The sequence below is a fragment of the Dipodomys merriami genome, unplaced genomic scaffold (genome assembly GCF_024711535.1).
Source record: "Dipodomys merriami isolate MVZ:Mamm:240054 unplaced genomic scaffold, mDipMer1.0.p SCAF_6, whole genome shotgun sequence".
NCBI lineage: Eukaryota > Metazoa > Chordata > Mammalia > Rodentia > Heteromyidae > Dipodomys > Dipodomys merriami.
Window position 1 is genome coordinate 2,243,067 of NW_027206179.1, and position 52,224 is coordinate 2,295,290.

A 52,224-nucleotide genomic window follows, 5' to 3' on the forward strand; every position below is an offset into this window, starting at 1 on the left:
ATGGATGGGTCTTGCTCTGCTGTGTCCCCATCATGTCAGAGTGCTCTGGGAATTCTTGTTACCACTTGCACAACTGTGTGGTGCCAGCTCTGTCCACGTCTCCCTATTTGTCTTCTCTATTAGTTCCTCATAATATTGAAACCAAGATCACAACATAGGGTCCTGTCTGCACAGAGTTCACCATGGTGGCTGGTTTGGTGAACTGGCTGCATATATTTATGAGGAAGGGCTTGGCAAATGTAAATTGGAAAAGTAAGGATGCAAATTCTAGTTGGTGTTGGTAGCCAGCAAGACCTTGCAAGAGCATCAGTGCTGGGGCCTAGCCTGACTTGGGTTCTGAAGTAACAATCTTTGTTGCTTCCATACTCAGGATTACCAGTATGAGCCACCTTTGGCTGGCTCAGAAGAGAAACATTTATCCTGTTCTCTTCATCTATTACTCTATTTCTGTTAAATCTGTCCAAGAGAACATGCCCTCCCCACTTCCTCTTCACCTGCCTGAAACCAGTAATCACCTGTCAGTCACCTGACTGTGATTGAGTAAAGGACTCCACACTCCATGGTGACTTCTTCATCCACGGAGGTCACTTCCTGAACCATCCTGGTCACACCTCCATAGGACAGTGAGAAGTTCCCCAGACTCTGTGGTCATTTCCACATCCGCTGTGGTCCTGGCTTAGCACAAGTCCCCTTCTCTCTCTTTCTCTTTTCCTCTTTTTCCTTTTCCTCTGTCTTTTCCATGCACTTCCATGTACTGTGAGTAGGCAGTTTGCCTTTTCTGCCTGAACCATGTGTCAGGTTTCCTTGCTGGCGAAGCTAACAGTTTCTACATCATTGTCATTGATATCTACTCTAGTACTCTAAGCCTTCTTCTCCCTACATTTCAAAAATGAGAGAAAACTTGGGGATCTGTGTTGGGTGTTATGCCTCTCTGTCTGTCTTTCTGTCTGTCTGTCTGTGTGTATTGTAAATGTGTTGTACAGAGGAGTTACCATCATGTAAGTCAGGTAATGAGTACATTTATGTTTTTACAATGTTACCCAGTTTTTCCCTGTCTTCCCCACCCACAAGTTGTATGCTTCATTTTTCACATGGTGTCCAGTACATACTACTGCTGCATTTGTCAGGGTGATTACCTGAGCACGATGATCTCCACTTTCTCCTGTATTTCTGACTCAAACATATAGTTGCATGCTCAAGACACCATTATGTCTGTATTACTCAATTCACTTTTTCCATTCATGTGTTGATTGGAATGGAGCCTGGTTCTGAAACTCAGCTCTTAAGTAGTGTTATGATAAACACTTATTATATGTAAACATAAACATAACAAACACCAATATTTGTGTGTGTGTAATGTACATATAATATTATATCTTTTGTCATATTTTACCAACGGTGTTATAATATTCCTTTTGGCAACATCTTCAATAGCATCTGTTATTATTAAATTCCTTTTCTTTTTTATATTTTATCACATTTTTTTCTATTTTTTTATTTTAAAACTAATTTTATTGTGAAAATACCATACAGAGGGGTTATAATTACATGGGTAAGCTACTACATACCTTCCTTCCTTGCTTCCTCGCTTCCTTTCTTTCTTTCTTCTTTCTTTCTCTCTCTCTCTCTCTTTCTTTCTTTCCTTCCTTCCTTCCTTCTTTCCTTCTTTCTTCTATTATTTTTTTATTGTGAAAATACCATACACAGGGGTTACAATTACATGGGAAGATCATGAGTACATTTCTTATCAAGCATTGTTGCCTCTTCCTTTGTTTCCCCTTTCCATCTGTTCCCTTTTCCATCCCCCACTCCACTGCCAAAGTTGCAAAGTTCGTTTTTCCACATAACGTCTTGTACATCTCACTGTTGTAATGCGTCCACCTGTAACTCTATTTAAGCCAATTGGTTTTTCCTTTACCCTCCACAAATTATACCAACATCAAATACAGTGAAAGCAGGGTTATACCATGGGGGAGGTATATACAAAGTAACAAAGAAATCATCTTATAAATATGTTGGGAACAATCACAAGAAAAAAAAACATTGAATCCTTATCTTGAGGTTAATTTCACCTAACATCAACTTGTCTGACAGTTTCTGTTTGTCTCAGACATGTACTAGTTATTGCAAAGAAGGGAAACCATGGGACCTATGTTTCTTTGGGCCTGCCTTACTTCACTTAATATAATTTTTCCAAGTCTTTCCATTTCCTAACAAATGGGGCAATGCCATTCTTTCTGTTGGAGGAATAGAATTCCATTGTGGATGTATACTACATTTTCTATTTTTTAAATTTAATTTTATTTTATTTGTGAACATACTGTACAGAGGGGTTACAATTACATGGGCAGGATAATGCGTACATTTCTTACCGAGCATTGCAGCCTCCTCCTTTGGTTTACCCTTCACATCCCTTCCCAGCCTCCCCACTCTCCCCCAATCCCAATCCTTCTCCTTCCCCCCCCTCCCCCCACACCGACGTTGTAAAGCTCGTTTTGGACATGACAACTTGTACTTCTCATTGTTGCAACAGGTCCACCTGTATCCTTAAACAACTGGTTTTTCCCCATCTCCTCCACAAGTTATACTGACATCAAATATAGTGAAAGCAGGGATTATACTGTGAGGGAGGGACATACAAAGCAACAAAGAGATAATCTTATAAATGCGTTAGAAACACATGCATGAAAGAAAAAATCATTAAAATACATATCTAAGGGTTCATTTTCCTGACATCACATTATCTGACCTTTTCTGCTTGACTCATACATATACTAGATATTGCAAATAAGGGAAACCATGGGACCTATGTTTCTTTGGGTCTGGCTTACTTCACTTAATATAACTTTTTCCAAGTTTTTCCATTTCCTAACAAATGGGGCAATGTCATTCTTTCTGATGGAGGCATAGAATTCCATTGCATATATATATACCACATTTTCTTGATCCATTCATCTACTGAGGGGCATCTGGGTTGGTTCCATATCTTAGCTATGGTAAATAATGCTGCAATAATCATAGTTGTGTTGGTAGCTTTAGTATGGTCTTGTTTGTGATCATTTGGGTAAATGCCCAAAAGTGGGATTGCTGAGTCATAGAGGAGCTCTATATGGAGTCTTATGAGGAACCTCCATACTACTTTCCAAAGTGGTTGAACAAGTTTACACTCCCACCAACAATGCAGTAAACTGCCCTTCTGTCCACATCCCCTCCAGCATCTGTTGCTATTAGAGATCTTGATGACAGCCATTCTAACTGTAGTGAGGTGATATCTCAATGTTGTTTTGATTTGCATTTCTTTTATGGCTAGGGAGGTTGAGCATGTCTTCATGTGTCTATTGGCCATCCTTCTTTCCTGTTCAGAGAAGTTTCTCTTTAAGTTCTTAGCCCACTTATTTATTGGACAGTTGTTTCTTTGCGGATTTGTTGTTGGGGGGATTTAATTTTTTGAGTTCCAGGTATATTTTAGATATGAGCCTCTTGCCCATTGTGTGGCTATTTATGATCTTCTCCCAATCCTTGGGCTTTCTATTGATCTTTCTAGCTATGTCCTTTGCCATGCAGAAGCTCTGCAATTTCATGCAATCCCATTTGTCCAACCTTTCTTGGATTTGTTGTGTTTCTGGGTCTCTATTAAGAAATTTTGGCCTGTGCCAAGGAGACCTAAGGTTTCTCCTATTCCATCCTAATGTTTACAGAGTGTCTGCTTTGGCTCCGAAGTCTTTGATCCATTTGGAGTTGATTCTGGTGCAGGGTGATATATGAGGATCTAGCTTTAGTTTTCTACAAGTAGTTAACCAATTTTGCCAGCACCATTTACTGAAGAGGCTGTCTTTCTTCCCTTCTATTTTTAGCTCCCTTATTGAAGATTAGATGGCTATGTGTCTGTCGGTTCATTTTTGGGTTTTCAGTTCTATTCCATTGGTCCTGAGGTCTGTTCTTGTGCCAGTACCAAGTTGTTTTGATATTAATACTTTGCAGTAGAGTTTGAAATTTGCTATTGATATTCCTCCAGCACTGTTCTTTCTGTTGAGGATCGTTTTTGCTATTCGGGGTCTTTATTGTTCCATATGAATGTTTGGATTGCCTCTTCTATTTCCTTGACAAATGAGGTAGGAATAATGATAGGTATCGCATTGAATTTGTAGATAGCCTTAGGAAGTATTGCCATTTCACTATGTTGATCCTTCCAATCCAGGAGCATGAGAGGTTTTTCCACTTTCTAAGTTCTGTTTTGATTTCCTTTTCAAGGTTTTTCAAATTTTTCATCATAAAAGTCCTTCACTTCTTTGGTTAAGTTAATTCCTTGGTCTTTTATTTTTTGTGTGGCTATTTAACTAATGGAGTTGCTTTCCGGATTCCAGCTACACTTTTCTCATTATTGGAATACAGAGAAGCCATTGCTTTTTTGAGGGCTAATTTTATACTCTTCACCTTTGCCAAAGTTTTGAATCAGCTTGAGTAATTTGGGAGTGGAGTCTGGGGGTTCTTTAAATACAAAATCATGTCATCTGCAAAGAGGGAGAGTTTTACTTCATCTTTCCCTATTTGGATTCCTTTTATGTTTGCATCTTGTCTTATTGCTGTAGCTAGGCTTTCTAATACTAATACTCAGTAGCCATCCTTATCTCATTCCTGAGCTAAGAGGAAATGGCCTTAGTTTTCCACCATTAAGTATAATGCTGGCTGTAGGTTCGTCATATACAGACTTCATAGTATTGTGGATTCCTAATTTTTCCAGAATCTTCATCTTAAAGGGTGGTGGAACTTCTCAAATGCCTTTTCTGACCTATTGAGATAACCATGTGGTTCTTATCCTTGCTCTTGTTGATGTGATGAATTATATGAACCAGGTTTGTATCCCTGAATGAATCCTGTTTGATCTTGGTATATAATTTTTTGGATGAATTGTTCAAGGAGATTGAGATGTCTTATTAAATTGTTGGTTTATGATCTCTCCAATTTGTTGATGTAGGAACTCAGAGCTATAAACTTGCTTCTGAGTACTGCCTTTGTTGTGTCCTAGAGGAGCTGGTAATTTGTGTATTCATTTTGTTGAATATCATGAATATATTAATTTCCTTTCTAATCACTTCCATGACCCACTCGTGATTCAACGGTGTGTTGTTCAGCTTCCATGTGTTACAGGACTTTCTTTAGGGGCTTTTGCTGTTGAGTTCTAATTTTATTCTCTTCTGGTCTGAGAGAATGCAAGGTATAACTTCAATGTTTCTGAATTTGGACAAGTTTGCTTTGTGACGTAAAATGTGGTCTATTTTGGAAAATGTTCTGTGTGCTGCTGAGAAAAATGTGTATTCTAATGCTGCTGGGTGAAATATTCGGTAGATGTCTGTTAAATCAAGTTGATCTATGCAGTTGTTTAGATAAGCGGTTTATCTGTTGAGTGTTTGCAGAATTGATCTTTCTAGTGGGGATAGTGGTATGTTAAAATCCCCAACAATTAAGTTTTTGGTTCTATGTGACATTTGAGGGAAAGTAGTAGTTTCTTGGATAAATTTGGGTGCTCTCTGTAGTTTGGTGAATAGATATTTAGAATTGTAATATCCTCCTGATGGAGAGATTCCTTTATCTTTATCTCTTTTTACTAATTTTAATTTGAAGTCTGTTTTATCTGATATTAGGATTGTGACTACTGCCTGTTTATGGGGGCCATTTGCTTGGTAGATTTTGTTCCAACCTTTCACCTTTAAAATGTGTCTGTTTTTATGGACAAGGTGTGACTCCTGAAGGCAGCAGATAGAAGGATCTTGCTTTTTAATCCAGCTAGACAGTCTATGTTGCTTAATTGGAGAGTTAAGTCCGTTAATGTTGAAGGACAGAACTGAGAGGTGTTTGGGAGTTCCTGCCATGTTATCCATCTTCTTAGGTGCTGCAGCAACTGGGTTCTTCCTATGGTTCTTGGATTCTCCATTTGGGTGCACTTTTTTAGTCTTAATTGTGGTCTTGTTGGTTTTTAAGTATCTTTTGTAGAGCTGTTTTGGTGGAGATATATTGTTTCAGATTTTCTTTGCTATGGAAGGTTTTTATTTGATCTTTGGTTATGAAGCAGAGTTTAACTGGGTACAGTATTCTTGCTTGATAGTTGTCTGTCTTTAAGGAGTGGTATTCGACATTCTAGGCTCTTCTTGCTTTAATTAGCTCTGCTGAGAAATCGGAGGTGATTCTAATTGTTTTCCCTTTATATGTGATTGATCTTTTCTCCTTGACTGCTTTAAGGACCTTTTCCTTGGTCTCAATTGATCCTGTGCAGATTATAATGTGACAGTGGGATGTCCTGTTCTGGTGTGGTCTATTTGGGGTTCTAAAAGCTTCTTGTATCTGAATAAGCCTATCTTTTTGCATGTATGGGAAATTTTATACTAGGATCCTGTTTACCAAATTTCCTAGACTAGGTACCTCTAGGTGCTCCTCTACATCCATTATGCTTAGATTAGGCCTTCTGATGGTGTCTTCCAAATGTTGAATAGGTCTGTCATATTTCTTGGATTTGTCTTGGATAGGTGTATGTTCTTTCTTTATAATATGTAGGCTGTCTTCAATCCCCAAGATTCAATCTTCTGCATGGTCTTACCAACTGTCAAGGCTTCCTACTTTGTTTTTTATTTCTTTTCCTTCTAATTCATTGGCTTTGATGGCTTCAAATTCTGAGTTGGAGATTTGTTTTAGATCTGGTATGAACTTCTTTACTTCCTTAATTTGGTGTTCAGTGTTTATTCTCAAATCACTTAGTTGAATGGTTATGCTTTCCTTGGACTCCCATTCCTTCTGCTGAGCTCTATTCAGCATTCCCTTTGTAGTCTCCCTGACTTCTTACAGCTATCTGTTTATGGATTCCATGAATGTCTCTATTGATCTTTGTCTATTCTCATCCCACTCTTGCAATTCCTGAATTACTCTTTGATTAGCTTCCTCGCTTTCACCCAATTCCTGTAGTTTTCTTTGACTGTTCTCAGCCTGCTCACACAATTCCTTTATTTCTCTTTGAGTGTTCTCAACCTTCTCATGCAATTCCTGTATTAATCTTTGAGTAGCTTCTTCACACTCATCAGATTCTTCTATTGATCTTTGGTTTGCCTCCTCTTGCTCCCTATCATGCTCACACTGAGTCCTTTGCAGGTTTTCAATCTTTTCATTCATCATGTTAGCAGTAGTGTTTGTAGAGCTTTATGGGAACTCTCTTCTGGATTATTCATTATCTGTTCTGTCACCTGATTATCATGAGTGGGATTTGAGATACCAATACTTGCAATTTTCCTTGTGTTTGTATGGCTTGTTCTGCCCATTTGGTATGAAAGTAACACCAATTTTGTGCTAGAACACTATTTTAAGTCAAGCACCAACAAAGTCCTGTACTTGCACAGTCAAAAGGTTGCAGATACAATCTAGATATAATCTATTCATCTTCAAACAATTATGGATAAATGAGCTAAAAATAGCAAAGAAGAATTTGGCTAACCAGAAATGATTAGCTTTAGGGAGGGATGTGGAGAGGTAAAGGGAGAGTGAAATTAACCAAGTCCTAATCTCAAAGAGGGAAATGGGTTGAACAGATTAATAGGAGAGAGAGAGAGAACAAAAAAGAGAGACAAGAGAAACTGGAAAGACAAAAATGTCAATTTAAAAAGTGAAACTTAAAAATTATCTAAGTGAAATTGTGAGAAGAAAGGGATAGAATGAGAGGAGTGGAAGGATAGAAAGGAGACATGAAAAAGTAAACAATAAAAATTCTTACAAAATTATATAGATTAAAAGAGATAATACTGCTATTAAAGAATTTCAGGCTAAGAACTATTGAATTGAGTAATAAATTTCTGGAATAAATATGTACACAATGGGGGATATGGTCTAATAATCGATGATGGGTATATATCTGAGGATGACCAGAACAGCAATTAAGTCATGCAAAAAAGAAAGAAAAAAAAGAAAATATGAAGAAAAAAAAGACCAAAATATCAACAGATTAAAAAAAGCACACACAATATATATACCTAAAATAAAAATTATAAGAGCAAAAACATATTAAAAATATTGTTTATTTTTTAAAAATTAAAAATTTAATAAAAGGTCCAAGAAAGAGTTCCTGAATTTTTTTTTTTTGGGGGGGGAGAGGTAATGGGAAAATCCTGCGCATGGTTTGGTGCCTCTGGGGGAATATGGGGCTCAGGGTCCTGCTCTGGAAATGGAAGGATACTCCCAGCATGCCCTGGGGCATGGGGCAGTGAGCATCATAGGATGGAGACCTTGTCCTTGAACCTGTGGGACTGCATGTGGTTCTGGAATACCGCAGGGCCTTGCCTGTGTCTGGGCGCAGATTCAGCAGCAACAACACGGGGCAGATCCTGAGCAGCAGGCCCAGAGGACAGGGATGGGATCCATAGTCTATTCCTGCTATTCTGCCCCCTCTCTGGGTTGAGGTGTCTCACCTGCCCCGCGTGGGTTTCTCTTTTCTTCTGCTCTCAGAGTTTGGGATGATTTTCATTTAATGATTGTTTGGCTTTAATATATTGGCTATTCTGTCTGTGTGTCTGTGTGTCTGTCTGTCTGTCTGTCTGTCTTCACTCATTTTGTTTCTCCGTGTTTCTGTTGCGCCTTTGCCATCATTGGCACTGCTCACTGTGACATCCACAGACCCTCATGAGAAATGAAACCACTTGCTTTTCCTTTAAAAAATTTAAATACAGGATTGACATTTATTGGAGTTGGGTTGCAAAAGTAAATGGAATTAAATAGGCATTTATGTTTTCAATATGAAATCGTCTCTGTGTGTGTGTCTATGTGTGTGTGTGTGTGTGTGTGTGTGTGTGTGTGTGTGTGTGTGTGTGTGTGTGTATCAGCCCTGGATGTCAGGGCTCCAAGGTCCCTCTCTTGGCTTTGTAATACACATGTGGCATTTTAGCATTTGACAAATACCTCCTGTCCCATATTTTTACTTGTAAGTTAGAGATGAAGTCTCATAGACTTTTCTGTCCAGGCTAATTTTGAACTGTAATCCTCAGATCCAAGCCTTCTAAGAGAGCCACAGGTGTCTGGCTGGCAAAAAAATTACGTGTCTAATATAGAAATTCAAAATGAAGGGCTGGGAAGATGGCTCAGTGGTAGAGCGCTTGCCTTGCATGCTCGAGGCCCTGGGTTTGATTCCTCAGCACCACATAAGCAAAAAAGAAAAAAGCCGGAAGTGGCGCTGTGGCTCAAGTGGTAGAGCACTAGCCTTGAGCTGAAGAGCTGAGGGACAGTGCCCAGGCCCAGAGTTCAGGCCCCATGACCGGACCCCCCAAAAAAAATTCAAAATGAATTTAATAATAGATTTCCACAATAATGTGAAAATTTAATACACACTACCTAAGGTTTTAGTCCATATTTTAAGAATAACTTTTTTTAATTGAGATTATGTAATTTATAAATTTTACACTATTGTGGCATAATGATACTTAGTAAAGTCACTAACACATTTAAATCTTCACAATGCATCTTGTCATCGTCTTGATCTACAAAGCTTATGAACTCTACAGACTTTAACAATAAAACTGTTTCTTCCAAATTGGGTGATATGTACATTTCTTTCCTTTTGCTCAGTATCACCTGTTTCCTCTTTCTCTCTCATTCCCACCCTCCCATCATCACTGTTGCGTTGCTTAGTTCACTTTCATCAATGACCAGTGCCGCTGATGGGCCCTCTGCTGTATTTTTTTCACCTATTTCCTCCACTTCTTTGCCCTCCTCTTAGCTTCCCTGAGATGTGCATGCCTATGCAGCATATATGGGGACAAGAACATAGAGTGATTTAGAAGTTATATGAAAAGTAAGACGAGGTCCTTTATTTCTTGGGTCTTGTTTACTTTGTCATATCTCAAAGTAAAACACGTTTATGACATGTAATTTAGTCCAATCAAATGGAGATTGAACATCACTGGATCTTTTTTTTTTAAATTTTATTTGTGAACATGCTGTACAGAGGAGTTACAATTACATGGGCAGGATAATGCGTACATTTCTTACCAAGCATTGCAGCCTCCTCTTTGTTTACCCTTCACATCCCTTCCCAGCCTCCCCCCTCCCCCCCAATCCCAATCCTTCTCCTTCCCCCTCTTCCCCCCCTCACCCCCCTGCACCGACGTTGTAAAGCTCGTTTTGGACATGACAACTTGTACTTCTCATTGTTGCAACAGGTCCACCTGTATCCTTAAACAACTGGTTTTTCCCCATCTCCTCCACAAGTTATACTGATATCAAATATAGTGAAAGCAGGGGTTATACTGTGGGGGAGGGACATACAAAGCAACAACGAGATAATATTGTAAATGCGTTAGAAACACATGCATGAAAGAAAAAAAGATTAAAATACACATCTAATGGTTCATTTTCCTGACATCACATTATCTGACCTTTTCTGCTTGACTCATACTCATACATATACTAGCTATTACAAATAAGGGAAACCTTGGGACCTATGTTTCTTTGGGCCTGGATTACTTCACTTAATATAATTTTTTCCAAGTTTTCCCATTTCCTAACAAATGGGGCAATGTCATTCTTTCTGATGGAGGCATAGAATTCCATTGTGTATATATACCACATTTTCTTGATCCATTCATCTACTGAGGGGCATCTGGGTTGGTTCCATATCTTAGCTATGATAAATAATGCTGCAATAACCATAGTTGTGCTGGTAGCTTTAGTGTGGTCTTGTTTGTAAACATTTGGGTAAATGCCCAAAAGTGGGATTGCTGGGTCATAGGGGAGTTCTATGTGAAGTCTTTTGAGGAACCTCCATACTGCTTTCCAAAGTGGTTGAACAAGTTTAAATTCCCACCAACAATGAAGTAAGGTTCCTTTCTGTCCACATCCCCTCCAGCATCTGTTGTTGTTAGAGTTCTTGATTTTTGCCGTTCTAACTGGAGTGAGGTGATATCTCAATGTTGTTTTGATGTGCATTTCTTTTATGGCTAGGGATGTTGAACATTTCCTCATGTGTCTATTGGCCATCCTTCTCTCTTCTTCAGAGAAGTTTCTCTTTAAGTCTTTTGCCCACTTATTTATTGGGCAGTTGTTTCTTTGGGGATTTGTTGTTGGTGGGTTTAATTTTTTGTGTTCCAAGTATATTTTAGATATGAGACCCTTGTCCGTTGTATGGCTAGTAAAGATCTTCTCCCAATCCATGGGCTTTCTATTGATCTTGCTAGCTATGTCATTTGCCCTGCAGAAGCTCTGCAACTTTATGCAATCCCATTTGTCCAACCTTTCTTTGATTTGTTGTGTTTCCGGGTCTCTATTCAGAAAATTTCGGCCTGAGCCAAGGTGACCTAGGGTTTCTCCTATTCCATCCTGTAATGTTTTCAGAGTGTCTGCTTTGACTTCAAGGTCTTTGATCCATTTGGAGTTGATTCTGGTGCAGGACATCACTGGATCTTAAAAAAATAAGCAGAAAATGAAGCAATGGAAGAAAGGACACACTATCTTTTGCCAGCATAGCTAACGAGATCTCCTCCAAAAATTGAGTGTGGCTATTCGTCTCTTTTCTCTTCTTCCATTTCTGTTTGGAAGTCCTTAGTCATTTGGTCCAATAAGATGCACAAGTTTGCTAATTGTGAGCTCTGGAGATTGATTTTCCTAAGGTCAATGATGAGTCCATCCTTTCCCACCTTCACTTGAGCATCTCCTGGACAGCTGCGGTCCTCTGGAACAGAGGCTGGCACTAGCCCGCTCCTGGTCTGTCAGTCCTGAGGATGGAGGCTGAGCTTTCTCTATGCACCAGACTTGAAGAGATCCTTGATTCTTTACCCCTTGGTTGTGTCTAAAGACAGAAGCATCTCTACCCAGTAAGTACTGACGTATTAGATACATGAAGAGTCTTGGAAATACCACTTCTTACTCATAAATATCAACATAATGGTTTTGGGTAGCCAGATGATAGGACAGTGCAGTAAAAATTATTTCACCACTTGTGTGAATGCTTCAGTTCCCTATGTTTTATACATTCTTATAGTTGTGTTTTGTTACCAGAATGGGTAAACAAATTTTTTTTTCATTCTACCTATACAGTACTGGTTCTGATCCTGTTAAGTTCTTCCCCAAATTACAATATCTGTATTATTCTAAACTCTTTCTGAGTACTGCAGAGGGACTATCACAATCATATTGAATGTCTGAAAGTCAGTTATCAAAACAGCATCAATGGCAGGGTGCTGGTGCCTCATGCCTGTGATCCTAGCTACTCAGGATGCTGAGATCTGAGGATTGCAGTTCAAAGCTATCCCAGGCAGGGAATTCGAAGAAACTCTTTTCTCCAATGGACCACTGAAAAGCAGAAGTGGCAATCATTAAATGAGCACCTATACAGAACAGTGAGCACTCCCTTCTTTGAGTCATTGTAAGTGGGATAATCTGTTTGGATTCCAGACATTTCTCTTTTCTGTGCAGATGCTTTTCTGTTTTCCATCCATTCTGCTGGGCAGCAGAATTAGAGACAGCACTATGTGTATCTCTGTCATTCATGTGTGGGTGACGTCACTCCAGTGAGCCACAGCTACAGCATTGAATGACATCAAGATCTCTGGACTCAGAAGCATGTGCTTGTTTATCCATTGGACTCCTTCTGGCTGTACAATGTGGTGGTGGCCTGACAATATTCCTACTTCAAGCTCCTCAACACTTTGATTTCTTAGGGACTCTTCTGAATCATTCTTGTTCTCATAGAATTGTAAAGATCATTGAGAGTTTTGAAGTCTGAGCCTATCTGATGTTTTTGTCCTCTCTTGGGGAGCTTTTTCTCTTCTTATAAATGATTCTATTTCTCCATCCATTAATATTGAGGATTCTTCTGCTTTCACTATATTTGATGTCAGTTTAACTTGTGGAGGAGATGGGGAAAAAGCAGTTGTTTAAGGATACAGGTGGACCTGTTGCAACAATGAGAAGTACAAGTTGTCATGTCCAAAACGAGCTTTACAACGTCGGTGCGGGGGTGGGGGGAGGGGGAGAAGGATAAGGATTGGGATTGGGGGGGAGGGGGGAGGCTGGGAAGGGATATGAAGGGTAAACAAAGGAGGAGGCTGCAATGCTTGGTAAGAAATGTACGCATTATCCTGCCCACGTAATTGTAACTCCTCTGTACATTATGTTCACAAATAAAATAAAATAAAATTTAAAAATATTAAGATTTTTAGGGACTGGGATGACAAGGGTCTGCTTGGCCAATTGTGTACTCTGTATTTTTGGATTTCAATAAGAAATAATGACCAATAAGGAAATGATTGCTGCAGCTGCTCATTTGGACAACTGTAGTTATTTTGGTGCACTCGCATTTCTTCCCTAAAAAATACATTCATAAATTCCTGTTGGAAACTGCAACAGATTAACATCGTGCTCTAAAATTCTTAAAGAAAGAAAAGAAAGAATGAGAGATTTTCCAGTAAAATACACTCAGTAATGTAGCAAAATAGAAAATATGTGAACAGAAATATTCAGCTAGGTCAGAGAATGGACTTGAGTTACCATAATGAAAGCATGGAAATGTTCAACAACGTAACTTCCTATACTAGTAACTTCCTATACTAATATAGTGATATTCAAGCAGTGATATAGGATAGGTAGGAAGAATAATTGATACAGGAAAGAGAAAGGAATAAGCACAGTAGATAATGTACTCATTAGGAAGTATGATAGTATAAAGGACAGATTAGAGTGGAAGAATCATAAAATATCCAAGTTAGAATGCAAATTTAGGAGGTCTTGTTGGGAATGTGCTATGTTTCTAACATAACCAGAGGAATGAATTAGAGTAACTTGTTTGTTCAAAGAAGTCCTCACATTAAACTAAGATGCGATACCGATTGCTCTCAGAGCCTGTAAACATTCTAGGCAACATCTATGTTTATCTTAATGTTTGTTTCTTCCAGAACCTGATCTCTCCCTGAACCTGGAGAAAGAATTTCTCTCAGGTCTTATCAGGATGATGTAGCACTTGGGGGCAAAGATGCAGCCTAGGAGACCTGCACTGGAGGCCAAAATGGAGAAGACCTCCACGGCCACCAGGGCCTTCCCCTTGGTGCTGTGGTAGACAGGCAGGAAGGTGAGCCACACACTGCAGAACACCAGCATGCTGAATGTCAGGAACTTGGCCTCATTGAAGGTGTCAGGCAGGTTTCTGGCAAGAAAAGCCACAGTGAAGCTGGCCAGGGCCAGAGAGCCAAGGTATCCCAGGACACAGTAGAAGGCAGTGAGGGACCCCATGTTGCACAGGATGATGATGTAGCCATGTTCAGATTGTGCATCTTTGTCCACAAAGGGAGGAGAGATTCGCAGCCAGAGGCCACAGAGGGTCACCTGGATGAGAGTGCAGATGGGGATGAGGAGGTTAGGAACCCAGAAGAGCAGCCACTGCCTCGTGCTTCTCCCTGGAGCAGTGAGCGTGAAGGCCAGAACCACAGTGATGGTCTTGGCCAGGACCGTGGAGACAGCCACAGTGAAGACCACTGCAAATGTGGTGTGCTGGAGGATGCAGGAGGCTGTGTGGGGACGGCCAAGGAAGAGCAAGGAGCAGAGGAAGCAGCAGATGAGGGAGATGAGCAGGATGTAGCTTAGGGCCCAGTTATTGGCCTTGACAATAGGGGTGTCTTGGTGCTTGATAAACACCCCAAGAACTGCAGCTGTGAGTGCAGAGCAGCAAAGAGCTGTGCAAGCCAGAGCCATACCCAAGGGGTCTTCATAAGCCAGGAAGCCCTCAGTTTTCCTCATGCAGTGATTCCTCTGGATGTTGGCAAACTGATGATCTGCACACCTGACACACTGCTCCATGTCTGGTGAGGTGTGAGAATCACTATTAGTTTGTGGTCAGTATTTGTCTTTCCTCTCAACCCCCTTGATTCAACTAGCTAGCTCATTTTCCCTGATTCCCCAGTTGACCTGTATTGAGTTCAGTACCAATAGAGTAACTCTCTATATCAAAATGCTTTCACATCAAATCTCTTTCTCACATTTCTTCTTCTTTCCCTCCTCCCTTTCCGTTTTTATGTTTATCTTTTCTTTCTTTCTTTCTTTCTTTCTTCCTTCCTTCCTTCCTTCCTTCCTTCCTTCCTTCCTTCCTTCCTTCCTTCCTTCCTTCTTCCTTCTTTCTTCTTTCTTTCTTTCTTTCTTTCTTTCTTTCTTTCTTTCTTTCTTCTTCCTTCCTTCCTTCCTTCCTTTCTTCTTTCTTTCTTTCTTTCTTTCTTTTCTTTCTTTCTTTCTTTCTTTCTTTCTTTCTTTCTTTCTTTCTTTCTTTCCTTCTTTCTTTCTTTCCTTTCTTTCTTCCTTCCTTCCTTCCTTCCTTCCTTCCTTCCTTCCTTCCTTCCTTCCTTCCTTCCTTCCTTCCTTCCTTCCTTCCCTCTTTCCCTCCCTCCCTCCTTCCTTCTCTAGTTCCTTCCTTCCTTCCATCTGTCTGTCTTTCCTCCAGTGTTTGAACTCTGTCCATGGGACGTTTTTCAGAGTATTCATGCTCAAAACTACCACTCTACCAGCTCCAATTACAGCTTTTTGGGTGCTTAATGGTGAGAAAGAATCTTACTGAGTTTCCTCTACGTCATTACATCGAAGTTCCATCCTCAAATCTCAACTGCCTAAATTGCTTGGATTACAGGTGTAATATATGATTACCAGCATTATGTGCTGCATTCTTGACAGGTCATACCACTCTGGCTCTCTGCTACTCATTCAAGACATAATGGAGAATAGAGACTCAGCCCAACGACTTCACTTTGTACAAGAGGGTCTAATCCAAACCTCAATCTCCTCATTACACCAAACACAAACTTCTTGAGCATTTGCTCTGTATCAAGAACAGTGCTCCTCCACTGATAAGATAAGTTCTGGGAAAGATCAGGTGGAGGAGGGAGAAGAGAAATGAAATGGAGGTGATAAACTACTTCTGAATCTTTTATATTTGAAGAATTGCTAGTCAGCCTAGTGCCAGTGTCAGACATGGAGTGATCATAACAAAGCCCCTTGTATTATTAGTGCATGCTAAATAGAAAATAAAATTTAATTAGAAATGAGCAGCAATAGGCACTCAGAAATGAAAGGCTGTGTTAGACCCACAATTCCATGATGATTTGCATATCATTTCAAAGATCAACAACTGGTCCCTGGTATTTTCTTTCTTTCAGTCTTTAGCTCTTATTTTGTCCATTTCTCCCTTGTTTATTAAATATGTTTTATTGTTAAGATACTGTACAAAGTGGTTACAGTTACATGCGATAGGTAATGAGTATTTTCCTATCGAGCATTGTTCCCCATTTTTTAAATGTTTTTTATTGTAAAAATACTGTACAGAGTAGTTACAGTTACATGAGTAAGGTAAAGTGTACATTTCCCATCTAGGATTGTTGCCTCCTGCATTGTTTTAGCCTAACCATCCCTTCTTTGTCCACATCCCCAAGTAGTCCCCCAACAATGCCAAAGTTGTAAAGTTCTTTTTCAATATAGTGTCTTGTACATCTCCTGGTTAAAATGGGGCAACCTGTATCCCTATTTAAGTAGTTTGTTTTTTCCTTGCCCTCTCCAAATTAGGAAAATGTATATACAAGATGCAGGGCACCAAATCCAATACATTGAAAATAGGGGTTATACCATGGCGGTGGAACATACCAGTGAAAGAAAAAAATCACATGGTTATTATAAACACCCCTATCTTGGCGTTTCGCTTAACATAAACTTATATGGTCATAAGTACCTAGCTTTTGACCTTTTCTGTTTGTCCTAGACAAACAGTAGGTATTACAAATAATGGAATCCATGGGTAAACATTTTCTTTAAATATAAAATATGCGATTGAGGAGAGGGGGACATGGGTATTCTCATGATGAAGTCTGTAATAGATTAGAAAATACAGAGATGTAATGGAGGGGAAGTGGGTGTTTCTTCTAAAGAGAAGTATGGTTAACGTTGCCCTGGAACTCGGCGTGAAGGTGCATGTGTGTTCCTGCCATGTTACTGTAGATCACTCCACTGGCTTGCATGGACTGAAGGTTAGGAAGGAGAGATGGGGAATTTCTCTAACTAACAGACTCACCTGTCGCATTAGAAATCTCATTCTCTGGGCAAGGAGTGCAATCAAAGCAACAGGTAGCATTTCCCTCCAGAGAGGCCTTCCTGAATCCAGGACCACAGCTCTCACTGCACACAGACTGAGGAGTCTGAGAATATTCAGATGAAAGTTAGTGACATTTTATCCTTTCACCTGACATCTGAGACACTCCAGTGATTTAGGGGAAATGATAATCAAAACACATAACCATTATATGCACACAGCAAATGAATTTACTGAACCTTCTTACAGTTTCATCTGACATGACCTGAAGAATATGTGGGGCCTCAACACCCAGCACTCATACTATGGGGAAGTCATGGAGCCTTGAAGTGTTGGATGTTAATTCTAGGAAATTAGGAAATGGGAGTTAATCCTGCATCTTATTCTTGAATTCATGTGATCTGTTTACAGATGAATAAGAGCATGTGAGGAAATCACTCAGGGAAATTTCAAACCCACACTCCAAAGCATGGCTAATTGCTGTGGAGGTGCTGCTGTACCCAGGGCCATTCACATCTCTCTTGGCTTTCTAGCTGTCATGAAGTGGGTGAATTTTACTGGCAGATGTTCCTTTCATTACATCCTGTCTCACTAGACTAAAAAGCAACAATCTATCCAACCATGGTCTGAAATCTCCAGGCAGAAGCAAAGTAAGCCCTTCTGCCTTCTCATTTGATTCCCTCAGATATTTTGTCACAGTGCTGGAATGATGATTCACGGGTGTCATTTAATTTTATGATATTCACTATGCAAACACAGAACAACATATTGGTCATGATATGTTCCCCTGTTCCCTCCATGAATCTGTTAGTAAGAAACTTCCAGAAACAGAAAGTTTTGAAATGTAAACCACTGAGCCATAGTTTCATTGAACTAACTTTAAAACAGGATAAGCTTATTGCTCATTTATACATAGATCATGCCATTATTGTTAGAAACGACTGACCTTGGGGAGAAATAAGGATGTGGTGACATTGCCTAGAAGCATTGTGATCATAACCTGAGTTAGGGAATTGTAAGGTCTTTCTACAACTACTTCCTAATAACAATACATTTTTTTTAAAAGGAAAGAGTAACAAAAGTAGAAATGACCCACCTTGGTAATTCCTATGGGCCACTCTATCAGATTTTCAAACAAAACCAGTTGTTGACTATATGGCCTAGATGGAGAAAACTTGCCAACTTTCACCTTTTGTCCCAGACCTTCTGGAAAATTCCAAAAGCTCTTAATGTCATACTCTGCTTCCAATTTCCTTTCCTCATTCAAAACCACTTGGTCTCCAACAGGATTGGTAAATTGGATCTTCTTCAAAAAGGGATGCAGCTAAAAGGGACACATTATTCTATGGTGAAGTGCTTCCCAGTGTTATCACAAAACCCCAGAACAATGGATTACTCTTCATTCCCATCCCCTGATTCACACACAGCACAAGAATCCAACCAACTGTATCAAATGCAGGCCCACAGCAGACTAAAGTGTTACCAAGTTCTAAAATCTGGGTATCCAGGATAGGTTGCAGAAACTCAATTTCAAGGGAATGAACCTCTAGCCACATCCAACAAAATAATGAATTATCATATGATAGACCCCAACAGACTCTCTAAAGTGCATTCCAATCACTTGTTTTGTGATTCTGATAAGAGAATAAGTCTGAAATATAGGTAAATAATAAACTAAGTAGAATCATAGAATATTTGTGACAACTATGAAAGATTACCTTAAGCAAGACTTCTTTCTCAGTGCGTGCACGCCTGTGTGTGTGTGTGTGTATTCCTGCCCTGTGGTGTGTTCTCTCAGTTTAGGCACTCAACTTGGTTTTTTTTTTTGTTCTTTTCAAAGTAATCATTCTGTCCATTGAGCCACAGTTCCCCTACTGTCTTTTTGGTGGTTAATTGCAGTCATGAGTGAGTCACAGGTGTGAACCACTTGTGTCTAGGCAATATTCGGGTTTCAAGAACTAGTCACTCTTAGAGGAGATCTTCACTAGTCCTACAATGGAAAAGGTTCTCATATCTAAAATATACTTGGAACTCAAAAATTAAATGCCCCAATTAGAAATCCTCAAAGAAACAACTGCCCAATCAATAAGTAGGCTAAAGACTTAAAGAGAAACTTCTCTGAAGAGGAAAGAAGGATGGCCAATAGACATATGAAGAAATGCTCAACCTGAGTTCCGGGAAGATGGCGGAGGAGAAGCTGGAATCTGAACAAGCTCTCGCATAGAAAGCAGTTTTAGAGTTCCAGTGAACAGTCCTAAGCCAGAGAATCACACCAAGTATGCCATCACAGGACAGAGACTTAGACAAGAGAGGGGAAGCCAAGGCAAAAAGACACATCTGAGCGCTCGCCAGCAGCCGCCCCGGCGGCAGGGTCGCGGCGGAGAACGCAGCCGGGGCCATAACTGAGCACTCACACAGAGAGTCCGGGATGAAGGAGCCAGACGCAGTGGGCGAGCGGATTCTACTCAACACCAGCAAGAACCGACAAGGAGCAGACATCTTCATCCTGCAGTGTGCAGACCAGAGACGACCCAGGATCCAAGACTCGGCGTGAGTAGTAGCCCGACGTCCTCACTCCTTCTCAGGGAGCAGAGGAGGGAAGGCCACCCCCCCCCGCAGCACCAGTAATCTCCATCTTGGATACCGACAAAGCTCGGAGGAGCTGCCAGCTCCTACCCAGGCCTTGGAATAAAATGAGTCATTTAGCAGGTCACAAGAACTTAATGGCGAAGTGACCTGCCAGACTCGGCTCCATCCAGGGAAAAGTCACCCAGCTCAGGCGCCAGCCATTGGAGTGGCTTTCCTCACTGGGTAACCAGAGCCAGAGGCTGCCCCTCCCTCTAGCAGCCTCAACAATCAAGTGAAAAACAGAAACCCTGAGAAAGGCTTCAGGCTGGGCTCTGTGAGTTTTTTTTCACAAAACAGCCCCAGGAAAAAGCTACTGATTGTTGAAAGGCCTCAACTCTACCCAGAACCTAGCCTCACCACTGCATCTCCCTCTTTTGTGATTCTCAAAGCAGATCACCCTCCCAGTAAACTAATCTGGGAGGGGGATCTCAAAATCTTGGGTAAAGCAGAGCATTTTTCTGCCTGTTCGAACAAACTGACTTAAGAAACCAATCAAGCCACAGGACATCAAACTGACCAGAGACTCCAACAAGAGGCTGGTTACAGACAAAAGGGAGATACAGGATTCTTCCCACCCCTCCCCAAAAAATTAAAAAAAAAAATCAAAGAATTTTTTTTTCTTTCTTCCTCTTCTTCTTCTTTTTTTTTGTTACCATATATATATATATATATATATATATATATATATATATATATATATAAATTTTTTCCTTTTCTAGAAATTTTATTAATCTTTAATTTTTGCCTTTTTTGAAAAAATAATTGTTTTCCAGTAACTTTTTTTTTCTCTTATAATTTTTATTTTAGGAATACATGAATGTGTGTTTTCTTTTCTTGTCTTGTCTTCTTTCTCTTTTTCTTTCTTTTTTAAGTATCTTTTTGTTTTTTTGTCTAGCTCTACTGAACTTCTGATCTTTTTTTCTCCCTTTCTAATCCTTTTCACCTTTTCCTCTCTTTTGATCTTCTTTATGTGATTTAACTCTTGCCCTGTACATCCTCAGATAAACCCGTAGTTAACTAGTAGACCCTATCCCCCATTGTGTACACACTTAATCCACAAAATTATTACTCAATTCAAAACCTCTGGGACTTAAATTCCTTAATAGCAGTACTACCTCTTTATACCTATATAGTATTTTAAGCATTTTTTAAGTTTTTCACTTCTCCTCAATGTCCCTACCCTTCTATTAATATACTCACATTCCTTTCTAAATAGATGGTTTTTAATCTCCATAATAATATTAATTTTTATGTTTCTATTTTTTATCTGGTCTCTTATCATTTCCCTTTCCCTTACTTCTTTTTCTCTCTCTCTCTACATGCATCCTACCCAACATTTTCCCTGCATTGGGATTAGGACATAGTTAACTCTCCCTGTGCCTCCCCACACCAATCTATTCCTATTTTTTACCCACATCTCTCCCTAACCCTAATAATTTCTGGTTTTCCAAATTCTTCTCTGTGGTTTGAAGCCCATTAACATATAGTTGTTTGATGTTGAATAGATGTATCTGTTGAACTAAATTGTATCTGTAGACTATTGACTGTACAGAAGCAAACTTTGATTGATGGTTGCCTTAAGATAGTGTTCTAGCACAAAACTGGTGCTATTTTCATCTCAAATGGGCAGAGTAAGCCAGAAAAACACAAGAAAAATGGCAAATCTGGATATCTCAATTCCCAATCTTGATAATCAGGGGTCAGAACAGATAATGAATAATCCAGAGGAGAGTTCGCAAACAGCTCTACAAACACTGCTGGCAACCATGATAAATGAGAAGTTTGACAACTTACAAAGGACTCTGTATGAGAGAGAGGAGGCATCCCGAAAGCTTATACAGGAATATCATAAGCGTGAGGAAGCTACTCAAAAACTGATACAGGATTTGCGTGAACAACTTGAGAATACAAAAAGAGAAAGGGAGGAATGGCATGAGCAGGCTGAGAACACTCAAAGAGAACTGCAGGAATCCCACGAACGAGAGAAAAGAGAACTACAGGAATCCCACAAACGGGAGAAAGCTAATCAAAGAGTAATACAGGAATTGAGATACCAGGTAGAGAATACACAAAGATCACTAAAGGCATTCATGGAATCCATGAACAAAGAGCTGAAGGAAGTCAGGGAGACCACACAGGGAATGCTGAATGGAACCCAACAGAAGGAATGGGAGTCCAAAGAAACCATAACCAATCAACTAAGCGATTTGAGAACAAACACTGAACACCAAATTAAGGAAGTAAAGAAATTCATACAAGACCTAAAACAGAGCTTCAACAAAGAACTTGAAGCCATCAAAGCTGACCAATTAGAAGGAAAAGAGATAAAAAACAAAGTAGAGAGTCTTGACAGCAGGTTAGACCATGCAGAAGATGGAATCTCAGGGATTGAAGACAGCCTAGATATTATAGAGAAAGAACATACAACCATCCAAGACAAGTCCAAGAAATATGATAGATCTATCCAACACCTGGAAGACACCATCAGAAGGCCTAATCTAAGGATAATGGGTGTAGAGGAGCACCTAGAAACAGAAGTTAATGGTCTAGGAAATTTGTTTAACAGGATCCTAGCAGAGAACTTGGCAAACATACAAAAAGATAGGCCTATTCAGATACAAGAAGCTTTTAGAACCCCAAATAGAACAGAGCAGAATAGGAAATCCCACCTTCACATTATAATCCACACAGGATCAACTCAGACCAAGGAAAAGATCCTTAATGCTGTCAAGGAGAAAAGATTAATCACCTATAAAGGGAAACCAATTAGAATCACCTCAGATTTCTCAGCAGAGACAATCAAAGCAAGAAGAGCCTGGAATGATGTATGCCATGCCCTAAAAACAAACAACTATCAACCAAGAATACTGTACCCAGCTAAACTCTCCTTCATAACTGAAGGCCAAATAAAAACCTTCCATAGCAAAGAAAAATTGAAACAATACATCTCCACCAAACCAGTCCTACAAAAGATTCTTAAAGATGTCCTTCACATAGAAAACCAACAAGACCGCAAGAAAGGCCAATAAACTGCACCCAAACTGAGAATCCAAGAACCATAGGACGAACCCAGTTTTTACAGCCCCCAAGAAGGTGGATAACATGGCAGGAACTCCCAAGCGACATAGACTGTCTAGTTGGATTAAAAAACAAGACCCTTCTATCTGCTGCCTGCAGGAGTCACATCTTGCCTGTAAAAGCACCCACATTCTCAATGTTAAAGGCTGGAACAAAATCTACCAAGCAAACGGCCACCATAAACAGGCGGGAGTTGCAATCCTAATATCAGATAAAATAGACTTCAAATTAAAATTTGTGAGAAGAGATAAAGAAGGTCGCTACATACTAATTAAAGGATCTCTCCTTCAGAAGGATATTACAATTCTAAATATCTATTCGCCAAACAATGGAGCACCCAAATTTATCCAAGAAACACTACTTTCCCTCAAATCCCATATAGATCCAAAGACATTAATTGTTGGGGATTTTAACACACCACTCTCCCCACTAGATAGATCAACTGGGCAAAAACTCAACAGAGAAACCACAGATCTAAACAGCTGCATAGATCAACTAGACTTAACAGACATCTATCGAACATTTCACCCAGCAGCATCAGAATACACGATTTTCTCAGCAGCACATGGAACGTTTTCCAAAATAGACCACAGTTTAGGCCACAAAGCAAACCTGTCTAAATTCAGAAACATTGAAGTTATACCTTGCATTCTCTCTGACCACAAGGGAATAAAATTAGAACTCAACACCAAAAGCCACCAAAGAAAGTCCGGCATCACATGGAGGCTAAACAACACACTGCTGAATCACGAGTGGGTCATGGAAGAGATTAGAAAAGAAATTCAAATGTTCATGCTATTCAACAAAAATGAGCACACCAATTACCAGCTCCTCTGGGACACAGCAAAGGCAGGACTCAGAGGCAAGTTTATAGCTCTGAGCTCCTAATTCAACAAATTGGAGAGATCCTTAACTAACAAGTTAATGACACATCTAAACCTCCTTGGAAAAGAGCACAAGATAAACCCCAATCCAGTAGATGGAAAGAAATAATCAAAATTAAATCAGAATTAAATGAATTAGAATCCAAAAAAACTATAGAAAGAATCAACAAAACAAAGAGTTGGTTCTTTGAAAAATTTAACAAAATTGACAGACCCTTAGCAAATCTTATCAGAAAAAGAAGAGAACACACCCAAACTAATAAACTCAGAGATGAGAATAGAAACATCATCATGGAAACAACCAAGATTCAGAATATTATAAGGGAATACTTCACAAAACTTTATGCTAAAAAGTTTGAGAACTTGACAGAAATGGACCTTTTCCTAGCAAATATTGACATGCCAAAACTAAACCAAGATGAGTTAAACCAGCTTAACAGGCCCATATCAAGCACTGAAATAGAAACAGCAATAAGAGACTTTCCAGCTAAGAAAAATCTAGGACCAGATGGCTTTACAGCGGAATTTTACAAGGCCTTCAAAGCAGAGCTCACACCAATACTCCTCCAACACTTCAATGAAATTGAAAGAGAAAATTCACTACCAAGCACATTCTATGAAGCCATCATAACCCTCATCCCAAAACCAGGCAGGGACTCATCAAAGAAAGAGAACTATAGACCCATTTCTTTGATGAATATTGATGCAAAACTTCTCAACAAAATTTTGGCCAATCGACTTCAACAATTCATCCAAAAAATCATACACCACGATCAAGCAGGATTCATTTCAGGGATGCAAAGCTGGTTCAATATACGCAAATCAATTAATATTATTCATCACATCAACAGGAGCAAGAATAAGAACCATATGGTTATCTCAATAGATGTAGAAAAAGCATTCGACAGGATCCAACACCCCTTAATGATGAAGGTTTTGGAAAAATTAGGAATCCTTGGAACATTCCTCAATACAATAAAGGCTGTATATGACAAAGCTACAGCCAGCATTATACTCAATGGTGAAAAACTAAAGCCATTTCCTCTAAACTCAGGAACAAGACAAGGATGCCCACTCTCTCCACTTCTCTTCAATCTAGTATTAGAATGCCTAGCTACAGCAATAAGACAAGATGCAGACATAAAGGGGATCCAAATAGGGAAAGAAGAAATAAAACTCTCCCTCTTTGCAGATGACATGATCTTGTATTTAAAGAATCCCATAGACTCCACTCCCAAATTACTCAAGCTGATTCAAAACTTTGGCAAAGTAGCAGGTTATAAAATTAACCCCCAAAAATCAATGGCTTTTCTGTATGCCAAAAATGAGAAAAGTGTGGTAGAAATTAGGAAAGCAACACCATTTGTAATAGCCCCACAAAAAATAAAATACCTAGGAATTAACTAAAGAAGTGAAGGACCTCTATGATGAAAACTTTAAAATCTTGAAAAAGGAAATCAACACAGAACTTTAAAAATGGCAAAACCTCCCATGCTCCTGGATTGGAAAGATTAACATCGTGAAAATGGCAATACTTCCCAAGGCTATCTACGAATTCAACGCAATACCTATCAAAATTCCAACCTCATTCTTCAAGGAAATAGAAGAGGCAATCCAAAAATTCATATGGAACAATAAAAGACCCCGGATAGCAAAAACGCACCTCAACGGAAAGAACACTGCTGGAGGAATATCAATACCAAATTTCAAACTCTACTATAAAGCCATAGTAATCAAAACAGCTTGGTATTGGCATAAGAACAGACCTCAGGACCAATGGAATAGAATTGAAAATCCAGAAATGAACCTACAGACCTATAGCCATCTAGTCTTCGATAAGGGAGCTAAAAAAATAGAATGGAAGAAAGACAGCCTCTCCAGTAAATGGTGCTGGCAAAATTGGTTAACTACATGTAGAAAACTAAAGCTAGATCCTTATATATCACCCTGCACCAGAATCAACTCTAAATGGATCAAAGACCTTGAAGTCAAAGCAGACACTCTGAAAACATTACAGGATGGAATAGGAGAAACCCTAGGTCTTCTTGGCTCAGGCCGAAATTTTTTGAATAGAGACCCGGAAACACAACAAATCAAAGAAAGTTTGGACAAATGGGATTGCATAAAGTTGCAGAGCTTCTGCAGGGCAAATGACATAGCTAGCAAGATCAATAGAAAGCCCACGGATTTGGAGAAGATCTTTACTAGCCATACAACGGACAAGGGTCTCATATCTAAAATATACTTGGAACTCAAAAAATTAACCCCCCCCCAACAACAAATCCTCAAAGAAACAACTGCCCAATAAATAAGTGGGCGAAAGACTTAACGAGAAACTTCTCTGAAGAAGAAAGAAGGATGGCCAATAAACACATGAAGAAATGTTCAACATCCCTAGCCATAAAAGAAATGCAAATCAAAACAACATTGAGATATCACCTCACCCCAGTTAGAACGGCAAAAATCAAGAACTCTAACAACAACAGATGCTGGAGGGGATGTGGACAGAAAGGAACCTTACTTCATTGTTGGTGGGAATTTAAACTTGTTCAACCACTTTGGAAAGCAGTATGGAGGTTCCTCAAAAGACTTCACATAGAACTCCCCTATGACCCAGCAATCCCACTTTTGGGCATTTACCCAAATGTTTACAAACAAGACCACACTAAAGCTACCATCACAACTATGTTTATTGCAGCATTATTTACCATAGCTAAGATATGGAACCAGCCCAGATGCCCCTCAGTAGATGAATGGATCAAGAAAATGTGGTATATATACACAATGGAATTCTTTGCCTCCATCAGAAAGAATGACATTGCCCCATTTGTTAGGAAATGGAAAAACTTGGAAAAAACTATATTAAGTGAAGTAAGCCAGGCCCAAAGAAACATAGGTCCCATGGTTTCCCTTATTTGCAATATCTAGTATATCTATGAGTCAAGTGGAAAAGGTCAGATAATGTGATGTCAGGAAAATGAACCCTTAGATATGTATTTTAATGTTTTTTTCTTTCATGCATGTGTTTCTAATGCATTTATAAGATTATCTCTTTGTTGCTTTGTATATCCCTCCCCCACAGTATAACCCCTGCTTTCACTATATTTGATGTCAGTATAACTTGAGGAGATGGGCAAAAACCAGTTGTTTAAGGATACAGGTGTACCTGTTGCAACAATGAGAAGTACAAGTTGTCATGTCCAAAACGAGCTTTACAAGATCGGTGGGGGGGGGGGAAGTGAGAGAAGGAGAAGGATTGGGATTGGGGGGGAGGGGGAGGCTGGGTAGGGATGGCAGCAGGAGGCTGCAATGCTTGGTAAGAAATGTACGCATTATGCTGCCCATGTAATTGTGACCCCTCTGTACAGTATCTTCACAAATCAAATAAAAAAATAAAAAAAGAAATGCTCAACCTCCCTATCCCTAAAAGAAATGCAAATCAAAACAACATTGTGATACCACCTCACTCCAATTAGAATGGCTACAATCAAGAACTCTAATAATAACCGATGCTGGAGGGGATGTGGACAGAAGGGCACCTTACTGCATTGTTGGTGGGAGTTTAAACATGTTCAACCACTTTGGAAAGTAGTATGGATTTTCCTCAAAAGACTCCACATAGAGCTCCCCTATTACGCAGCAATCCTACTTTTGGGCATTAACCCAAATGTTTACAAACAGGACCACACTAAAGCTACTAGCATGACTATGCTTTTTGCAGCATTATTTACTATAGCTAAGATGTGGAACCTACCCATATGCCCGTATAGATAAATGGATCAAGAAAAAGTGTTATATATACAAAATGGAACTCTATGCCTCCATCAGAAAGAATGACATTGCTCAATTTGTTAGGAAATGGAAAGGCTTGGAAAAAATTATATTAAGTAAAGTAAGCCAGGCCTAAAGAAACATAGATCCCATGGATTCCCTTATTTGCAACATCTAGTATATGTCTGAGTCAAGCAGAAACAGTCAGATAAGGAGATGTTAGGGAAATGAACCCAAAAGTATGTATTCAAATGTTTTTTTTCTTTCATGTGATTGTTTCTAACACATTTATAAGTTTATTTCTTTGTTGCTTTGTATGTCCCTCCCCCACAGTATAACCCCTTTATTTGATGTCGGTATAATTTGTGGAGGGGAAAGGGAAAAACAAATCGTTTAAATAGGGATACAGGTGAACCAATTGCAGCAATGGGATGTAGAAGTCGTTATGTCAAAAATGAACTTCATAGCTTTCGAGGGGGGGAGGATTGGATAGGGAGTGCGGGGGGGGATGGGAAGAGATGGGAAGGGGAAACAAAGGAGGAGGCTACAATGCTTGGTAAGAAATGTACTCATTATCTTGCCCATGTAATTGTAACCCCTCTGTACAGTATTTTCACAATAAAAAAAACTAGTCACCTTTAATCTGTTATTTTAAAAAGTTACAAGGAGAATTTGAATATATCCTATTGAAAAGGGGACGGCTTTTTCACAGATAGTGAGGATGAGGACAGAAGACACAGCACTTCCTTGTCACGGATCAGCGTTCTTCAAGAACATTGTCATCACAGCTCTACCGTCACTTCATGGAGAGCACAACAGACTGTCTTGTATTTGCCAAAATGGTGCCAGACAACCTAGTTTCATCTGGTATGAAAGCTTATATAGAAGTTGTGCATGCCTAGAGTAGGTCACCCAAAAGCAAAGCCATTACCTGTGAAGAGAGAAATGCCCTGGGTTGCCCATTTTGCACTCTTGGCTCTTCCATGTAATGAAGAAACATCTGGTGGAGGGCATGGGCCACAGCATACACAGCATTGTAGATGTTGTAACTCTCATCTGACATGGTCATGTCAAAAATGTGCCTCAGCAACCAATGCAGTGTGGCATTGTATGAACAGTGCCCCAAGTCTCTGCAGTCAGACTTAATCAGTAGGCTATAAACAGACTGAATCCATGACCTGGGAAGGGAGTTATTAGCTGAGTTCTTGGAGAAGGTCTCTGTCAGAATAAAATTGGTAAACCCAGCAGTGTTTCTATGATGGTGAGAGAAAATAAGAGGTGCATGGAAAGAGTCAATCAGAAAATATCTTTTAGCAATAGTCACATCATCATAGGGTGAGTTCAGGACCCAGACTTTCCCTGTAATTAAAAAGTGCCTACATTTAAGAATAAAGCTTAGTAGAAATTTACTGTCCCCATAAATGATAATCACATTGGTTGATAAGTCCATTAGCTGGCGCTGCATCGATAGATCATTTGAGAAATCTGCAAGGACATTGTACGTGAGCATGTTCTCAAAGGCAAAGCAGACTCTACTCTTGCCCATCTCTTCCCTCAATTCTGAGAGGAACCACATTCCATAGTTTTCTTCGGTGATGAATAGTCCCACCCAGTTCCAGCTGAAATGAAGCATCAAGGAGACCATGGCCAGGGCTAGACCTGAGTCCTTGGCAGCCATCTGATAGACAGTACCAAACTTTCCATGGTCACTCAGGAGAGGATCAAAAGCCCCAAAGGTGAACTACAGGGAACAAATGGAAACAACATCAGGAAGAGGATGGTCATAGGCAAATCTCAGTCCTGATGTGAATGACACAACAACTGGTAGTACAGTGGTGGGAACAAAAGTTTGCTTATCCCAATTGCAAAGTCATCTCCCATGTTCTGAACTCTTTGTAGACATGTACAGATAAGGCTCAGAGCTTTGGGTCATCCTTTCCTCTCAACACCCCTCCTTTTATTTGCAGCAATGAAAATGTGTATTCCCACCCACTTTTGGAGGCTTCTCCCTGTGAGATTATGCATTTGGAAGGGTTTGTGATACCACCTCCTCTTAAGCCTGTTGAGGGCAGAGTCACTGTGGATATGGCTTCACATCTGCCCACCCCTCCCAGCCTCACCTGTGGAAGTTTGTAGAGGTCCAGCAGTGTCCCTATTGGGACAAATGTGCTTGAGGTTCCTGTGAGTGCTGCTATAGCTTTGCTGTCTCTTCTGCAGGTGTAATTAGGGATGTTTTTACTCTTCCCAGACAGCCAGGTGAGTGGATCCTCTAACAGATCAGTACCTGAGTAATGCACAGTATAGATCTCAAATCCCAGAGTCATGTTGGGTAGCAGATGGGGATTCTTGTTGATCTCCTCCACAGCCAACACCAGGGTGAGAAGCAATTGGTATTTGTTTAAGTTGATCCTGCACAGAAATCACAAAATTTGGGTAGGTATAAAAGTATTACAAATGATTAACTGCAAATCTCATGACTTTGTTGAATCAAATGTTGATTTCTACACACAGTAATATGTGTAGATCCAACGGGATGGCATTCTAATTTGGAGTCTAAGAAAAGTTCTTTGAATTGGGAGAGTTCCTGAACAGATCTTGATCAGCATACAGGAGATGACTATTCTTCTGAGATTGCAGAGAGAGAGAGAGAGACAGAGAGTGGGGGGAATGAGGAAGCTGGCTTTTCCTCTCTGCCCCATATGGATAAGTGAAAAACACTGTTGTCTGCTGTGACATACGAGCAGGCCCAGCTCACATCCCAAATCATTTAGTACCTTAAATTAGCTGTGCATATGGAAAAATTCTTAAGAAATACAATTCCAATTGGGAGCAGATTGTCCACCTGATTTCAACCAGTATGAGCAGAGAGGCAGGGCCTGCTGTGTTAGGAGTAAATAGGAAAGCAGGCTGCTTTGTGTCTGTGATCGCTTACCACACATTTGCCAATGGTGCATCCTTCTGCAAAGAAATGAATCTTGCCTTGTGAGGAAAGTAAAGAAATCACAGAAGTACGAAATTCATTTGATGTGGTAGAGGCACACTAAGCTGACTCAGAGTATGTCATCATTCAAGGGGATTCCCCAGAAACAGAGCAAGATGGCAGCCCAGGAAGCTAGAACATGAAGATTGCCTCACCCAACAAAGAACAGATGAGAGTCAAGGAGTGTGGACTGGAGGATACTTCTCTAGTAGAACAAACAAGAGGAAAGGATGTGTGAGAAAAGGGGGAAGAAGCCATCTCCATGTTCCTCCCCATTAACAGCATTAGTAGCTCATTATGGACAGAAACCATCTGACATTGCAGGGAGGGAGAGAATTAAAGTTAAATCTCAGCACCATTCCCATACACTGAGACCAGTGCTGGGGATGTGCTTATAGTTTCTACTCTTTGGTCCAGACCTTTAGATTGTGCCTTTGGAACTGGTTTAGGACAGAGAAGGAAGACACTGCCAAATCCGCTCTCCTCCAATCTTGTGAACGACAGCAGGTATGAGATACAACCTCCTACTGAGCAGGGCAGAATATTGGGTCAGAATTTTTCTTAGAACCCTTTGTCAGGCATGTCATGGTTGGACCAATAATCCAGAATAAACTAGAGGCACTGTTTGGTGCTAGCACCACAGCTTCCATTAGAATCTTTCAGGAGGTTTTGGAAGGTCACTGAGGCAGAACCAAATGCCATTTCCATCAGTTTCCACCATGGGTGGGGTAGGCTGACACCTGTCTTCTTGCTTAGCCTTGTGAAGCCACTGTGGCTATGTGACTCTGTTGTTATCTGGCTCAGTCCAGTCTCGTTGCACAGTGAATAATTTCGGGGACCACTGCCCTAGAAGGACAGTGCTCAAGATGGCACCAGGCAGAAACTGAAGTCGCTCTAGGAATCCAGTGTGCATTGGTCTACATCAGCATAAGCTAGAGTGTGGCTTAAGTGTATCCGCATGACAGTTTGGGCTTTGGGGATGCTAGATAGCCTGAGTAGATGGTGGTGTTCACCAAGATGGTCCTGTGGATTGCTTTTTTTTTTTTTTGGTTGGTTGTGGGGTTTGAACTCTAGTCCTGGGATCTGACGCAAAATCTTCAGCTTAAGACTAGCTCTCTAGCACTTGAGGCACAGTGCCACTTCTGGCTTTCTTTTGTTTTGCTGGAGATAAAATTCTCACAGACTTTCTGCCTGGGCTGGCATTAAATTCTGGTCCACAGATCTCAGCCTCCTAAGTAGCTAGAATTCTAGGCGTCAGCCACCTATGCCCAGCTTGTGGTTTCCTTTACAAAATTTACCATGCTGCTGTAGCATTGCATGGTTTTCCATCCCAATTATAATAGGTAAGACAGGAAAGTAAAATGGTGATATTGTCCCACAGCTTAGTGTGGGCTAGGTAATAGCACTAGAACTGTGCCATGACCATATAGCCAGGACAACCTCTGGTAGACTCTGTAATCACCTCAATATCTGAGAAAGTCATCTACCACCAGACAATCTGAATTCTATATTAGCTATCACTAATTGTGTGTGGTTGTGGGCATCTTGGCTCATGAACACACCTCTACCACATTCAACCTGAGTCAATCTTAGTTCTCACCCGGCTGTATTGGTCTTGATCGCAGTGGACTGAGGATGCTGTACTCAGGCAGGATAGACTAAGCAAAATGAGCCCTGGTTAATGCATTCCAGGAATTCAAAAACTCAAGCTTAAAGCTTATCCATCTACTTCCCTTAAGATTAAGGGAATGAAGTCATTTAGGGGAAAATGGAGTAGAATAGATTAGGAAAAAATGAGGTATGGGAAGCTCACAACAATCAGAGACCTATTCATCCATCTACATATCTTAAGATTAAGGGACCAAAGTCATTGAGCACAAAAAGAAGCTGGATAAATTAAGGAAAAAAATGAGTCCTAGAGAAGGCAACTCAGAAACATGTGATTTAGAAACACAGGGCTACCATCTTTACTTCAAAGAGAGGCAACAGGTTGCATTGCTTCCTGAGAGATGCATTTCTCATCATATGAATTAACAGTTGTCTTGTAGAGCAAATGCCTTTCCACCAAAAAGCTCCCCCAAAACATATGCAACATCCTACGCCAACAACAGCACACCTTCCTTCCCTCAAGGATAATCATCTGGAAAGAATGGCCAAAACATACAGAAAATCAGAAAATGTAACACCAGGAGTGATTAGTGCAAAGATGACAGACCTATGTTTGTGTATTTTTGAAGTCAGACCTTGTGCCTTTACCATCTGAATCCCCCTGGCAGCCCAAGAGCTGTGTGTCTCTCCTCAGTTAGAGTGTGTCTTTGCCTTTTTGTTTCCTGTTTGTCTACCTGCTTGTTTGTTTGCTTCCTTACTCAAGAAAGCTCTGCCACATTTTCTTACTGTTGTGACTTGTCTAGAATTTCTTCTTCTGCGATCAAAGTCCAGGATCCCAAGTGAAGAGTTCCTACTTTTAGAGGGAAACTTCATTAACCTTCATCTGCTTTGGTGACCCTGCTGTTTGGTATTCCAGGTGTAATAGAATTCTGGTGGCCACAGCTGTTTTTAATGCCTGTTCCAGCACACAGATCTTGCTATTGCTAGGCAGAATCGACGCACAAGGCCATTCCCTGTGGATGAGGCATATGGGCTCCCTGTGCACCCAGGAGAAGGCATATTTGGACCCATGACTCATTGGGGTTCTCGTGAGGTTTTTAGAACCACAGAGTATTTGTCACCAAAATTGCCTTTAGTTTTCTCTGGTACTGAAGTGGTTTATCACCTCTCAGCTGACTTCTCACAGGCCCTGGGCTCCATCTAGTGTTGACATTGTGGAAGTCACTACAGACTCAGGAACACTGAAGCCTGCCTGGAATTTCTGGAAAGACAGGCACAAAGCCAGACCAGTCAGAATGGTATAATTCGGAGACATTTGAAAGGCCAGATGGAGTCACACGCCAATATAAATCAAGAATGTTTCAGAACGATGAGTTCTCCTAGCATTCAATATAATCATTTTAGGGAAATTCTCATAGAGAGAATATCTATTCTCATGGATATTTGCTGATGTCATTGTGTGCAATGTAACTGAGGCTTTACATCTAGAATGTCAGTAATACTAAATATGAATTGGGAACTGGTGGCTCAGGCCTGCAATTATAACTACTAAGGAGGATGATATAGGAGAATTATGTTTTGTAGTCACTTTGGGCAGGAATGTCTGTTACACAATTTATGTGTAAGCAACTCCACAGAAACTGATGCAGAGCTGTAGGTCAAGCAGTAGAGTGCCAGCCAGGACAGAAACAATGCCAAGGGACAGCCATCAGGACTTGAGATGATGCCTGAGTACCAGAGCATGTGTGAATATGCACACACACACACACACACACACACACACACACACACACACACACAACACACAGAGCTCAATTAGAGAATGGACAGAGAAGAGGATAGCTCTGACATCTCCCATCTCCCATGTGGGTATGTTTCTAATGCTGGGTTTACACATGAGCCCCATCTTTCTCACTCAATTCCTCACCACATTAAATTGGCTTCAGTATCTCTCATAAATCTCTCATGGAATAAAGTATTCCTCTCCTGAAAAAACCCCATTCAGGGTGTTTCCACACAACTTGTCTGAGAAGATTCATTCATGACTTCCCTAGTTTACAGAGAATTCTATAGAACTGAAAGTAGTGAGCTCACCTGGGTCAAATGCATCAATGAAAGTGTGTATAAAACATATGAAAAAGCTAGGCACCCTTGCTCACGCATGTCATCCTATTTAGACAGGAGGTTGAGATCTGATGATCACGGTTCAAAGCCAGCCAGGGCAGAAGAGTCCATGAGATTCTTATCACCAATAAACCACTAGAAATTTGGAAATGGCACGGTGGTGCCAGTAATCGAGCACTTGTCTTAAGCTGAATAGCACAGGGACAGCATCCAAGCCCAGAGTTCAAGACCCATTACTGACAATATATATGAAAAAAAAACATTCAAATCTAGTTTAGGAAGTTATGAGCAGGGAAAAATAAATAAGCCTGGAAAGATGTTGGAGAACAAGGAATGGAAACAGAGTTTCTGGGAATGACATAGGAGACAGGCCAAGACATAGATAGCAAGACAGAAGATTACTTCCATTAGTTAAGGGGAAAAAAATCAAATGTGTCATGCATCTCTTATTACTGATCTGTTCAGCAGCTCCCCATTCCCACAGCTTTGCTGGCATGAAATAACCCCAGAAGCATAAACTGCTTGTCTATCCTAAGAAACATTGCCCTGAAGGAGGTCCAAACATTGGTCCTGTTTTGAAAAGTATAAAGAACAGAATGGATTGAAGGTTCCCTGGCCTTTGCCCTATGGATGGGGACATTGCACTTTAGTGTCCTTGTATGGACTCTTGGTCAACCCAGTGACCCTGAGTAACAGTGATGAGTGGAGGAGTCACAGTGATGGTGGGGTGGTCGGGATATCTCTGGAAAGGGGAGTGGAGTGGAAGACAGACAGAAAACTCTGTACCCTTGGAAGAAAGAAAAATATTCATTGGGAACACCTGAAATGAAGTAGAGCTGTTGTAGTGAGGGCAGTGTAGAAGATGCAGAGCACATCAATGATTGTGTGCAAACTTCCCCCACCTCTGACTGTAACCCAAAGAGAAAATTCAAAATTTAAGAAAATCCAAGAAATCACTTACTGAATGTTCTGTTGCTGCAGAGTAGGGTCATTCATGCTTTGAACGACCAATTCCCAAGAATAGAGGGAGTAAAATCCAGCAATGACCACATCTCCCCTGCTGCATGCCACAGATTTCTCTGTGCAAATGCGTCTGCCATCTTCAGAGAAAGTGATCAGGAGAGGATGCTGGAGGAGAAGCAGTGTCAGAGCCACAGGGAACATTGCTGCTGCTTTGACATGGAGCTGTGATTTTGGATGCAGACTGTGCCTGCAGCGTCAGGTGGGTGTCTAAATGTATCCTCAGTTTTTGTGGCTTCTTGATACCTGGATGGCCTCCACTGTCCTAGAGGAATACAGAGCCTGTTCTGCCCTCTGGCTCTGCATCTGAGGCCCAGCTTCAAGGTCAAAACAGAAGTTAGAAAACATGTGTACCATCTTCCTCTCCACACCTTCAGGACCATGATTTCATCCAAGACAGTAGGTAATGAAACTCCAGGGATGGATTCCTCTCTTGTTGAGTTGTTCACAAACTTGTGTGAAAGCAAAAAGTTGAAAACAAAAAAGCACAACCAATCAAGGGTCACTAGGGATGATTGGAATGGATGACAACAGAGGATGCCATGTGAAGGTCAAATGATCATAGAGCGCCATGGCCAGCAAAGGCCCAGTCAGAGTTATTGGAGCACCGTCAAAGATGAGGATGGGCAGGCTCACAACCTAGGGAAAAGGGAGACAGAGAAATTTGGTGAAATGACCCATTAAGGTTTTTATACCAACTGCACATGCACAAGAATCCAGAAGAGCTCAATGTATTTATTTACTGCTGCAGGTGTTACCAACATTGTCCTGGAATTCTACCATTGCAGATCAATATTCAAGGTCAATTCACTTAACCAATTAGATATTTGCACTCTGAATCTTGAACTTCTTCAGTGCTTGCATGTTTTTGACCATCAGACTGCACCTATGAATATATTGGCAGTTCATTGTTAGACAGAGATATTCTATGATCTATGTATGACTTTCTGGGAACATAACAGGCCTGCACACTGAGGATCCTGGTAGCTGTGGGTGTATGGATGGGTCTTGCTCTGCTGTGTCCCAATTATGTCCTGAGTGCTCCGGGAATTCTTGTTCCCACTTGAACAGCTGCGTGGTGCCAGCTCTGTCCATGTCTCCCTACCTGTCTTCTCTATTAGTTTCTCATACTAGAAGTGAAACCAAAGTCACAGCATAGGGTCCTGCTCTGCACAGAGTTCACCATGGTGTCTGGTTCTGCGAACTGGCTGCATATATTTATGAGGAAGGTCTTGGCAAATGTAAGTTGGAAAAGTAAGGATGCAAATGCTATTTGGTGATGGTAGCTAGCAAGACTTTGCAAGAGTATCAGTGCTTGGGCCTAGCCTGACTTTAGTTTTGAGGTAGAAATCTTTGTTGCTTCTAAACCCAGGATTATCGGTATGAGCCACCTGTGCCTTGCTCAGAGGACAAACTTTTATCCCATTCTCCTCATCTATTACTTTATTTCTGTTCAGTCTGCCTAAGAGAACAGGCCCTCCCCACTTCCTCTTCACTTGTCTGAAACCAGTAGTCACCTGTCAATCACCTGACTGGGAGTCAGCAAAGGACCCCTCAATCTGAGGTCATTTCCTCATCCACGGAGGTCACTTCCTGGACCATCCTGGTCACACCTCTGTAGGACAGTGATAAGTTCCCCAGACTCTGTGGTCACTCCCACATCCGCTGTGGTCACCTCCTCTCTCTTTTTATTTTCTTCTTTTTCCTTTTCCTCTGTCTTCTCCAGGGGCCTCCATCTCCTGAGGGTGGCCAGTTTGCCTTTTCTGGCTGAACCGTGTATCAGGTTTCCTTGCTGGAGAAGCTAACAATTTCTACTTCATTATCATTGATATCTTCTCTAGTACTCTAAGGCTTCTTCTCCCTACATTTCAAAAATAAGAGAAAAGTTGGGGATCTGTGTTGCCTCTATCTATCTGAGTGCTTTCTTTCTGTATGTCTATTTGTTTGTCTGTGTGTATTGTAAATGTGTTGTACAGAGGAATTACCATTATGTAAATCAGGTATTGAGTACATTTCTGTGTTTACAATGTTACCCAGTTTTCCCCTCCCTGTCCCATCCACAGGTTGTATTCTTCATTTTTCAAATGGTGTCCAGTATATACCACTGCTGCATTTGTCAGGTGATTAACTGAACACGATGTTCTCCACTTCCTCCCATATTCCTGACTCAAACATATAATTGCATGCTCAAGACTCCTTGTGACTGTGTGACTCAATTTACTTTTCCCATTCATGTGTTGATTGGAAAGGAGCCTGGTTCTGCAACTCAGCTTCTAAGTAGTATCATGATAAACACTCACCATATGTAAACATAGACATAACAAACACCAATATTTGTGTGTGTGTGTGTAATATGCATGTAATATTATATCTTTTGTCATATTATGTTACCAATGGTGTTATAATATTCCTTTGGCCATATCCCCATTAATGTCAGATATTATTAATTTTCTTGATAATTAATCAACTTATTTATTGCCAATTATTTTTATAATAAGCTCTATTTTGTGAAACTCAAGATGTACTCATCTGCTACTTACTTGAACATTTTGTGGGTATAAAAATCGAAGATGGGAAGTGGTGCTGTGACTGAAGTGGTAGAGTGCTAGCCTTGAGCTGAAGAGCTGAGGGACACTGCCAAGGCCCAGAATTCAAGCCCCACAACCCACCAAAAAAAATTGAAGACCGTTTTTGCTTCTGAAATCATTTTTTATCCAAATGAAACCAATTTGTTTCATCAATTCCCTTTCTCAAGACTTTCATTTACTAACTTCCCTTGGTCATGGGACTTGGACCCTGGGTCTAAGTGCTGTCTCGCAGTTTTCAGCTCAAGGAGAATGCTCTAGCCCTTGAGCCACAGAACTGCTTTTGGTTTTATGGTGGTTAATTGGAGATAATAGTCCTATGGAGTTTCCTGCCTGGGCTGGCTTTGAACCCTGATCCTCAAATCTCAACCTCCTGAGTAGCTAGGATTACAGGTATGAATCATTGGCATCTGGATTCCTTACTGAGTTTTAAAAATTACGTTTAATTAACTCTTTGAAAACATTTGATCTCAAAAAGATATTTTTTTAAATTAAATTTATTTTTTTTGGGTGAACATACTGTACAGAGGGGTTACAATTACATGGGCAGGATAATGCATACATTTCTTATCAAGCATTGCAGCCTCCTTCTTTGTTTACTCTTGACATCCCTTCCCAGCCTCCACCCTACCCCCTCAATCCTCCCCCCTTCCCCCCTTCCCCCCCACCAACGTTGTAAAGCTCGTTTTGGACATGACAACTTGTACTTCTCATTGTTGCAACAGGTACACCTGTATCCTTAAATGACTTGTTCTTCCCCATCTCCTCCACAAGTTATACTGACATCAAATATAGTGAAAGCAGGGGTTATACTGTGGGGGATGGACATACAAAGTAACAAAGAGATAATCTTATAAATGCATTAGAAACAAATGCATGAAATAAAAAGCATTAAAATACATATCCAAGGGTTCATTTGCCTAACATCACATTATCTGATCTTTTCCGCTTGACTCATACATATACTAGATATTGCAAATAAGGGAAACCATGGGACCTATGTTTCATTGGGCCTGGATTACTTCACTTAATATAATTTTTCCCTAGTTTTAACATTTCCTAACAAATGGGGCAATGTCATTCTTTCTGATGGAGGCATAGAATTCCATTGTGTATATATACCACATTTTCTTGATCCATTCATCTACTGAGGGGCATCTGGGTTGGTTCCATATCTTAGCTATGGTAAATAATGCTGCAATAAACATAGTTGTGCTGGTAGCTTCAGTGTGGTCTTGTTTGTTAATTGGGGTAAATACCCAAAAGTGGTATTGCTGGGTCATAGGGGAGCTCTATGTGAAGTCATTTCAGGAACCTCTATACTGCTTTCCAAAGTGGTTGAACAAGTTTACACTCCCACCAACAATGAAGTAAGGTTCCCTTCTGTCCACATCCCCTCCAGCATCTGTTGTTGTTAGAGTTCTTGATTATAGCCATTCTAACTGGGGTGAGGTGGTATCTCAATGTTGTTTTGATTTACATTTCTATTACGGCTAGGGAGGTTGAACTGTTCTTCATGTGTCTATTGGCCATCCTTCTTTCTTCTTTAGAGAAGTTTCTCTTCAAGTCTTTAGCCCACTTATTTATTGGGCAGTTGTTTCTTTGAGGATTTGTTGTTGGAGGATTTAATTTTTTGAGTTCCAAGTATATTTTAGATATGAGACCCTTGTCCGTTGTATGGCTATTGAAAATCTTCTCCCAATCTGTGGGCTTTCTATTCGTCTTGCTAGCTATGTCATTTGCCATGCAGAAGCTCTGCAACTTCATGCAATCCCATTTGTCCAACCTTTCTTTGATTTGTTGTGTTTCCGGGTCTCTATTCAGAAAATTTCGGCCTGAGCCAAAGAGACCTAGGGTTTCTCCTATTCCATCCTGTAATGTTTTCAGAGTGTCTGATTTGATTTCGAGGTCTTTGATCCATTTGGAGTTGATTCTGGTTCAGGGTGATATATAAGCTTTAGTTTTCTACAAGTAGTTAACCAATTTTGCCATCACCATTTACTGAAGAGGCTGTCTTTCTTCTATTCTATTTTTTTAGCTCCCTTATCGAAGACTAGATGGCTATAGGTCTGTAGGTTCATTTCTGGATTTTCAATTCTATTCCATTGGTCCTGAGGTCTGTTCTTATGCCAATACCAAGCTGTTTTGATTACTATGGCTTTATAGTAGAGTTTGAAATTTGGTATTGATATTCCTCCAGCAGTGTTCTTTCTGTCGAGGAGCTTTTTGCTATCTGGGGTCTTTTATTGTTCCATATGAATTTTTGGATTGCCTCTTCTCTTTCCTTGAAGAATGAGGTTGGAATTTTGATAGGTATTGCATTGAATTCGTAGATAGCCTTGGGAAGTATTGCTATTTTCACGATGTTAATCTTTCCAATCCAGGAGCATGGGAGGCTTTGCCATTTTCTAAGTTCTGTTTTGATTTCCTTTTTCAAGATTTTAAAGTTTTCATCATAGAGGTCCTTCACTTCTTTAGTTAATTCCTAGGTATTTTATTTTTTGTGGGGCTATTACAAATGGTGTTGCTTTCTTAATTTCAGCCACACTTTTCTCATTGTTGGCATACAGAAAAGCCATTGATTTTTGGGGGTTAATTTTATAACCTGCTACTTTGCCAAAGTTTTGAATCAGCTTGAATAATTTGGGAGTGGAGTCTATGGGATTCTTTAAATACAAGATCATGTCATCTGCAAAGAGGGAGAGTTTTATTTCTTCTTTCCCTATTTGGATCCCCTTTATGTCTGCATCTTGTCTTATTGCTGTAGCTAGGCATTCTAATACTAGATTGAAGAGAAGTGGAGAGAGTGGGCATCCTTGTCTTGTTCCTGAGTTAAGAGGAAATGGCTTTAGTTTTTCACCTTTAAGTATAATACTGGCTGTAGGTTTGTCATATATAGCCTTTATTGTATTGAGGACTGTTCCCTGGATTCCTAATTTTTCCAAAACTTTCATCATAAAGGGGTGTTGGATCCTGTCGAATGCTTTTTCTGCATCTATTGAGATAACTATGTGGTTCTTATTCTTGCTCCTGTTGATGTGATGAATAATATTAATTGATTTGCATATATTGAACCAGCTTTGCATCCCTGAAATGAATCCTGCTTGATCGTGGTGTATGATTTTTTGGATGAATTGTTGAAGTCGATTGGCCAAAATTTTGTTGAGAAGTTTTGCATCAATATTCATCAAAGAAATGGGTCTATAGTTCTCTTTCTTTGATGAGTCCCTGCCTGGTTTTGGGATGAGGGTTATGATGGCTTCATAGAATGTGCTTGGTAGTGAATTTTCTCTTTCAATTTCATTGAAGAGTTGGAGGAGTATTGGTGTGAGCTCTGCTTTGAAGGCCTTGTAAAATTCCGCTGTGAAACCATCTGGTCCTGGACTTTTCTTAGCTGGGAGGTCTCTTATTGCTGTTTCTATTTCAATGCTTGATATGGACCTGTTAAGGTGGTTTAACTCATCTTGGTTTAGTTTTGGCATGTCAATATTTGCTAGGAAAAGGTCCATTTCTGTCAAGTTCTCAAACTTATTAGCATAAAGTTTTGTGAAGTATTCCCTTATAATGTTCTGAATCTTGGTTGTTTCCGTGGTGATGTTTCCATTCTCAACTCTCAGTTTATTTATTTGGGTGTGTTCTCTTCTTTTTCTGATAAGATTTGCTAAGGGTCTGTCAATTTTGTTAAGTTTTTCGAAGAACCAACTCTTTGTTTTGTTGATTCTTTCTACAGTTTTTTTGGATTCTAATTCATTTAATTCTGATTTAATTTTAATTATTTCTCTCTGTCTAATGGATTGGGGTTTATCTTGCTGCTCTTTTTCAAGGAGGTTTGGCTGTGTCATTAAATTGTTGGTTTCAGATCTCCCCAATTTGTTGATGTAGGAGCTCAGAGCTATAAAGTTGCCTCTGAGTACTGCCTTTGCTGTGTCCCAGAGGAACTGGTAATTGGTGTGCTCATTTTTGTTGAATAGCATGAACATTTGCATTTCCTTTCTAATCTCTTCCATGACCCACTCATGATTCAGCAGTGTGTTGTTTAGCCTCCACGTGATACCGGACTTTCTTTGGTGGCTTTTGGTGTTGAGTTCTAATTTTATTCCCTTGTGGTCAGAGAGAATGCAAGGTATAACTTCAATGTTTCTGAATTTAGACAAGTTTGTTTTGTGGCCTAAAATGTGGTCTATTTTAGAAAATGTTCCATGTGCTGCTGAGAAAATCGTGTATTCTGATGCTGCTGGGTGAAATGTTCGATAGATGTCTGTTAAGTCTAGTTGATCTATGCAGCTGTTTAGATCTGTGGTTTCTCTGTAGAGTTTTTGCCGGGTTGATCTATCTAGTGGGGAGAGTGGTGTGTTAAAATCCCCAACAATTAATGTCTTTGGATCTATATGGGATTTGAGGGAAAGTAGTGTTTCTCGGATAAATTTGGGTGCTCCATTGTTTGGTGAATAGATATTTAGAACTGTAATATCCTCCTGAAGGAGAGATACCTTAATTAGTATGTAGGGACCTTCTTTATCTCTTCTCACAAATTTTAATTTGAAGTCCATTTTTTCTGATATTAGGATTGCAACTCCCGCCTGTTTATGGGGGCCGTTTGCTTGGTAGATTTTGTTCCAGCCATTCACATTGAAAAATAATCACAACAGCAGGAAGAGGATGGTCATTGTCAGTGTCACAGTCCTGATGAGTAGCCAACAACCACTTGCAGTGGTGGGAGTGAATATTTGCATATCCGTTTGTGTTTTTTGGTCAGTTGTGGGGCTTGAACTCTGGGCCTGGGCATTGTCCTTCAGCTCTTAAACTCAAGGCAAGCATTCTACCACTTGAACTACAGAGCCATGTCCAGTTTTCTGTTGGTTTCTTGGAGATAGGAGTCTCACGGTCTTTCCTGCCCGGGCTTTCTTTGAACTGCGATCCTCAGATCTCAGCCTCCTGAGTAGCTAGGATTACAGGCATGAGCCACCAGTGCCTGGTTAGCTTATCCCACTTTTAATATCATCTCTCATGTTCCAAGATGTTTGTAGAATTGTATGGATCAGGATCAGAGCTGGGCTCATTCTTTGCTCTCTTATAAACTCTCCTTTTATCGCTTCCAACAAAGATAATGTGGATATCCCACCCAATTTGGGAATTTTTTTCTTTGAGGCCATTCAGTATGTGAGGCTCATAATACCACCTCTGTTCTCCACTTCTTCAACCTATTGAGGACAGGTTCATGGTGGACTTAGCTCAAATCTACCCTCCTCTTCCATACTCACCTGTGGAAGCTTGTAGAGATGCAGAAGTGTCTAGATTGGGACAGATGTGTTTGAAGTTCCTATGAGTACTGCTAAAACTTTAGGGCGTTTTTATTTTTCCCGGACAGCAAGGCCAGTGGATTCTCTAACACATCAGTTGCTACATAATGTGAAATATAGATCTCAAACCCTAGGTTCATGTTGGGTAACAGATGGGGATTGTGGTGATTTCCTCAACTGTGAGGGTCAGGGACAGAACTAATTGGTATTTCCTTAGTTGAACCTGCACAGAGGTCACAGAGATTCAGGTATGTAAACATGTATTACAAAGGATTAAGTTAAAATCTCAATACTTTGTTGAATTGAATGTTTTTCTCTACACACAGTAATATGTTTGGACCCTGTCTTCAAAGAGGATGAAATTAGAATTTGGATTGTTAGGAAGATAGTGAGAATTGGGAGAGTTCCTGAACCAGGATTTGATCAATGAACACTAGATTGCTATTCTGAGATAGAGAGGGAGTGAGCTGGCTTTTCCTGTCTGTCATTTGTTGATACATGAAAAGCACTAGTATCTGGGCCATAGAACTTGGCTAGTTCCCACACCAAGTCATTGAGTACCTTGAGGTAGGTCTGTGTATGAAGTGTATGAAGATTAGGTCTGTATAAGAAGTAAATGAAGGAATGTTTAAGAGATACTAGTTGGCAAAAACAGCAATTAGAGCCGGGTGCCAGTGGCTCAAGCCTGTAATCCTAGGAACTCAGAAGGCTGAGATCTAAGGATCATGGTTCAAAGTCAGCGGGGGCAGAAAAGCCCATGAGACTCTAATCTCCAATAAACCACTAGAAACCCTTAAGTGCTGCTGTGGCTCACGTGGTAGAGTGCTTGCCTTGAGCTGAAGAGCACAGGGACAATGCCCAGGACCAGAGTTTAAGCCACACTACTGCCAATAATAATATTAATAATAATAATAATAATCATCATCATCATCATCATCATCACCAATAAGTACATTCTCTGAGGAAGAAGACAGTCTCCTGGAACAAAAAGTCTGTCCTGGTGGTGAGGCATCCTGGGGATGAGTAATCATCCTGATGCCAGTGGAAAACTGCATACATAAGAGGGATGGTGTCAGATCCTAAAGGGAATCAATTTGCTTGTCCTTTCAAAACTAAGCACAGCTGGGAGGTCAAAAGAAAATAGTTGAAAAGTATGTCTATTTGATGCCCATATCTGCTTTCCTTCTAACTGGGCAGGAATTTATATGTATTACCTGTTATTTTTTTTAAAAAAAATTTATTGTAAAGATACTATACAGAGGGTTACAGTTACAAGAGTAAGGTAATGAGTACACTTCCTATTGAGCATTGTTACCCCCTCCATTGTTTTCCCCCTACTATCCCTTCCCTCCCTACCTTCCCCGAGATTCTCTTTTTTTTAAATTGTGATTAAGTGATTACATAATTTCCCAAATTTCACAGTATTGTGGAATAATGATGCTCATTTAAAATCACAAGTTCATTCTAACTTTCCTGGAGCAAATTGTCTATCACGGTCTATGACATATAATGGTGTACACATATACACCGTACATGTGATCAGCAACATGGGGTTATTTAGTAGTGGTTCCACCAGATGAGTGGAAGTTCTTTGTTTCTTAACTGCTGTTAATTTTGTCATATTACCTAACATTTTGGATTTAACATGCCACGCCGACTCCAGTGGAGTCTGCTTAGCATGGGAAACCATCTATCAGACCAAGATAGGGGCTTCAGAGACCTATCTCTGAGTTTTGGGACTTCACCGAAGTCTACCTCAGAGAATGGGGCTTTACAGAAACCTATCTCCAAGTTTTGGGACTTCACCGAAGTCTACCTTGGAGAATAGGGCTTCTAAGAGGCCTACTCCTGGAAAAAGGCTGGCAAACCCCTGGGAAAGATGTGTTTCTGCCTTTCTTTTCCTCACTGTATAAGAGTGCCTATTAATCTTTTAGTGTTCTGCTGTTCATTGTACTTACTCATTGTCAACATTCCTTTAGTCAAAGCTCTTTCTTAAGAGTGTTGACGACTCTAATATCTGATGAGTGTCTTAAAAATATGACTAACTCACCAGAGTTAAGTGCTACCCTGAAACCCCTCTTATGGAGGCTAGTAGACAAGTCACAAGCAAATATGAAAGTATTGGGGGTTTCACGAAGTCATTTCAGCAGAAGGAATTGTCTGTAAGAGAGTTGCAAGAAGCTATAGGCGCGGCTAGAACAGAAAGAATGTATGGCAATTGCTGAGATAACTACTTAGGAGAAAGAACTTCCTGTTACTCTCTTTCATTTACTAAGAGACTTGCTAGATCTAGGCCTCCGTGACCTTACTATTAAAGAAGGAACAGGAAAGATCTTATGGGACAATTAAAGCCTCTATAGAAATAAGGTAATGGTTAGATGGTGACAAACGTCAAAACCCATTATATTTCTTAGAGATAAGCCGGAAACAAGTGCCTTTCAGGCAACCAGCTGTTGACCACCCAAGAATGAAGCCATGCAGCAAGATTGTGTAACCTTTTGCCCTTTCTTATGGAGACTTTTTGCTATAAAAGTTTGTTATCCTCTGCATTAAATCACACTCAGCACTCAGCATCCACTCCTCTTGTGTGTGAGTTGTCTGTTTGCCATCTCCCCATCCTATTCCAGCTTCCTCCCCTAGGTATCCTCCGTTGTCCCGACAGAACCCGGTCCGCGGCATAACATCCACTTATCAGGGAGACCATGTACCGTCTGACTGTTTCGTGTTTCACTGGAGATGAGTCTCATGGACTGTCTTGTGCAGGATGTCTTCAAACCAATATCCTCGGATCTCAGCCCCCTGAGTAGCTAAGATTAGAGGCATGAGCCACTGGTGCCAGACACCACATACTCTTATAAAATAAAGCACACCTGCATCTTGAATACACATTTTTTCTAACTTGGGGAGGGGAAGGGAAATAACAAAATGCTGAAATAAGGATACAAGCACACCTACTGTAGCAATGAGATGTACAAAACACTATGTTGAAAATGAACTTTACAACTTCGGGTGGGGGAGGAGTTGGGGAAGTAGGGAGGGAAGAGATGGTAGGGTAAAAACAAAGGAGGGGGTAACAATGCTTGATAGGAAATGTACTCATTACCTTACTCATGTAATTGTAACCCCTCTGTACAATATCTTTACAATAAAATATATATTTAAAAAATAAAGTACAGTCTTTCCTTTCTGAGGAAAAAACAGTCATTCTATTTAAATAATGTTAATAAACCTTCAAATATGCCTGATCTTTTTAGAATACATTCATACAATTCCCCCAAATAGAGAGTGTTTATAAACACTCTGTAAGAACCAGACTGTATTTTCTGAACACTACACTAAACAGTTAACTCCTGAATCTCTATGTATATTCTTTTGAGGAACCTCATACTGCATTCCAGAGGGGTTGAAAAAGAACAAAAACAAAGCCACACTAAAGCCACCAACACAACCATGTTTATTGCAACATTGTTTACCATAGCCAAGATATGGAATGAATTCAGAGGCCCCTCAGTGCATGAATTGATCAAGAAAATGTGATACACACACATACACAATTAAATTCTACTGATACATCAGAAATAGAAATAGAAAGATGGGAAAATAATTATATTAAAAAATTGAAGCCAGACCCAAAGTAACATAGGCTGCATGGTTTCCCTCATTTGTGGTAACTAGAATAAGCCTACAAGTGAACACACTGGGAATGATAAATTATACAGGTGTCTAGGCATTCATGCAGTGAGATCAGAGGAAGGTATTCTTAGGAGAGGATCACAAAGATGCAATATGTGCATCTGACCATAAAATAATATTTTTCAAAATGAACTCCAGGAAATAGAAACAAGTTTTTTCTTCTTTGTTGCTGTTTTTGTTTTCTTTCCTTTGTCATATTGTTTATTTATCTGTCTTTGGTAGGGCATAGGGGAGAGACAGAGAAATGATGGGATGAAAGTTGAACAAATGCAGCAGTGATACTCACGAGACACTAGGTTGAAAAAGAACTGGTAGGTGGGAACAGGAGGAAAAATCTGGGTGAGACCCAGGGAAGGAGTGGCATGGTTCACAAAGAAATGCACTCTTTATCTGACTTACATAAATTTCACCCCTCTGTACATCACCTTTACAATAACAATAATTTTTTCTTAAAAAGAATTAAATCCAGGCATTGGCAGCTCACACCTGTAATCCTAGCACTCTCTCTCTCTGTCTGTCTGTCTGTCTCTCTCTTTCTGTCTGTCTGTCTGTCTCTCTCTCTATGTGTGTGTGTGTGTGTGTGTGTGTGTGTGCATATATATATATATATATATATATATATATATATATATATATATATATGTATATTTCTCTAATCCTCACCAGCACCAAGAACATATTCTTGACCATCCTCATAGTTTTATATCCATAAGCTCTATTTGTCCATCCAGACTTTTATATTGTTGCTCCTTATGAGGAAATAATATTTCTAAAAGTCTCTTAGAGTCTCTGATAGTCTCGATCTTACTCAGTACTTACTGTGAGGAGCTACTCTTCTGCTGCTACATAACAAAGAGATCTAAAGACTCTCCCAGGTCTGAGGTCCAGTGGATGCTCCAATTCTATCCTCAAGATTGATATGAGCAGATTGATGTCATTTAGCATATCCAGGAACTAAAAAAAGAAGTTTGGAGATTAACATGAAGCCAAGTGAACTGGAGACACCCAAATGAACAAGGGAAAGGACAGCTGATTACTGAATTTTATATGCCATTGGAAGCTCAACATACATTACTGGGAATGAGCAAAATTGGTCCAAGTTATCCCAATCTCTAAAGGACTTCTTCACATGAGTAGAGCAATAAGAAAAGGAAAAATGGTCTAGGGATGGATAGCTCATAATCCAAGCTATTTACTATGCTGAGATTTGAGAATCACCATTTGAGGCCAGGCCAGGCAGGAAATTCTGTGAGACTCTTATCTTCAATCAACCACCAAAAAGCAGAAGTAGAGATGTAGCTCACGTTGTAGAGTGCCATCCTTGAATGAAAAAGCTCAGGGATAGGTCACAGGCCCTGAGTTCAAGCCCTAGGACCAATACAAAACGGGAGAGGAGAAGAAGGGGAAAATGAATGTCCACAAGAGGATTTGAGCTCTTCTGTAAGTAAAGCCTATCTTTCATTTCCAAATTTAGTTTAGTGATCCATCTTTCTTTTTTACCCATTTCCACTTCAGCAACTATATGCAAGAAAAACTGACTGTATCAAATATATCCAGTACACACACCCTCTAGATTAATTACTACCAGCACACTGTATCTCCAGAAGCTTTTCTGTTTTCTAAACTGAAGGGTATACACTTTAAGAAAAATAAAAAGAATTCCTTCGTTCTAATTTAGAATAATATATTGTCAATATGTTCCCTCATCATTGGCTGGATGTCATTGGCATTTTGATAATGTCTTTTTTTCATATTTAATTGATTAATTTCATCTTTTTTTTATTAGTTTGACAATAGTTTTATCAATCTTTTGTGTCTTTCCAAAGAGCCAAATCTTGATGTCATTCTATGTATTATTCTTTTTTCTTCCTTTTTATTAATTTCTACTCTGAACTTTATTTCTTCCATCTACTTCCATCTACTTCCTGATTTAAGGATAGGGCTGTGCTTATGTCTGTTTCTCTCAAATGTTAAGGTATATCATTAGCTTATATCCTATATGATATTTTAACTAGTAAAATTATATCCATAAACAAACAATAAAATTGTATTCCCTTATCTGGACACCAATGATCTGTGTCTGTAATTCTACTTATGCAGAGATGCTGAGATCTGAGGATCACAGTTGGTAGCCAGCCTGGGACAGGAAAGTCCATAAGCCTCTCCCCCGCCCCTTTTTGTTAGTCAAGGGACTTAAACTCTGGGCTTGGGCACTGTCCCTCAGCTCTTCAGCTCAAGGCGAGTATTCTACCACTTGATCCACAGTGCCACTTCTGGTTTTCTTGTGGTTTATTGGATAAAAGAGTCTCACAAACTTTTCTGCCTGGGCTGGCTTTGAACCACAATCCTCAGATATCAGCCTCCTAAGTAGCTAAAATTACAGGTGTGAGCCACCAGCACCCAGCATTCCATGGGACTCATCTCCAATGAACCACCAAACAGCCAGAAGTAGAGGTGTGATAGAACATAGCTTTGAGCCCAAAAAGCTCATAGGGTCAGAACTCAGGCCCTGAGATCAAGCCGCAGGACCAGAACACACACACACACACACACACACACACACACACACACACACACACACACACACACACACACACACACACACATCACTGCATTTCCCTAGTGCGCATAAAACGAAACCCATGCATGGCCCCAAGATTTCTTTGGGGTGTTCCCTCAGATTTTGGGAGATTTTGCTTTTCTTGATATTCTATTTTCTACAATGGTCCCTCTCCTCAAATTCACTCACATTTGGTCTTCCTACTTCAAAGACACTAGCATTCTCCAAGTCTGCAGTAATAGTTAAATTGCCAAAGTCACTAAGGACAATTCTATTCTTCAATATGCTTGATGGCTCATTAGTAGAGCCACAAAGTACTGTAGCTGCTCTTCTTGATATGGTGATGGATTATTTCTCATGCATTTCATTTTGGCTACAAATGGGATCCTGAAAGTCAAGGTTGTTGGGAGTCTTGTGGCATTAAAATATGTCATGCAGGCAGAAGCATCTACTTTGAAATTGAATTTTTGTGGTGCCAGTCCTGAGGCTTGAACTCAGGGATTGAGCACTGTCCCTGAGCTTTTCTGCTCAATGCTACTGCTCTACCATTAGAGTAACAGTTTCACTTCCAGCTTTTTAAATTTCTGGTGCCTAATTGGAGATAAGAGTCTCATGGATTTTCCTACCAGGGCTAGCTTTGAACTGTGATCCTCAGATCTCAGCCTCTTGAGTAGCTAGGATTACAGGTGTGTGACACTGGCACCCAGCCTGAAATGAAAATGGGAGACTGTATTGTTTGATAAGCAGATACAGGAACGTGTTTTCAGAATGAGTCAGGAACTTAAAAATCTCCAGGGCACTGATCATCTTAGCTACAAATGGTCAAACATAGCAGATAAATAAAATAATTAGAGAAAACAAATATATGTGTCTTTAGGGAGAGGTGGCTGGCAGGACATTTTTCTTTCTCCTCTATACTTCAAGAAAAGAATAATTAATTGAATGAGGACCTCTGAGAGTTAATTTCTGAATGTCTTGAATATTTTAGGTAAGTTCCCATTATCCCAGAGGAAAAACACTGGACCTCTTAGGGTTAGGGATTTTCTATGTGAAATATTTCCCTGAGTTTTTTTTTTTCTTTTTTGTGAAAAGTCACTCTGGGAGAATGAGATGGGTCAGATAGGGTTCCATGCTGCTCTCTGAGAGTGATGTCTTTTAACTGCAAGAATTTATTTAGAAACAAATAAAAATTAACCTGAGTCCATTCAGGGACTCAGGTTCCCTAAGTATTGTACCCAGATTAGCAGGACGAGCCTCATCTGGGGGCTTATTAAACAGGAGACTCCTTGGCTCTTTCCCCAGATCTATTGAGACTGAAACTCCTGGGGTCAGACTCAGACTTTCATATTTAATGAGCTCTTCAGGAAAGTCATTTCTACAGGGTTGAGGTTTGGAAACATCTAACACTAAGGGATTTGTTATAATGAGTGATGAGGGACCCACAAAGGGCTGCCTCTGTCAGGTTTCAGGGCTCTCTGCCTCCCTCCAAATGCTCATGGGCCCATCTAAAGAAATAATGATGTGTTCATTTTGGAATTCATTTTAAAAAACAGTCTGAATGTATGTCAATGGCTTTTGGGAACAATGCTTTGCGTATTTATCAGCTGCCATTTCTTAATGCTTCTATGTCTGGTAGAAGGTTATCCCCAATGTGAAAATCCAATTATTTATCACTTAAAAAAAGCATCTTGGTGTTTCTCATTTGAGAGTGTGCATGAATCTTCTATTTCTGCATTCACATTGGCATTTGCAGGTGGCATTAAAAATTATACACATGCATTTTGATTTCTAATTGAGTGAGGTAGGTATATTTACATGAGAAATGAATGCATGTTTATGTCCTAAGTGTGATCACATTTAAATTCCTGGGAGAAAAATTATTGATTTTTTGTTGGTCATTGGACATGAACTCAGGGCTTGGATGCTGTCCTTGAGCTTTTTTCTCTCAATGTTAGCACTCTACAACTTTGAGCCACAATGCCCCTTCTGGTTTTCTGGTGGTTAAGTGGAAATAAGAATCTCATGGACCTTCCTGCCTTGGCTGGTGATTTTTTTCTTATATTTGTTTTTAACAATATAAGACAGCCTTACCATTCAACTCAGCTTGACTAACTTTTATTTATTTATTTTATTTATTTTAATATTTTGAAACACTATATTGTATATAATGTAGCTCTCTATATAAGATATAGAGCATATAATATATTATAATTATATCATATACTTTATTATGTTTATAAGATATATAAATCCTATGATAAATTATAAAATATAACAGTCATTTTATATGATAAAAGTAATTTCTGTTACTCGCTTTTCTATTATAAAATGATTATGTTAATTTCTAATTCAAATATAATATATAGAACATCATATATCATATTCTATAGACTATGTATTACTATATAATACCTTTTATATATCATACATATACACTCCATACTGCATATTATATTTCATACATTATATACAGTATTTTACATTATATTCTACATACAAAGTACTATGTATTAAATATTATATCACAGGTGTGAATGCAAATGTGAGCCATTGGTACTCAGGTATTGTCTTTTAAAGGAGGAGTCAGGAGAAGATGGCAGATTAGAAGCACCAACACTTTTCTCCCCATGAATTTGAAGAATCAATATACCTCTGTACAGTATGTTCTCAAATAAAATAAAATAAAATTTAAAAAAAATTAAAAAAAAAGAGTCAATATACACAGGAAAGATATTAGAACTATGGCTCAAGTGTTAGAATGCTAGCCTTGAGCAGAAAAGCTCAGGGACAGAGCCCAAACCCCCAGTTCCAGCCCCATGGCCAGCTCAAAAATAAAAAAGAAAGAAAAACAGGAAAGACTATAATGTAAGGAAAGAAAGAGAGGAAGAGCATTGGGAACCATAAAGGTGGTAG

General features: G+C 39.9%; 2 protein-coding genes across 2 annotated transcripts in view; both read right to left on the bottom strand.

Annotated features, from left to right (window-relative positions):
* Window positions 1–600, bottom strand: part of LOC138813617 (vomeronasal type-2 receptor 116-like) — a 15,388-nt gene extending 14,788 nt beyond the window's left edge. The window contains 1 exon segment of the mRNA XM_070002016.1: window positions 527–600. Within this exon segment, the coding sequence (XP_069858117.1) occupies window positions 527–600 (74 nt within the window).
* Window positions 601–13,896: 13,296 nt separating this feature from the next.
* Window positions 13,897–35,530, bottom strand: LOC138813618 (vomeronasal type-2 receptor 116-like). The gene is made up of 7 exons (XM_070002017.1): window positions 35,420–35,530; window positions 35,115–35,281; window positions 29,562–29,850; window positions 28,373–29,182; window positions 18,177–18,404; window positions 17,063–17,186; window positions 13,897–14,816 (listed from the first exon to the last, which is right to left on the bottom strand). The coding sequence occupies exons 1-7, from the start codon at window positions 35,528–35,530 to the stop codon at window positions 13,897–13,899; spliced, it is 2,649 nt and encodes an 882-aa protein (XP_069858118.1).
* Between the last annotated feature and the right edge of the window lie 16,694 nt (window positions 35,531–52,224).

Excerpts from the sequence above, each read along its gene's own strand:
- LOC138813618 (XM_070002017.1), bottom strand. The coding sequence starts at position 35,530 with ATGGTACACATGTTTTCTAACTTCTGTTTTGACCTTGAAGCTGGGCCT. Across the intron at positions 35,282-35,419 it reads GGACAGTGGAGGCCATCCAG|CATCCTCTCCTGATCACTTT; the intron begins GTATCAAGAAGC and ends CTTCTCCTCCAG. Across the intron at positions 29,183-29,561 it reads ACCTCTACAAACTTCCACAG|TTCACCTTTGGGGCTTTTGA; the intron begins GTGAGGCTGGGA and ends TGTTCCCTGTAG.